The sequence below is a fragment of the Aplidium turbinatum genome, chromosome 3 (assembly GCF_918807975.1).
Source record: "Aplidium turbinatum chromosome 3, kaAplTurb1.1, whole genome shotgun sequence".
Classification (NCBI taxonomy): domain Eukaryota; kingdom Metazoa; phylum Chordata; class Ascidiacea; order Aplousobranchia; family Polyclinidae; genus Aplidium; species Aplidium turbinatum.
The window spans coordinates 1,969,098-2,030,045 of record NC_137474.1 but is presented as its reverse complement, the minus strand read 5'-3'; the positions used below and the strand labels follow the sequence as shown (position 1 = coordinate 2,030,045).

The window sequence follows — 60,948 nt, the reverse complement described above, 5'->3', positions numbered from 1 at the left end:
TTTCATTGTTTCAAAAAAGAGATCAAAACGTTAATTTTACAAAGCTACAGTGCATCGTAATAAGTGATATGTTATGGAAACCAACTTGTCAGTTGCTTCGGAAACTTTATTATTCTCTGCTTGCTTCATGGAATTTTGTGTTTTGGCCTACGTTATCATCAATATGTTTTTTTTATGCGTATGCTGTTGTTGAAGCGCGGGAACGTTTCAATTATTATTTTTCTCTTGTAAGCTTATTTTAAATGGCAAAATCGTAATTTCCGTAGGGTGGCAATTGACTAGTAGACCGTATGGTCGTCTCGTTGTCTCCCTGTCGGTATGGGAACTTGTGTAACTTTTGTACTGTGTATATTGCATATTTCAAACATGTACCTATGTTCCTGTTACTGACAAATAAAACATTGATTGATTGATTGATTGATTGATTGATTCTCATTATCGAGATTGTAAGCCGCGGGAAATTTTTTCTATAAAAAACAGATTCCCGGGAAGCTAAACATTTTTCCAGCCCTGGTAGAAAACAAGAGAAATTAAATAATATACCACTGTCTTGCATGTCTTGCACCAGTGGCGTAGCCAAGGGAGGGGGGTTCGGGGGTTTCAACCTTTCAAATTGAATTTACGGATGTTAATACATTGTTTACAAGAAAAGCTTTAGCCTATGATGTAATTTCTCGTCAAACTGTGCAAGGATGCAAGCCATCTGCAACTGCTGAGATCGCTTGTTCGATCTAGATCTAGATTAACATCTATTTGTTATACAAAACTTGAATATATCAGAAGTAGCCTAAAGTAATTTCATTGTCTCAAAGCTTTTTGTTTGACACTCATCAAGATGTATGACCTCTATGACGTTACATTTTCTAAACTTTGGGTTGACTTCAGAGCATAAAAGTTAGTGACTTACCGGAATAAGATCGCTTTTTAAATCAACCAAGGAGAAAATTGATAAATAATAAAACTGTAATAATCTCGCAAAAAAAAGCAATCAACCTATGTCTCTGAAACAAAGTTTGCCTAATTTTAAACGAAACTGCATTAAAATAGCGAGTTTTGCCAATACCAAACATTCAAATATCTCAGTCTGGATTTAGCAACAAGAAAACATAGAGACTTAGCTTTATTTCCGAAAAATGCCGAAGAAAACATGATCTTATCCTTTTGCTATGCCACCGGACAGCACCATTTTACAGAAATATTCATACCCACAATTTTGTTGAAAATGCTCTCAGAATGCACCAAACTGAAAGTAATTTTTCAAAATTTTCTGGGGGAGGTCCCCCAGACCCCCCGCCGCTAAGTGTCGCCTTCGGCGAACACGCCATCGGGCTGCGCCCACTGGCTGTCAACACCCCCCCTTTCAAAATTTTTGACTATGCTATTGTCTTGCACTGTCAATATTTTGCCCCCCCATTGTTGAAGGTCTGGCGGCGCCACTGTCTATAAAAGAAACCCGTTTTGTCAAATAGCACGAAACGTGTGTTGCGAAATGTTTGATGCCAGGCGTTGGAACTTCCATCAAAGCATTCTACCGCAGTGTTCAAAATGGCGGCGCTGACGCCTTGGGAGTTTCTCGTGTGAAGCGTCGCTTTTAGACCTTGCTTTGAAGTACCTGGCGAAGGAAAATTTACGTAAATCAGCACTCTTATGATTGCATTACGTGATGCTCCCTCCCCCCGATTGTTTCTCGACCTGACGATGTTTAGTCCTCTCTCAGTTTTTTTCCTTTTTATTTTCCTTTTTTTTTTTTTTTTTTTTTTTTTTTCCGTAAGGCACGGCGTTTGTCGAATAGTGATGGCGCGTGTCGAGTGACCTTGTCACCGAAAAAAGCAAAAATCGCAGCCCTGTGCACGACTACCTGGTTTTTTTGGTTTTTTGCTGAGACTTTTCGGTCATTTGCCCGAAATGACTTGAAAATATTCGGTCATTTTTTATTTATTTTGGTCATTTTTTCTGATGAAAATATTCCTTTTCAAGTAGCTGATACAAACCAAAGTTTGCACTTCCTGACTAGCTACAACATTAAGTTTCACTGAGAAACGTTGTCATGGTTTATCTAAGAAAAGTTAGAACAGACAAACGTTTCTTCAACGTTCATTAGCGAAACTCAACCTTGCAACACTCGTCCGCAGACATCTTTTAGTGCAAACTAACACACGTTCAAAAATAACACAAAACAAAAATACAGTACAACGGAAAGGAATAAAAACAAGTAAGAATGACTAAATAAAAAAAACATGTTACGCTCTAATGCAACGGTGTTCAACCTGCCGTCAATGGCCGTCGATGAATAATTATGCGGCCGTTAAAACATAATTTAATAAGCATGTGTTGGCGGCCCTTTTTGTTGAAATAAAACAATTATTTCATTAAAAAAATGAAATGTATTTTAAATATTATACAGGGATATCTAAAACCATTGGATACCCTTGTAATCATAGCCTACAGTAGGGTAAAGGGGTCCCATACTTGATTCAAGTGTCGGGTATGAGAAGATAAGGTTCTCATTGTACTAAGCCTTCGGCACTAAGAAGAGTAGGGTGGCCAGTTCCTTTCTCTCGGCCGCCTTTACTTCAGCAACTACGCCCACCCAATTTATTACACCCTGGGTAGAGGTGAGCGGTGTTTTCAACAACCAGCTGAAGCCGGGAGTCGAACCAGGTTTGCGTAATTGGAAAGCCAACGCCTTATCCGTTGCGCCATCCCACCGCCTACAGTAAATAGGTAATATTTCAAACTTTAGAGCTTGAGAAACATTTTCATCATAAGTTTCCATAAACATTTTCTTTAACCCAATTTCATTGTAACGGTAGCCTCCATTGAAAAGAAAAAAAACAATAGCAGAGGAGAAAAGGGTATTTAATTCCAAATGGGAGTTGGGTTATTTTATGATCAAGACGCAACATACTGTAGACTGATGGTATCTCGCGAGGTTCCCAACTTTACAAGTTTATCTGCTCGTATGGAAAAGGGAGTCACTGGTTGCAATGTCGCAGACGAAATAAATTCATTTCAAAACGCGTTTGATATTTCATGGCACTATTAGGTATATGTATGAAAAGTTTAGTAGATATTAACGAATAAATTCTTCGCTTAGATACGATAACGCAAATTTAAAAAAAATTATTTAAAATTCACTAGATGCCGTGTTGAATTTGCCTTGAGCCTTGAGCCAGCATGGAAGCAGTAGCCTACGGCTCATAAAATCACATGGAACCCTGTCAAGTACCGGTAACCCATGTTGATGCGCAATCTGCTGCAAGCGGAGATAGCGAATGATTGTTAGATACCGTGTTTTATAGAATTAATCTGAATGCGGCCGGCAATAGCAAAAAGATTGTGCACCCCTGCTCTAATGGTTCGCAATTACAAAGTGATTTAATTCCTCAACAATTTCACATTTTGACTGAATTTACTATATATTTTTTCGGACATTTTGACCGAATTTACTGTATTTTTTTTCAGACATTTTGCTAAAAAATTGGTCAATGACCGATAAATGGCCGAAAAAAAAAATAAAACAGATGACTACTAATTTCATAGAGCTTTGCATATTGTGAGTTCTTCAGGACCATATTAAAAAATAAAGTTTGAAGCATCATTTCCCCATTTTTGTAGCATCTCTCTAATTACTTCCAGAATGCCAAAGGACCAGTGGACCGTACGGTTGTTTTCCTTTACCTGTTGAAAAAAGCTTTACTTTTTGCCAATTTATTTTAACCATGTGTCATTCTTGTTTTTGAAGAGTAGGCCTAAACAGTAACACCATAAGCTAGATTTTAAATCAAAATCTGAGTAAATTTGTTTAAGCGTTAAGGTTCATATTTCTTACAGGAATCTTAAAAAAATGAGCTTTTATCATCCATTTGTCCGCCTTTAATAGGTGAGACCTGGCATTTGTTTTGCTGGCAGAAGTCTGCCAGATTTTATACACTCTTTGTCATGCTTACCACTGTTGTCACTCTCTTGTCATGGAAAAGTACTAGATTTGACTGAAAAAAACACTACATTCACAAAAAAACACTAGTATCATAAATACACGATCATTTACATGCACAATATACAAAAATTACAGCCAATGGCGTTAATGAGTGTTAAAAGTCTTTAAAATTTCAGAATAAAACTGAATTTCCTTGAAAGTGAGAGCCCTGAAGTCATAGCCGTAGGAGAGTAAAACATTTGGGGGGCGAACAAAATTTTCTCAAAATTTGGCCTTTGCAAATATATTGTCAAAAACGCAATATTACTCACAATCATCTCTGAGGTAGCCTAGTGTAGTCTAAGAACTCCACACTCATTTAATGTAAGCCGACGAAATGTATGCCTCCGATACCATATGGTAGGCTACGCTACCTAGCCTACTTTAGTCTACTTTGAACACTTTTCACAGTCATTTACGTGTATTTTTTAAAGGATTTATGCTAAATATCTCAAATTTGGTCATCATTGGGTGTACTAGACAAAAAATTCGAGTCCACTTTGAAAAGCACTACAAACACATTGATGAAGCCAAACAAAAATAGGTGGGGCTACTTTGAACACTGTCCAAACTTATGCACACCAACATAGCGATAAATCGCTAAAAAAAACACTAGATAGCAAAAATAAAACACTAGAACACTAGATGCAACCCAAAAACACTTGATCTAGTGGAAAAACACTAAGAGTGGCATCACTGATGTTACTGGTTGTTGGGGAAGATTCTATATCCAATTATATTGGGTGCAACGTAGTTCGTACCCTGAACAGTTCGTACCCTCAGTTCGTACCCTGAAAAGATCAAGAGAAAAAATTAAAAAAAGCCGAAGTCGCTGATCGCAGTTTCCGCAAACATTTTAAAAAGGTTAGGGTATCTGAGTATCGGTATCCGCAAACAAACAAACCGAAAAATCGAGAGAAAAAAGTAGAACATCGCTGATCGCAGTTTCCGGTTTTTCCGCAGTTTCCGGTTTTTCCGCAGTTTCCGCAAACATTTTAAAATTTCCGGTAATGATCCTAAGAGTTTGCCGAAGTCGCTGATTGCAGTTTCCGCAAACATTTTTAAAAGGTTAGGGTTAGGGTTGATCGGAGTTTCCGCAAACATTTAAAGAGGTTAAAGTTTAGGGCTAGGGTGTTTCCGCAAACAAACAAACTGAAAAGATCGAGAGAAAAAAATAGAACAAAGCCGAAGTCGCTGATTGCAGTTTCCGTTTTTTCCACAGTTTCCACAAACATTTTAAAATTTCCGGTAATGCAAACATTTTAAAATTTCCGGTAATGATCCTAAGAGTTTGCCGAAGTCGCTGATCGCAGTTTCCACAAACATTTTAAAAGGGTTAGGGTTGATCGGAGTTTCCGCAAACATTTTAAAAGAGTTAGGGTTGATCGGAGTTTCCGCAAACATTTTAAAATTTCTTTAAATGATCCTAAGAGTTTTTGTTTGTTTGCGGAAAATTTTAAAATGTTTGCGGAAACTGCGATCAGCGACTTCGGCTTTTTTAATTTTTTCTCTCGATCTTTTCAATGTACGAACTGACGGTACGAATTGTTCATGGTACGAATTAGGTTGCATCCGTTTACTTTATACGCACCCCTTTATATTTTTCTCTCAAGCAGAGCCTCAGAGGCTATGGTGACCATATGCCACTTGAGCATGACGTCACGCGCCCAAGCGTATCTTTTTACAAGATGTGAGGTCGCAATACTGTTTGGGAAACATGGGCCACCTCTGTTTTTGGTGAACAATTATTATGACAAACTATAAAAATTAAAGTTTGTCACTCACAATTGAGAAAACATAATGATACACTGTTCATTCATTAGTGACCTACCTAAACTTTTAATTTCTTATCATATTGGCCAGCTTCACTGTTGTTTTGAATTATTTATTTTCAATCATCAAGCATTATATTTTTCGTCATTAATGCGTCTGGGACGAAAAAGATACTACTAACTACAAAAGTCGATATAGACTTACCAGCACAATAATGAACGGGAAATTTTCTTGTTTATTTGTCTCAATTATCCAATTAGAATTTTCATTGATGAACAGAGGGTTGGCTGCTTGACTTGAAGACCTTAAACGGTCACTTCGCAGCCTCCCGTTGCTTTGGTGCTATTCTATTATCATTTTATTTTGCTTGAATGTGATCCTTTCACATTTTTACTGTACATCGTGTTTTGATTTATTGCACATCTTTTTTCGCAGCAGCCAATAAACATCAAAGCTAATTATTATTTATTTGTATCGTATAGGCCTATATATATTATAACAATTAAGAACTGGACACCTTTGCCATGCTCTGCCAAGCTACAGCATACAAGGCCGTTGAGTGGATAATTTGCGCCCACTATCGAAGAGATTCTCGGAACTCTAATTAAGACACTTTTAAAAAAACGCACTATTCTAAATAAGACGCGGTGGTTTCTTAAAATTCCCGGGACTCTTAGAAACGTTACAAGCCTCTAAAATCAACCCAGACCCGAGTCCAAAGGCATCCCCTGGATTACCACTGTCAACGCTTCTGAGGGCACATGTCAGAAGGACACGGAAGGCACATCTCAGGAGGACACAGTAGGCACATTTCAGAAGCTCATCGCAGGCTACATCTGCCTGGCTGTGATATGCTGAGAACACACTAAACCAAAATTCCGCCCCGTTAGCTCAGTGGTTACACGCCCGGCTCAAGATCACGCGGCGCTGGTTCGACTCTCAGGGTGTGCGCTTGAGCAACGCATTTCAGGACTGCTCTCTATTCAGCGACACCTAGTGAATAGAATAATTCCAGGCAACTTCTTCTTGCTTATGAGGCAGCAATTCAGGCAACATCTCCCAATTGTTGCAACCAGAGTAATGTCTTCATATCAGGGTCTATGAGATCCACATGTTTTGCAGGTCAAAACATGTGGACAGTGATTAATGATGTGCTGTGCTGTTTGACAGTCACCACAAACACAGGCTGGTGAGTCGCACAATCCTCAGGTAAACATATTGTGCTTGAAGCGACCAACACCAGTACGGAGGCGATTCAGAATCACCCATTCGGTAGCCAACCACCTGGCAAGGTCTGAGCCAGGTGGTACCGTAGTGTCTGGTGTGACGTGGAACTGGTTGGGCCGTGAGATGGTTTCCCAGCGGTCTCTCCATGACTTCATCAGGTCGAAGTGACCTTCATGAAGCGCCACAACGTGTCGAGAAAAGGGGTGCCTGGAAGGCAGACGTTGACGTGTGAGCTGTTGTGCGTCAAGGACTACATTGTGGAGGAGATGGCGATCATTGATCTCTGCCCTTAATGCGAGTCGTATGGTGGAATTCTCTCTGCGTAGTTTTGGTGGGGCGATGCCTGAAAGCAGTGGTAGTAAGTCTGTGGGAGTTGGACGCAGGCATCCAGTGATTATGCGCATGGTGTCGTTAAAGGCATACTAAATGAAATTTTCAAACGGGAATTAAGCATTAAAATGCGTAAACTGAACATTCAAGAATACATTTCAAAAAAAATTACCGAAAAAAATTTATTTTCAATGGCACTGCAAGGCCCAAAGTCCAATGTTTCATTTATTTTCAAAATGATCAAAAAATGCAAACACATCTCGAGAATACGTCACAAAAGACAGCAATAACAAAAGCCACGTTACAACATCTGATGTTTTAACATCAGATCTGAGGTTTTGAGCAAACTGTCTGATGTTTTGACGTTGAAATCTGATGTTTTGATGTACATACATACATTAGCTTACAGTTAAATCGCCGGCAGTAACAACTGTTGCGTGATTAGCTGATTGCTCGTCTTTTATTACGTAGACTGTACAGTCGCACGCTTCGCTGCTCGGGCCCATTCTGGTTTTGAAAGCTCTGACAAAAGTACGCGCGGAATGCTAATCAGACCGCAATGGGGCAAAATTTTATTGAAAATCGTTTTATGGTAGCAAGTTAAACACAAAGAACGTGGAAAATCGCCAAGTCAAGTTTTTCCTTTAGTACCCCTTTAAGGGCGATATCCACTTTTCCTGCGTGTGTGCTGCGCGGCACCAGACTGGAGAAGCATATTCGGCAGCACTGTACACAAGCGCTAGGGCACTAGTGCGCAGTTTTGGGGTTTTGGATCCCCAAGTCGACACAACTAGACATCTGAGAAGGTTGTTTCTTGCTGATGCTTTGGCACGAACTGAGTCACAGTGTTTTTTATACGTGAGTTGTCGATCCAAGGTCACTCCCAGATATGTAGGGCAGGGGTCATGTCGGATAAAGGTTCCAGGCAACAAGACTTCAGCAATCGGAAAACTTCACTCTGTCAATCTCAGTAACCGGCCCTGCGTCAAGACTCAAGAGCCCCTACAAGTATGCAAAACTACCAGGAATAACCTATCAAGGCTTTGTCCGTCCGAGGATAAAGATTCAAAAACCAACCAAACCAAAATACTAACAAAGCTTGGTATTTCGGTAAAATAATAAATTTTCAGTACTTTTACAATAACTTACTTCTTGAACACATAAATGCAAGCGTGTTTTAGTAATAGCCTACTTAAAAACAAAATGAAACCTTTTGCCATAAAATCTCAAGTGCAGGCCTTATTGAAAACCACATCAGCAAAAAGCTAGGTTTAGATTAAAAAACATTGTCAAAGTATTTGAACTCTCATCACCACCTAAGGGTGATGCAATATTGCAACAAAAAAAGGGTTTTTCAACTGCGCAACGTTAAACAGCAACACATACACAAAAATGTTTTAAGTAAAAATGAAATAAAGGAAGTGTGCACGTCTTTGACCCGCCTTACAAGCAGTACACTATCTTCGTACACAACCGATAGCAATAACATATAAAGAACAAGTCAGAAATCCTACGGACTCTCCCTGTTGAAAGTTCCTAATTGAAAAGTTTCTGCTCAAAAATTAAATAAAAGTGAGAAACTATTGCATAGAGTCATGAGAATTGATGGTAGCCTACCGGTACTTTATGTCACCACCTTGTGTCTGGTATGTATATGAGCAGCCTAACAACAGCAAAATATAGGCTAGAAGGGGTGTTGGGAGGATTATTTGGGTCCGGTACCAGTGAGATCCTAGGGTCCTAAATGAACTCACTTTTAAGAAAGAAGTTATTTATCCAAAAAATACGAAGTGGTTTTTTAGTTCCAGGACCCCTTGAAACGGTTACGGGTCGCTAAAATCATCCTAGGTCCTGGTCCAAAAGCAACCCCTCGTCCAAAAGTACCCCCTGAACACTCCCTGTCAATGCTACTACCACTGGGCTAGGTTCTGTATTGCAACAATAGCATAACCTCATTGCTATAAAGCTTGATGGGGTACGTTCAGAAATAATGCTACTTTTCTTTTTTGGTTCCAACCTACATTCAGGCTAGCGATGGTAATTCGGTTGGATGTCTTGAATCATTTTGATTTTGTCGCCTTTTTTATTTATTGGTTTGGTCACCCTTTTTGTTGTGACCTTTTTGTGGTTTAGTCGCCCCTTTTGTTTTGACTGCTGTGTATCCAAGTCTCCATATTGAACGAAAATAACCTGAAATCTTTTTGCTTCTTATTTAACAACAAAAAGCCTTAATATGTTTCTGTTCAGAGGGGAAAATTGAGCCCAAGAAGAGATAGCTAGAGGTGGTAACAAAACCCCTTTCGATAGAGCATACAGTAGTAAGGGAATCTAAATCATAACTTAAAAGCGTGGCAAAGGTAGGCTACTGTGAAAATTAGAAAACTTCTGCAAGAAGAGATAAAAGCCAGGACTCACCTAGAAGGACAAATGGATTGTGATGACTAACATGCACTCGTGCTATTCATGCTCCCTCCCCTCCCCCCTTTTATCGCCACTTTAAGTACGCCCCAAGGGAAGATGTACGGGAGGGATCGCGTCAGTGATTTAATACATTCACAAAGCTACACTATAGTTTGCTCGCCCATTAAGCGGCTGCGTCTTTGCAAATTTCTTTCTCGAGTTCTTTCGCTTAAAATTTCTTTTACGTGTGTTGAGGGGAACCAAGCGCGATATCCATCCGATATTCTCTCTCCAAAAATCCAACCGTCAGGTGTCGTACTTAGCACAATGTACACGTCCATAACCTACAACAAGAATAAACAACCAGTCTAGAAACTTAGCCTACACCAGCACATTACTACACTCGGGCCGGATTCAGGGGGCAATTGGGAGTTCGTCCCCCTTAAAGCACAAAAAGGTAGCTTATCTTTATTTTCGGTATAGTTGCAAGGTCAGATAAATGTAGATCAATATCGACCTCTCCCCACCCTAAGGCTACTTACTGTATCCACCCTGGCTCGAATTTTCACCAGACCTTGCTGATGCCTAAAACATCTTTGTAACTGTAGGTAAGTTGTGTTATTTCTATCTTTTCTACGTTGTTCACAAAAACTAAAACCTTTAATATAAAATGTAGTTCAAATGAAAGCGTAGACAAATCATTCAGCATTGCACATGCACGCTTACCTTTAGAGACGTCATATCCGGTTCTACGGTTCGCAGTGATCGGACTATTTGAACCTGAAAATAATAATTCGATTAACACGATTTCCTACAAGTGTTTTTTTGAGAAGTATTTGTGCACTGCAACAACAAATAAGTCAGCTTGCATAGCCGGGGGTAAGAACCTTGGCACGACGTTCAAAATAGCATCGGTTCGACACCGCTCAAGAACATGCAGATGTGCCTTTGGCAGGACAGGTAAACCCATGCCTGAAGCTTAGCACAAAGATTAGCTTCCTTGCTTTTCCGTCTACTTAAGATTAATTTGTCCATGTGTGCTTATATCACCTGCATGACTGGACCGCTATTCATTTGTGCCAATTCAGTTTTCAGTGGACCACGATTTTTCCTATTTATTAAGACCGTCTGCTTAATCGGCAAAACTAAGTTGAAAAGATGTGGTCAGACTAAGTGGTGCTAATTTATGTTACTTGTAATGTTAAAGTAGTAGCTGTCCTAATATACAGGTAGGTGTTATACAACACAGAAAATTAGCCTAGAACAGTCTCAACGTTAGTTGAGATAACACCTATAAATAAATAGGACAATAAAGAAAAACATATGGTCAGCGGTGTAACTAAAGTGAAAAGTTACAAATTTTAAAAATATCAGAGACAATTTTATTGTCTCTCCACGTATTTCCATTGTATTTGTGAGACTGTCAGTTGTAACAACAGACGCAAACAAAAGTTAATTCATGTTTGGATTATAGGCTACAGCTATACGCCTATACCTGCATGGTCTCCCTGCTGATTTTAGCTTTGAATTTTGAAGCGCTCTTCATCGCCATCATCCAGCGAGCTTTCTGATTTGGCTTGTCCGCTTCCAGTCTCAGCTCGATTTCTTGTTTATCCTGCAATTAATCAAAACAGTTTAGTTTTCAATCTTATAATATACAATACATGGACAATTAAAATAACATTAAAAAAACAAAAAAACCGCAAACGTCTCACCTGGTTGCTTTCTAAAGTGAGGAAGAACGTACATACGTCATCGTCGGTGGTGTCACGTGCGCGTAGTCGATTTTTGTAGCAGTAATCAGTGACGACATAACTTTCAGGCCTGCGGGTTTAAAATGTATATTACTATTGATTGTATTATGATGTCACAAGCAAAACAGATCAAAAATAAACAACAACAATGAACGGGACAATGGCGTTTTGTTGATTGGCACGCCACAATGCTTCCGTCATAAACTTTCAAACCTTGCACTATATTTTGTTCTCGCTCTTTTCACGCCATTGAGAGAATGATTCATTATAGTGATGATGTACTCAGTTGCGCTGAAACTGCCTGCCTTGCACTTGAAAGCAACGCATATCTGTATTGGATACAACGCTGGGTATTATAACTGTAAAACTGTAGCTAGTGGTCCACTTTCAATTTCGTTTAACTTAAAAATAATCTTTAAGCTACCCAATAGCTACTAACCCTTTCTTTTTTGCAATGAGTAGAACATCGTTGAATAAAAAGAAATACATCTCCTGTCTGGTAACGCGGCGGAAACCGATCACGACTTCTTCGACGACACGAACAATGGGACCTTGCTTCAAAAGATACCGGGAGGAAGACACGAGAGCAAAAGACTGCAACAGATTTTAGTTAAAGTCACATTTTGTGGAAACTAAATTATCACAAATATATGTTGCATGATGGTCAATTCCTGTCCCCTCACAAAATTGATTTAAAATAAAACGGCTTAATATTGCTATAACACACGCTGGTGTTTACAGAGAGATAAAAGGTTAAACAAGATTAAAAGAACTTTAACTTGCTCTATCCCCAATCTCTTTTTTTGGAGTTAAGCTGTTCTTCAACTCAGGTCTTCAATTTTCAGTCTGCAGTTAGATTAATGCAAATGTGATTGATGTGTTATCGATGGACTTAAATCATGGCTTTGCTACATGGTTAGCCATGACTTGCATGGTTACTGAAAGAACAAATCTGTCTAGAAACTGGAATAGAGTTTGAAAGACATCAACGTCTACTGCATCACTCATCTCCTGCATTCAGAACATCTTCCACAATCATCGTATAGTTGTATTATGTGATTATTGTACTATGTGATTATTGTACTATTTGGACTAATGGCTCAAAACTGCGTGCTTGGAAACGTTAAAAGTTTAAATTATTGAAAAATTGCTGACAAAACTAACCCGCGAAGATTTAAACTCGAGTTGTTGTTGAAGCTGAATCATCTCCTCCATTCGTTCCATCGCCTTCGCGCGCTCATTGCAAACCTATGAGGGTGGAAACAAAATACAGATGAAGATAAAAGTAAAAAATACATAAATTAACATGGATGAACAGCAGTTCAGACTTGAAAATAGTTGTCTATTGGTTTTATGGAATCTCATTGTGTTGTCATCTACCATAGACCGAGACTCCGCCACTGCCCAAGGGTGGTAAAAAGGCAAAACCCCTCGACCTATGTGGTGGCGAAGAAGAAGAAGAATAGCCATTGTGTTGACAAAGTACCGTTAAGTGAAATAAAAAAAAATTGATTCAGTGAATGAAAACTAAAGGAAAACTGATACTAATTGCACTTATACTATTCTGTACCAATACAAAAGTTTTCTCAGTCACTACAATTCAGTTCAGTAGCTCATAGTCCTAAGAAGGGGCGTAGACATTTCTCTCTAAAGCAGAGTACTGTTCATAATCATGAGAGAAATCACTACAGCTGACTTTAAGACTTTAAAGTAATGATTCTCAACCTGGGGTTTGTGGTAAGTTGTAACGCGGTTCATATTAATTAAAAGAAAACTTGCAAAAAGTTAAAACTTTTATGCATTAATAATCACTTTTAAAAAGCTTAAGGTTCAGCAAGTTTGATGCGTCTTTAAAAGACATCACTATAGCGTGACATTGCATCACCCTGACATCACATCACCCTGACATCACCTTGACCAGTTCGAAGCATCTTTTTGCAATGATATTTTTATCGAAAAGAATCTTGTCGCATCCAGGGCCCAGGCTTATCCCTGATTGTTGAAAGTTTAGGTTACGTATAGGTAAAGACAAGAAAGTCAATCTTTGTGTCCACCTTCTGGCATGCCTTGAAGTGTCTTGCCAAAAACACAGTCGCATGCTCTTGAGCGGTGTCGAACTGGCGCCCTTCCGAGTGTCGTACCAGAGCTATCACCTCTCGGCCATGCAGTCGATAAAGCAGAAAAGCATGCAGCAAAGTAAGAAGAATTTATACATCTTTTTCAACGAAAAATAACAGCATCTCAAACCCTCCAACCGTTCTCACCTTGACTAACTTGGTTGTTTCAGAGAGAGCTCGAGATGCGACGCGGTATTGTGGCATTGTGACGTCACAGCGCTGCCTGATTGTCTGAAATAATTAAAATGCGAACATAGCAAAACGATGGAAAGATTTAATAAAGTTCTAAAAATATGATAAGAAAAAATGATATGCTGATAATTTACTTTTAAATGAAATTAGTATCTTAACAGTGATGTAATAATATTCTGCGACGAAACGTATGTCGGAAGATTGAATTCTTCAGCTATTGTATGACTTCTTTGAAGAACAAACTAACATCAATCAAGAGGGGGAGCCTTGTAATTCTTTGCATCGGAAGGAGGAGGAACGAATGTAATGGAAGACTGCTGCACTCTTTACCGCTTTCTAGCGTCCGAAGAATTCTTGAAAAATCAAGGTTTTCGACCCTGAAAAACATTCAGAGCTCAAGTGTTACACTAACACATGTAGAACAGTAAATGTCATTCAGAATTTTATTTGTCAACAACCATTTAAAACAAGCAATTTCAAGGAAACCAAGAAGTTTTCCATTGGATTCACCATGATATTTTTTTCACACAAAAAATGTATTCATGTGTAATGTGTTGTTGCAGTGAGTATAAAACTAGATCTGTGTTAGACCTATGCAAAGTAACCAGAAGCAGAAGCCCAAGGATTCGAACATCTGGACTAGTTATCGAAGACCACATCTGGCCTCCTTCTCCAATTCAACCTCATTCAGATCTTTCAAAATTTTCAGCCAAATTTAGTGGTAAAAATGCAACAAATACTGGTTTTGCATTGTGTTAGAATGCATGAGCAGGGATGGAGGAACCATGTGGGCCTCGTGAGCCTGGGCCCACCTACTTTAATGTCTGGATGGGCCTGGCCCACCCACTTTTGAAAGCCAAATTTCTTTGAAAAGGTAGCGAAACGGCAAATTAGAGAGGAAGTTCCAAATAAAGGTCTTCACTCATTTGATACACAGTAGTTTCATTATCTTTGACAGCTCTATGATGAAATCCCAAACTTTTCTGTTGAGTCCACTATTGATGTGCAGCACGTTTGGGTGTGGTTGCGTGTGACTGGTGGAGCAATGTATCAATCAATATAATTATTCTCTATGCTCTCTATCTATCTGTATAATGCTGCATATTATTATTCCCAGGTGGTATTATAGCTGTGTGTGTATTGACAGTAATGTGTATTGTTGCCTTTTTATTTGTGTGTACACTGTACATCGCCACATTTTGTACAGCGCTATAAAGCAATTCAACAATTTTGTAATTTTTTGTTGGATTGACTTTGACTGCTGCGCGTCTGGGCCCACCTACTTTTAAAATGGTTCCTTCATCCCTGGTTGCAAGTTGACTTCCGCTTGTAAAATCATTCAAAGCTACATTTCTGTCACTGTTATGTACCCACCTTTGGCCTATCTCACCACGCAAAATTCAAACAAGTTAAACATGTTTGTTAGTAGTAAATATTTACATTAGCTTTTGCAACGCCTTTTGCTGATATGTTTCGTTGGAGCAGTACGTGATATAAGGTTCAAAGGTCCCCGAAGTGACGTAGTCGCACACGATATCACATACATCATCGATAAGGATGGATGACGCTTTCCTGCGGCGTTCCAGAGCGGAGAAAAATCTAATCAATGCAAATACAGCAATGATGAAATGATACAGCGGTGTAACTATGGACCAAGTTGTACTCGACAAAAAACTGGTTTGGTTTATGAATGTTTATCCTCGGACTGACAAAGCCTTGATAAGTTAGTTCTGGTAGTTTCGCATACTTGTAGAGGCTCTTGACGCAGGGCCGGTTACCGAGATTGACAGAGTGAAGTTTTCCGATTGTTGAAGTGTTGTTGCCGGGGAATTATTCCATTCACTAGGTGCCGCTGAATGGAAAGCAGTCCTGAAATGCGTTGCTCAAGCGCACACCCCGAGAGTCGAACCAGCGCCGCGTGATCTTAAGCCGGGCGGGTAACCACTGAACTAACGAGGCGAACTGCATCAGTGGCACCGCTTGAATAAGCACCTTCTGATGATTGTTCCAGACGGTTGTTCGCCTGGTCAAACGTCATGTAGAAACCGTTCGGGTCTACTGAATATTACGTCATGAAAATTCCTAAAACATGAGCCAAAATTGCACCATCGTCCGTAAGACTCGTGTCAAACCTGTTGAAACCGGTTTAAACATGAAATGTTGCGTCGCCTTTGAGTTATCACAAATTTTTCTGATTCATTCTTGAAGTTGTTTGTTGGAAGTCGGTCGCACATTTAACTGGTTTATTTGGTGCTTGCTAGCTGGACAAATTCTCCGTCTTTTATCCAAGTAATCTGTATCGTAGTGACAGTTTTAGAGGTGTAGGCATTGCATCCCCATTTCGATAGCCGCGGGCTAATTTTACAGAAATACACTGTTTGAAAAGAAGTTCAAGTGTGTGTTTCTTCGGTCATTATATACAGACGAACGGATTCGGGAACTTTATGTTAAAATTTTCCCACGAAGAGATTATGGTTTACCGCTGTGACCATAAAAAATAAAAGACGATTCTTGTCAGTTGGTAGGTCAAGAAGAAATTAAAACAAAAAAAAATAAAAGACGAGTTCTTGTCAGTTGGTAGGTCAAGAAGAAATTAAAGCAAGAAAAATAAACGACGATTTTTGTTAGCTGGTAGGCCAAGAAGCACTTGAAGGCATAAAAATAAACGACGTGTTTGTTGTCAGCTAGTGCAGAAGAACTAATTAGAAGTACAAGAAATAATAAAAGAAGATTTGTTGGTTGGTAGTCTACACTCTTACAGAAGCAAAGAAAAGTAAAGACATTTCTTCTCAGTTTGGTACTGAAGAAAAATAACTTTGACATTCATTGGCAAGAAAGAAGATTAAAAGACAATCCATCTGTGCTTGTAGATTCAAGTGGAAGAATCCAAGCAAGTTTTGTGGACTTTAGGACTTCATACTCGTACAGCTACGGTATCGTGCATTTAAATTCTTTTTTGTATTTTTACGGTCTTTGCAGTTAAGTTTTTTATAACTACTGTAGCCTAATAATTTTGTGTGTTTGTGTAACTTAATTTTTTTAATTGTTAAATTTAGCCCCAACATTTAATATGTCTACACTCGGTGGCGACAAGGACTCGACCGCCGTAGACTCGACTGAGTTTAAGCCTGATGATGTTCTTTGCGGTCGGGCAGGCCATTCTGGGGAGGGACCCATTAACGATGAGGCTAAGTCAGTTCGAGAGGCCCGGCATCTTAGACGGGATATTTTGACTCAAATTGGGAAACTTTCTGTAGCCCTAGGTTCTTTGAGTGATAAGCAGGAACTGTTAATTTTTAGATCTAAGTTATCTACTTTAGAAGAGGAATTACGGCATTTCCATGCTCTTTTGACTAAAATCTTTAACTCTGCGATCTTGGCAGAACTTCGTGATAGGGTAGACCCCGAATTTAACTCGTTAAAAAATAACTTTGAACAAAAAGAAAGTGAGTTCTCAGATATGTTGGATGCTGACATACATCCTGAGGATAGCGCCTCAAATGTAAGCACTAAGATGTCTAGGACTTCGTCTCGGATAGTGGCACAAATTAACCTGCAGCTAAGACGAGAGGAGCTCCAGATACAAGCTGAGGCCGAAGCGAGAGCTGCTGAGGCTGCCGCGAGAGCTGAGGCCGAAGCGAGAGCTGCTGAGGCTGCCGCGAGAGCTGAGGCCATTCGAGCTGAGGCCGAAGCGAGAGCAGCTGAGGCCGCTGCGAGAGCTGCTGAGGCCGCACTCAAAGACGCTCAGTTGAGGGCTGAACAACGTAAAGAGGTAGTTTTAGCTGAATATCGATCAGAGGTGGGCTCTCGGCGTAGCTCTAAGAAGGGCTCTTCTAGGCATTCCAGAAATGAACATCAATCGCAGTTTAATTTACATAACCTTTTCCAAACGCCCGTTCAACCTGTGAGTGGACCAGGGCAATCCACACGTTTTCCAGCTGTTTCAGGAGGTCTCGGGGCCGCGGCTAAGGGTCTTCCGAATGCTGTAGAGCCAAGGTCTGCGAATTACAACCGAACTCCTCCCCCAGAGCGTACAGGTCACGGGGCCGCCATTAGTAGTAATGCTTTGCCCCCTTCACAGTTTTCTGCGCCGCTAGGTTTTGGTCGCCCAGCTACACGTAATTTGAGTGGTTGTGAGAGGCGTATCGCGTCTCCTGATTTTAACGTGTGTGAGGATCGTGATCGGGCTGTGCACGTGACTGAGCCCACTCAGCCCCTTAAGGGATATAGCTTGTCTTCTCCCGCTAAATCGAGTTCTCAACAGCAGGACTGCTTTTTTGAATACCAAAATAGTAGGACGTTTTTCGATAAGGCGGCCTTGATTGGTTACGATGGTAATAATATGCCATTTATCTTCTTTAAAAATCGTGTTACGGCCTTAATGGCAGCTTCGCCCTTTAAGGGGACTTGTTTGACTTTGTTACAAGCAGCTTGTGTTAGAACAGCTGCGCAAACGATTGCTAATTTGGTTTCTGACACCCCTGGCTTGTCAGAGGAAGACAGGATAGAAATGTCGTTAGCTCGCTTGTCCCAGCGTTTTGGGGTTCGTGGAGGTCTTTTTGCAGAACCGGAAATTAGAAAGTATCGCTATGGTAGCAAATTGACTTCGACCTCTTCCAGTGATCTGAAAGAGTTTAAAGATGAATTATCGCAGTGTTTGCTTTACGCGCAAGCTTATGGTCAGCGTGACAAATTGGAAGGACGTTTTGTGTTGGATTTGGCTAAGCGACTCCCGTTTGACGCTAAGCAGCGTTATCTTGACTTTTTAGGTGATCAGTATGGTGGCACTAATGAGCCTACTTTTCAGAGTTTGTTCGATTTTGTTGTACGAGAGGAAACGCGTAAGTCGACTGATTTTAGCATTATGCTAATGGGCGATTCTGGTGAGTCGCAGCAATTTAAAAAGTTTGGCAAAGGAAAATTGCCTTCATGTCCGGTTAGGCAGACGTCCGTAAAACCCCACGATGATGTGATGTCAGGGAGTTCACAGTACTCGACTGTTGTTGGCGCACCGCGCGGTGGTGAAGCCAGACGTAAAAACCTACCGGCATGCATTTGTTGTTCGTCACGTGGTCAAGTTGAATATCATTTTTTGTCTAATTGTAAAGAATTTTTGCGCTTGACACCTAAAGATCGGAGAGATGTCATTGTGAACGCTGGCAAATGCTTGAATTGTTTGCGCCAGCATATGGTTAGGGATTGCGTTCATGCAAATAACTGTCGTAAGTGTGGGCCTAACAACGATAGGAAACACTATTTTCTTCTGCATGATTTTTATGTGACGTCACGTGATTCTCTGGATTCGGTTGGGAAAGATGATGCTCGTGCCAGAGTTCCTGTGCGTAATGTTAAGATTGGAAATGTTAAAGCAGCCTTTAACCGCGTTACTGCTGCTCGTGTTTTGAATCCAATGACTGGCAAATCGAAGTTGGTGTATTGTCAGCATGATCCTGGTTCGCAGTTGACGTTTGTTTCGAGTGACTTGGTGTGTGAACTTGATCTTAAACCGTACGATAAAGCGTCGTTTAAAATGGATACCTGGCTGACCTTGTCAAACTCAACATCCAGTCGTTAGAGACAGATGAACTGTTTTGTGATATAACTTCGGTGGTTAACCCAGCTTGGGCTGATGATGTTAAAACTTTACCGCATAAACAAGATTTAAATGGTTTCCGTCATTTTCATGACGTGAATATGTTTCATTTGAATGATTGTAGTACTGTAGATGTACTGATTGGCAACGACAACGCTTATTTGATGTGGGCAAAAGAAGAACGTGTTGGTGAAAATCGTAGTGAACCACATGCTTTGCTCACTCCTCTCGGTTGGTTGGCTTGTGGTGGTAAGTCACCCTTAGATGAAAGCGTTGCTAAAGTGTGCAGAGTGCAGACGTCTTCAGAGTCGGATGTCATCTCTGGCTTTCAGCGTAAAATTGAGTCTCGTGATATGGAAATAGCAGACCTGAATAAAGTCATACAGGATTTGACGTTGCAAAATGAAACCTGTGAATTGTCTCGCAATGATAAGTTGGCTAGAGAACTTGTTGAACCGAATATTGAGTTGAAAGATGGTCGATTTGAGATACCTGTTCCGTTGAAGGAAGATATTGATCTACCTAACAATTTTGTGTTGGCGTCAGATAGAGCTGCTGCTTTAAGAAAGAAAGCTTTAAAACAACCTGAACTTCGTGATTTCCTTACTGACATCATGAAAGATCTTAAATCAAATGGCTATATTGAGCGTACTGGTGAAGCAGGAAATGTCAAGGCATTTGAATGGTATTTACCATACTTTGTTACGTCACAATTAAAAAAGCGCATTGTTTACGATGGCAAGTCTGAATTTCGAGGAACTTGTGTTAATGATGTAATGTTTTCGGGTCCTGACTTGTTAAACCCTCTGGTAGATGTCTTGGCTAGATTTCGGCTTGGTAGATTTGGTCTCATGGCTGATGTGACTAAATGCTTCTTTCAAATAAAGTTACCTGAGTCGCAAAGGGATTTGTTTCGTATATTGTGGTTTGAAGATGATGACCTTGAAAATGGTAGAATGGTACCATTTTGTTTTTGTGTATACCCTTGGGAAATAAAGAGTAGCCCGTATATCGCTTGCTTGGCTATAAAGAAAATGATCGAGCAGAATCCCAGCAGTGCTGGTGAATTGACTCTCTGCAATATTGCAAATAATATGTACATGGATGATTTTATATTTTCGGCTGATAGCTTAGAGCAGGGGTCACCAACCTTTTTTGCATGCGGGCCACTTTGTCACTTAGGAGAGCTGTGGCGGGCCGCACTAATAAAATTTTAGGTAGGTCGACTCTTATGCTAGAAAAGAACGCATTTCGTACCCAGTATCCAGCGTTACATGTTGTTAATATTTATCTTAGAATACCACAGCAACAAAATTAGTCGAACAACGCTACTGCCAGGCCAAGCTCCTTTTACAACACTTTTGACTTTTTTAACAATTCCTAATAAACGAGGCCACTTGTTTTGCGCACTTATAGTGAGGCGAGCGGTTTCATCAGAATATTCATCACCAAGCAGAGTAGTGTTGTCATTTTGCTTCGCAAAAGATATCTTGCCATTAACAGTTTCAGTAAACAAGGAAATGTTTGACACATTGCAATACAGGCAATAATAATGACCTGCAAACATATCAGCGAAAAATAGGCTCCAATAACAGGGAGAAAGAAACCAGGCGCCATGAAACAAACGCTTGTGGAAATCACCAAAAAAAACGTTTCTATCGTAACTCATGAACAGTGTTCCCTTTAAAAAAGCTATGAGTTGGTTTTTCATCCTTTTTGTGAGAGTCTATAAAACCGTCTTTCCTTGATTACACTGGTCAACACAGCTTTTCTTGCATGGAGTTTTTCAATGGATTTAGGGTAATTTGGGGGCGCTGAATCCGAATCTGGTGTTAGTTTTTGCTCATCACATCACGTTTTTGAGATACAAAAACTTTTTTTAAATTGATATTTTTACCGATTTAAGTTATAGAATTTATTTTGAAGAAAGGGGCGTTCTTCCCGGCTATCAGCACAAGGCTGAGCACTCACTAGTACAGCGAGCAGTTGCGATTCGCTAACCATAACGATGTAGCTTCCACGCTAGCCATTCAGACCATCCAATCAACAATATCTTTCTCGGCAGCCGATTTGTAGCAAGAATTGACAGCGATAGACACCGTGTTTCGCCCATGAGGCTGGGCTCGTCAGTATCGCACCACTAATTCTACCACAAGGGTATTCGACCGCCGCTTTTACCAGTGGTGTCAAACTCGTGAGTGAATAAGCGACTTTTATGTAATTCATCAATATACAACGTAGATTGCAAAAAACGTGATGTGATGGAGGAAATCTGAGCTCAGATTCGAATTCAGCACCCCAAAATTACCCTAAATCAGTTCTCAAAGCTCATGCAAGAAAAAAAAAAAATTTTGTTGTTGTTGTTGACCAGTGTTATTACTATTAGACAACTGTCACTTGCGGTGCTTATCAGCATGGCAACTAAGCGGTGCTTGTCAGCATGGCAAACGCACACTAGTGTTTACACGACATTGGCAAACTTAAAATAAGCAATCCTATGCTCACAGACATTTTCGAAATTCGAAAACAGACGTTTTAATCAACCACTGGGGCAGTGTGGCTGGATATCGCATTGGAATAACTTTAAACGATCCCTACCTAGAACTACAATCTGATTGGTCGGTCAATGGAATCGTATGCAAAGCGAAAATATGCTTCCCGGAAAGTATTTTTTGCCTTCATGCTGTTTAACTCCTCAAAAAAAGTATTTTTGGTTATGCTTGAACGCTGATACCTTCCGCGGGCCGCAGCGATACAGCGTGGCGGGCCGCATGCGGCCCGCGGGCCGCCATTTGGTGACCCCTGGCTTAGAGGAAGCTCAGCAAATCACTCATGAATCAATTGCTTTGTTTGATAGCCGTGGGTTTAAACTTGGTAAGTGGAGTGCTAACAAGGAGGCTATGATTGTCTTGTCAAATTTGGATAATGAGATGCTTTCACCTTTGATTCGTGACATTGACTTTCAGACTGAAAATATGACTTTGCCATCAGCGAAGACATTGGGTTGTGTGTGGCAAACCGAGTCTGACGAGATGCGTATCGCATGTTCCTTAAAGCCCTTAGCTAAACACACGCGCCGAAGTATGCTCAGTCAGCTTGGACAAAATTTTGATCCGCTAGGCTTTGGAGCGCCATTTTTTCTAAAAGCACGCCTTATACTTCAGCAATTGGCGATAGACAAGTTTGATTGGGACACCGAGGTCCCTGATAGCTTTGTTAAAGAGTGGGAGTCGTGGCTTCGCTCTTTGGACCTGCTTAAGGATTTTTCGTTACCGAGATGGTATTTTGCAAACTCTGGTGTGTGCAGTCCGGATGATATTGTTTCATATCAATTGCATGGGTTTAGTGATGCTTCGGCGCAAGGTGGCGCCTGGGAGGCAATGGTTAAACAATTTAAAATCGCATTTTTTCACATTTTGGACTCTTCAATTCGTAAGCCCAATTTTATTGAACTGCTTACGTACACAGGCAGTGCCGTTCGGATCGTGAACGAACGCCCTTTGGTACCTTTGAGTGACGACCCTAGGGATTTTACTGTCATCACCCCTGCCTCACTTTTGACCCCATACTTAGACCCATACTGTGCTGTTGGGCAACCACATGATCGTGACCAATTAAGAAGGGATTATCGGTTCAATTTGTCACTTTCTCATCAGTTTTGGAGTAAATGGATCGATTTTTACTTGCCAGGTCTTCAGGGCCGGAAAAAATGGCTAAAAATGGCCGAGAATTTGGAGCCTGGTCAACTTGTAGTGGTAGGTTCTCTACAGGACATTGGTAAACGTGGGAAGTATCAACTTGGGAGGGTGCATGAGGTAGTTCCACAAATTAGGAAAGGGAAGCCTGTGGTTCGTAGAGCTAAAGTTGCCGTCTGCAACTATGATGAGAGTACGGGAAAAGTGAAAGTAGACTATGTGTTGAGGGATATTTCGTGCCTCGCCCCCGTAAAGAACACCTAAGTGTTAGGGTTTGAGCCTGGTTTTGTCTGCGGTGGCCGACACTTGTCTGAGCCCAGAACAGTCGGTTATTATCGCAATCATTGTATATAGCATAATTTTTTGCGTGTACCTACTACCTATGGTACCAATTTCATGTATCGTCGTGTTTATTCTTATTGCTGTTCATTCTTTGCATGCCCTTTGTATTTGCGTATTAACTTAAACGTGAGTGATTCAAACAATTTGTGTATCATGTGTTTTTATTCATTGGCTCACAATTGTCGTCAATTCTTTTTTAGTTATGCCATGTCAGACTGTCATAACTAGGGGCCGCTATGTTCCAGACGGTTGTTCGCCTGGTCAAACGTCATGTAGAAACCGTTCGGGTCTACTGAATATTACGTCATGGAAATTCCTAAAACATGAGCCAAAATTGCACCATCGTCCGTAAGACTCGTGTCAAACCTGTTGAAACCGGTTTAAACATGAAATGTTGCGTCGCCTTTGAGTTATCACAAATTTTTCTGATTCATTCTTGAAGTTGTTTGTTGGAAGTCGGTCGCACATTTAACTGGTTTATTTGGTGCTTGCTAGCTGGACAAATTCTCCGTCTTTTATCCAAGTAATCTGTATCGTAGTGACAGTTTTAGAGGTGTAGGCATTGCATCCCCATTTCGATAGCCGCGGGCTAATTTTACAGAAATACACTGTTTGAAAAGAAGTTCAAGTGTGTGTTTCTTCGGTCATTATATACAGACGAACGGATTCGGGAACTTTATGTTAAAATTTTCCCACGAAGAGATTATGGTTTACCGCTGTGACCAATGATTCCAATAAGGGTGAAACAGCCTGTAAAGGTTTTTAGTAACTTGAAACCGAATTTGATGTAATTCGCTCTGGCTAGCTTTTTTACTTGGCATTGAGCACTTTTTGTAGAATTAATACAAAGTAGGAATTGTTTAAACTTTAGAAGAGTAGTTACAAGAAGTTGATATCTGTACCTCTTGCTTGTTGCCTTAACAGCCTCGACATTGCTGAATAAATGATGGAACTCTGTCTTGGACATGCACGATCGCAGTTCAGCTGATTTCATGAAGTAATTGACCAATACGGTTACACTACGTAGATATGACGACTCTGACGAAATCAACTCGAACATTGCCTGCAAAAACAAAATGTTTTCATATAAATTTCAGTTTGTTAATTTTTTTTAAGAATCAATCGAATCAAATTTCATTCAAACACCTCAACCAGCTCAGTGGTGGGGTGGTTTTGCTTTGGGCTCTGGAGCTGGTAGATCTCAGATCGATTCCAGGTCGGGTCACACCAAAGACTTTGAAAACGGTACCGATGTCTTCTTTCATGCATTACGCAATGAGAATAAGTAGGGTAATAATGTGATGACATCGCAAATCCGTTATAAAATTAAAAATGATCCCTGTCGCTAAAAGACCACGGAAGTTGTAGAGCGATATGAATAAAACCATAACATTATTAATATTATTTAAACACACACCTCAGCTATTAACCAACCAACTAAGTGCCAAACCAAGAAGTGCCTGTCCTTCAGTTTCTTTTGGACCTGGGTTCGGTCCCAGGCCGGGGTATGCCAAAGACTTGAAAATTTATGGGATGCAATCTGTTTAACTAAAGCAATTGAAGTAAGTTGTGGCATTGATGAAGGGACATTGTAAATACGATCATTACAACAATACATAACTGAAAACGGACAATCACTTATTTACCTTAGTCAATATAGTGCCACAACTCACAACAAACAAACCATTGTAAGGACTAAGGATAGGGAAACTAATCGACTCATCACCACCAAACCAAACGTAAACCGTTCATGAAGGCGTTGGACATAACATACTGTTGAAATCTTGTAACATATTGTTACATCATGCAAGTCGTCGAGATATGCTGTGAAAGCTTTACAAGAATTCTTAAGTTTCATTATGACAACATAAGACCACAAAACAACACACTATCACTCCGGAAATATGAGGTTATAAGGATTATCATCATCACTAAAATGTTGCCATAAGAATAAACCAACCTCTTGTCTTTTCCTCTCCCTCTGACTCATATTTTGTAAAATGGAACTATTTTGTACATGAGGCTGATGCAACCAGCTGTGCTTGAGTGAGCCTCCTCTTTCCAAATCGCTGCTGCCCATCGCTGCTGTATTGTCAGGAATGATTACTTGAGTCTTGAGTGCATCAGTTCATGTTGACATTAAATACTTAGTTCTTTTTATTTTAAACTGATCTCTTTGCGTGGAGTTTTAAAGATTTTCATCCAAGAAAAAGTCGCAATTCTGATGGACAACGACAAACGAAGGAACAGTAGGCACTAGACACGCTTCACGAACGCCAGCAAACGCGGCCCACTCTCACAAGCCTTATAAAGCAAATGTTGCCTCAGGTCATGGTAGTTCTACATATTTTGCATCAACTAGCTATGTCGAGTAATAACATGTTTGGCGCTCCCCAAAACTTTGCTCAAAGCAACAGCAGGTCAGCAGGTGAAACGCTGGTAAATAAAAAGGCTTTCATCGCCGCGCATTCTTTGGCTACACAACGTATTTTACAAGTAGCTGCTAATGACATCATTACTCACGTGACAACATCACGTCATCGCCTTCGTCATCCAAAGAATCATTCCCGATCCCATTTTCAGTAATTTGTTGATAATGGAGCAAGTCAGACGGACTTAGGGAAAGCTGAAGTGGAAAAAATGAAAAAATTGAAACCAAACATTTCATCAAAGTCGGGCTGCATTTATAAGCCCATTGTTTACAAAACACAACTTTTTGTCTCCGAACGATCAAGGCAAAAAATAATGCAGAACAACGCAAATCGATTATATATTTTTCCCTTGTTCGTTATTTTGTTTAAATTAAACCATACACCAGATTCCTTGTGTGAGATTTGGTCATGGTGAGACTTGTATTTCAAGCAACACAACGACATGACTAGTGAGCGCTTGATGAAAAATGAACCTTTACAGTTTACATACTTTCAGGTTAATGAATTTATCCAGTGGTGCACAGGGCCGTTGAGAGGACACTTTGGGCCAGGTACGAATGAGATTTTCCGGTCCAAAATCAATACACTTGTAATAAAAACGCAGGGCCCCTGAAATTATGCCGGACCCGTGTCCAAAAGCAACCCCTGAACCCCCCTCCGATGCATATACTCAGTTGTATTTTTTGAGTTCCAAACCCTTTGAGGACCGCTGGGACATAATGTGTCCCATGAAATTAGGCCGATTACCCCCCAGTTAACTTTAAAAAATTTGCCACTGCTGATACCCTAACGTATTGGATATCTATGCTTAATTTTAGGATAGACATCCTTTTTTAATTTTTTTTTTTGCGTAGGTGTTGTTTATATGACATATGAAGAGTAAACAAACAAATTCTACATAAATATTTTTTTTTGGGAAAATTAATGGTCCTCAAAGGGTTAAGGATAGGGGATCTCCTGACTAAGAAGCAGCAGGCCAGCGATTCTCCATCAAGTATCAATTCAGTAGTTTATTATTAAAAATGCATGGAGAATCAACAGAGTTCTATTTATGGCATATGCATTTCGCTCTACAACTGTAGAGCATCATTAGTGCCTTATTCAAATAGAATCATATATATAAGCGTATACTCAGTTGCTCAACACCTATGGTTTTAATCATGACAATCAACACTTTGTGTAGCGACAATTTTTCAAAAAACTTGACTTGTGTTTACCTCGTCACGCTCTGGTACGCTCGTCAGTGATTGGCTGACGACCACCTTAGGCGGGGTTGAGATTGCTCTTCTGTACGAATTGCTGCGAAGTTTTCTCGATATGGGAGGGCCGGAAGGCAACGACAAACTACTGCAAGTCAAAATGTTTAGTTGAAAAATGTCTGCTTTGAAAGTCAAGTCAATATTTAAAAAAAGATAGACAAATAATACCTAACACCACACGGCATTCAACATAACAACATGAAAATAAACTAAAAATTACAAACGTTATCGGCCATACTCATGTTAGCCCTTTTCAAGTATCCAACGATGATGTTCTGCAGTTGAAAAGGGCTAACATGAGTATGGCGAAAACGTTTGTAATTTTTAGTTTATTTTCATGTTATTATGTTAAATGCCGCGTGGTTGTTAGGTTTTATTTCTTCATGGTTCAAGAAAATTACCTTTTTACCAAAATTGTAAAATAAATAATGTTTTTGTCGTTGCTAGGCTACCGCCCGGTGGTTGAAGGTTTGAATTAAGTGAACATGAGGCCAGTCTTCGTGTCCATCTTTATGCATGCCTTCAAGTTTCCTATCAAAGACTTAACTGCATGCTCTCGAATGGTATCGAACCGGGGCCCATTTGAACATCGTAACAGAGCTCTCATCACTCGGTTGTGCAGCCGACAATGTTGAAAAGATTGTTTAGAAATTAAGGATTTGGAATTGAACCAAAATACTTAACTTTGAATTGTGTACCGTGCTGTATTATTGTATGATTGTACTTTCAATTTTGAATGTATAAAGAGATTCCAAAACGTTGATAAAGCATACAACCTGCTAGCACGACAGCCGACGTAGTAAGTTATTAAGAAAACACTAACAGTGGTCCACCACCCTTAAACTATTTGATAGATTGATCGCCTCCATGAATCCCTGATCGCCTCTCATGGAAGAGAATTATTACTCATTAGAATCAGAAGTGGAAATTCTCATTCTAACCAAAGCCATTTGAAGTTAATTGCTAGAGAAATCTCACCTTTGCATGATGGTCATGGGGAAATATAAAGAGAGTGCTTTTAAAAAGTGACATTACTGGAGCTTAATAAAAGCCCAATATGAGACCATTTATTAAATATCATTGAACAAAACATAGTCGGTCAAAAACTTTGATTTAGCGATTGTTAAGCGACAACTAACAAACATTCGCCTGAGCAAGAACCTTTGTTGGCGTAAAGAATGTTTTCACACAGAAAAGTGCGATGGCAGATGCTTTCCAAACTCTTAGATCCGTGTCTCCCAGACAGCAAAATCAGTCTTTTTACATAGTTGAATCAATGTAAAATTGACGGATTTCCATATCTGGGTAGATATCTGTTGCTTCAATAACAACATACATCATTCAAGGTACCTTAAAATATTTCGCCAACCACTTACGTTCCGCATGGCTGCGCATAACGCTGATCCATTAAAAACCTCACCATTTGCTTTGGTACTGCTATCCTGGTAGTTTCGCATACTTGTAGAGGCTTTGAACCACTGACGCAGAGCCGGTCACCGAGTTTGACAGAGTGAAGTTTCCGACTTTTGAAGTCTTGTTGCCGGGGAATTATTCCATTCACTAGGTGCCGCTGAATGTAGAGCAGTCCTTAACGTGCGTTGCACAAGCTCACACCCCGAGAGTCGAACCAGAGCCGCTTGATCTTGAAGCTTCTTCGTTCCAGAAGTCACGCGCTAAACAACTAAGCTATCAGGGCGGTTACCTCATTAGATCACCTAAGTGACCTAAGTCGTCGAGACAAAGGCTGTTATAGAAAATTTATGTTTGTTTCAATTTTTTTCGATTTATCCAGAAAAAGTATCACAATTCACACCCCCAACTTACTTGTTCGTTTCTTGTGTTTTGGAGCCGCTTGGAAAACCATCATTTAGTACGTCATCAAAGTGGAAATGCTCCATTATTTCATCGTGAAACTGTTCACCTGTTTCTTAACTGCGCATTGACGGTTTTACTGCTAACCTATCAGTAGGTTATGTTATATTCGCTACAACAACAGCTACTAGAAACAGCAACTAGTGCTAGAACTGATAATATTCCTGATGAACACCCAAACTTTTCAGTGTATCAACTTGCCTGCCTTTGTTGTGTCAAACATAAGAAGGAACAGTTTAAAGCTGACTGCAAACAAACGAATAATAAGCGATTGATAGCTTTGACTGCTTGGCTATAAGTTGCTCCTCTTTTTTACAAATACAACATTACTTGATGTAACGTCTGCGCAAAACTTTGCAATTGGCGTAATCTTTTCTTCAGGTCTGGTATTCTGCGGCTTCCAGTTAAAGATTAACGCGAAAATGCGCGAACACGTCATAATAAATTAAACAATGGGTCACTTTCGCGCTGGCGTCGTGGTTGGATGAGCAGCAGCAGACGGAAAACAGCTTGATTGAAATTATTTAGTCAGGGCCATATCTAAAGGGGATGAAGTAACCCTTACTTAATTACCCCCTTACATAGTCAACCCCCTTTAAACGTGTTAGTTTGCTTGGATTATAAACTGAAGCGGATGTCTTGCGAATTCAATGAACCCACATGCTGAGAAAATGTCTTTTCGATGCAGGAATTTTTATCCACTCAAAATTATCACACAAGTTAATGAACGAAGCTGATTTTATTTGCTTTTTTTGTTTGTTTACAATCATGGTAAAGTTAGGCCGTTGCAGAAGGGGCAAGTCATCTAGGGGGAGTTTAATAAAACCGGCGTTTTGCTATTTCAGTTTCATGACGTTGTCATCTTCATCTTGCGGTTTCTTCACTTCCCTCCCAAGCGAACAAAACTCCGTTTTTTTCGCATTGCTTCAACGCCTGCAAACGTTGAATCAACGTAAAAAAGATGGATTTTCTAGCTGGGTCACAAGCAGAAAGGTCTGAACTTTGCGTTCTTTACGTCACTTTGTACGTCATGAAATATGTCGGAATTTGACATCTAAATTCCCAAATGGTTTCAGTCACTTCTAGCCAATCATATGACATCATAATAGAGCTGTTCCTGTTATTTGATTGACAGGTGAAGCGGTGATGCCTTCACTCTCTCGATCAGCAAATGCCGTACTGCTGCTACTTTGTTGCTTGTAGGAAGGGAATTTTTATCTTTGGATTAAGAAAGCCTGGGTCGGAAAACAATGATATAAGTTTATGTCCGCCCCGATAGCTCAGTTGGTTATCGCGTGACTTCGTCAACGAAAAAGCTTCAAAATCAAGCGGCGCTGGTTCGACTCTCGGGGTGTGCGCTTGAGCAACGCGTTCTAAGGACTGCTCTTCATTCAGCGGCACCTAATGGATGGAATAATTTCCCGGCAACAAGTTTTCAACAATCAGAAACTTCACTCTGTCAATCTCGGTGACCTGTTCTGTGTCAAGAGCCTCTACAAGTATGCGAAACTACCAGGAATAACCAATCAAGGCTTTGTCAGTCCGAGGATAAAGATTCAAAACCAACCGATTCAAAACCAACCAATCAATTGGTTTTGAATCTTAAAATAAACATTTTTTCTTTTTTCTTTAACAATTACAACTGTTTATCCATCAAACTATTGCGTTGCCAAGCACGACGTTGAGTAGCTCTTGTGCGACGTCTTGTGGCTTCTAAAAAAACTCAACTTCAGTTAACCTCTGCATTTCGATCATCATCAGCTAAACATCTGATTTAACCTTCTCAAACTATATCTTCTAACAACTTAACCAGCTGCTACTTTCAACACGTGATTTGTTGTGTTTAAGCACTAACGTTTTGTCATTCAGAGGTGATTCTTTTCTTCAAGGAACTAGATCTAGTGCTGGTTTAAATCTGAAAAGAAAATGTTTTGAGGTGTTGCGACTGTGCCTAAGGTGTTGCGACTGTGCGTAAGGTGTTGCGACTGTGCCTAAGGTGTTGCGACTGTGCCTAAGGTGTTGCGACAGTGCCTAAGGTGTTGCGACTGTGCCTACGGTGTTGCGAGTTGCGACCAAATTCTCTGCTATGTCTAGCATATATTGTTTTTCGTTGTGATGGTCAGAAATAACAACAAACTGAACTGAAACAAGGAATCAAACTTTCAAGCCTTTTTACGACAACGCAAACAGCTATTGTAAAACAAAGCTAAGAAAATGGCAAGCCGATGACATGACAAACAGCACAGGCTGCATCTTCCCACGCAAAACGCATTGAAGAAGATTAAACATAAATTCTGAAAGTGTGATAGGAAACTCAAAGTTAGAATTTGCATGAAAGAAGACATGCATCACATACAGACCATACAACAACAATCAACTGGGCTTATGACTTAACAATACAACAACAACTCATTTTCTTTCTTTTTTTCTTTGAGCGTCTGGGTTGAAGGTCTTTGCCTTCCTGAAGATGTTTATCTCGGCTGCACTTAGACTGGTCTAGAGGTTCCTAGAGTGCTTCCCATCTTTGTTGCTGTCATGCAAAATATGCCACAGCGTGACAGAAAGTAACATTACTATGCGTTGAAAAAGCGAAAAGTTCTGAGCCATTTGAGGGACAAATACTTTTTATTTCCGCGTCTGAATCTTGGGTAGATCATAAAGAAAACGCAGGTTTTATGTTGTTCGAACGTCATCTAACGTCGATGTTACAGAAATAAAAAGTTGAATAGGTGGGTTGACATTTTATAAGTGGAAATGCCAATTTCAAAAATTTTATGACGTCACAAATACAATACAAAATGCTTTGCATTTGCTAGAGGGCGCTATTATCTTTATACTTTATAATGTTTCTCATCGAATTCAATTTAATTTCCCACACATTTTAACATAATTGAACTGGTACGTGTGATGTCACAAGAGATAAGTGCTAGTTTTTGTAGTTAAAGTTGCTCCTAATAACCTTTTTATCACATAGAGCAATTAAATTTTTTAAATTTATTTTTTATTCTCCGTTGTCTTTTCAAGGGTTGTTGCAAACTAAAGTTCATGAGTTTACTCAAAAGCGACTGTTCTCCGTTTTACCTTTGGTATCACCTACTATGATGTTTCCTCTCCCTGTGGTTGATTTCTGAACTAAATTATTGGTTTACAATACTAAACGCATAACTTTAGGGGGCTGCTAAAAATTAAAATTAAAATTTTAATCTCACTTAAAAACATTATATTTTGCTATGCGTTATGGCTAGGCCAATGCATCAAACACGTTAATTTTCCATTTCTATGTCCAGCGCCTAGAAGCATGGTTTTTGTTATGGATGATGATAATGATGATTATATTGTGGCTGATGATGATGATGATGATGATGATGATGATGATGATGATGATGATGATGATGATGATGATGATGATGATGATGATGATGATGATGATGATGATGATGATGATGATGATGATGATGATGATGATGATGATGATGATGATGATGATGATGATGATGATGATGATGATGATGATGATGATGATGATGATGATGATGATGATGATGATGATGATGATGTGATGATGTTGTGGCTCATGATGATGATAATAATGTGCGCGCTGTAGGCCAATAGCTAAATGCGATTGTTATATTATCACTATTAACTTACTACTCGGCTTACCAACCCACGTGTTTCAGCAAAGCTTCAAACTGCTTGAATTATAAAAAATTTAAGAGTAGCCTATAATTGTGCTATGGGTTAGGAAGAATGGCGGATCCAGCAGCTTCAAACTTTTACTGAAGTAGGCTACCATGCGACACTGTACCATTTAACATTGTACAGACTCTACACAATTTGTCGAAAAATAATTTTTTGAAATCTTTCGGTGGTCATTAAAATAATGATTTAAGCTTCAATTTTAAGCCAAACTTTGTAACTCCAACTTTTACAGAAATGTCCTTTTAATTAGAAAAATTTGATCAACTACCCATCTTATATATTATACTTAGAAAACGGGTTTGGCCAGAAAGTACAAAAAGAGACCAAAACAAGGTAAAGCTTGCCACAATTTCTGGGAGGCAAACCCAACACCCCTACTAAGCTGTTTGCCTAGGTCTCAAAATTTACTTTGGTCATTTTTTTCACAATTTTGTTTTGCATATTTCCATATTGGCATTCTTTCTTTGCAGGAGATGGATCTTCCAACTGTACGGCAGGTGCCAGAAAGCATAGCATCTTCCAGTGCTGCCATACTATGCATTCTGTTTGATGCCTCGCTAACAAAATACTCAAGAATAACGATCAATGACAAGAGTTACCAATCAACAATTGTACATCGTTATAACATGGCAATATTTACGTGATTGTCTGAGCGAAATTACAGGTATAAACAATATGTAGCTTTCTTCTCTTTTTATCGGATTTACCTTTTGCCATGGAAAACTTCAAGAACTTTTATTGTTCATATTAACCTGTTCGTTGCAAGTGCTGGTTGTCCTGATTTGGAAAAAGAAGTTTTTTTCCAGACAACAAAATCCGTTGTTTTTACATGGATTCAACGTATGGAGACGTTGAATCAATGTAAAAGTGACGGATGTTGCTGTCTGGGTTTCATGTTGTTATTGCGAGGCTACTACAGTACACTAGATGTGGTTTCGTCACCAATAGCAAAACACATTAGTGGTATTTTAATGGTCAACGAAAGAGCAATCGTAGTACGTCACTTATCAACAGAGAGAAGCACTGCGTCGCCCGGGGCGGACTTCAGGCAAGACAAAAGGGCAGAGTCATAACGCGATTTGTCCAGGCCGCAGCGCAAAGCGGACATTGCTGCTTACAATGTCAGCTAAGATAAGGCACAAAGGGTTAAGAAGAAACTTGGATCGACGGGCAGTGGGCATCTTATCCAGGCACAGCAGGACTCTGTTTATGTTTATTGTCGCGTTTTCGTCAGTTCTTCTTTACATGACGTCACGCATGCTACGTCATTCGCACAACCGAACGAGTGTCAATATGAGGATGGGCAACAGCAAGGCAGCGTTTGGAAATCAAGGAAAGTTGAAAAAAGTCCAAAGTTGGAGTAGAAATAAACAGGTTGATCTTGAAAAGCAGGTACTTGAGATAAAACGGTCATACTCGTTTTAAAGTGGCTTAACCACCCGGCTAGCAAAATCCATCATTTTCACGTTGGTTCAACATCTGTGGACGTATTTTTCTGGCTGGGTGGAATACGCAAACAAGTGCAATCATAATTGAAATAGGCCAACTTGGCCACAAAATTGTAGGCCTAAAATGTTCAGTTGTACCCTAAAGGGTTACTATGAGCTACTCTTTTGTGTGATAGAAAACAGAAGTCCCAGTTTTTAACCCAATTTCAATTAGCTATCAATGACTATCGTTACCCGTACCCTCTTAGTTAGCCATCCTTCTACCGATCAGCATTTTGTTTTACAAACCGCGCTTATGGTGTTAAACGTTCAATCTTATGTTAAAAAATTTCAATTTTTAGAACATGACAATGTTTTGAAGGACATGTAGAAGATGAAAGGGACCATCTGTGATCTTCATCCTGTAAAATAAAAGACTTTGGAAGTTTTTGAAAACACTTTTTGTTACTTAGACAAAGTGTGTGGATTATTCTTTTTACAGCATCCAACCTACTTGAAAAACCTTTTTCATATTTCCTTTATAGGATCCGGTGACCTATCGACCAAAAAGCAATAAAGGAAACGATGTAAAAGATGAATCCCCATTATTAGACCTACCAGTGGTCGAAAGAGATGTATCTGACAACTTCCCAAACCAAAAGTTGAAAAAAGATTTTAATTTATCAAATTTTTGTCAGGTGAGAAGTACAGCACTGAATTACAAAGAAAGGAAATTGTTCCTTCAAAATGCTTCTTATCAGTTATAGCTTTTCTAGATTTACTGAATAAATATAAGCTAGCTTTAATTTCGGTGAATTAGATCAGAAGCGGTTATGGTCACGTTTACATAATACTGCAATAAGCAAGCCAAACATAGTGCAGGTGCTATTGGAAAAACTGCAGAAAAAAGACTTCACTTCAAGATGTGTCACTGACATTATATAAAAGTTTTCGATCTGTTTACTCCCGTCACCCTTTGTTGACTTTTTCAAAGTAAACTTACCCGAATTTTAATTAAAGTATAATTAACAAAATAAACGAATGCATGGTTGCTGTGGTCATGTTCTCCCATCTTGTTTACCGCTATCTTTGGTGCAAAACCTTATAAGTCATATAGTCTATTTATATAATTCATAAGACTTATCAATTTTACTCAAAAGGTGTAATTTACCCATCTGGGGGTAAGTTAAACTACGTTTCAAATGATTAAATTAAATGTTGTTATTTCAGAAGGACAGCTTCAAAAAGACGTTTTGTTTTCTAGAAATCTTCAATTTATCTTCTTGTTCTTATTTTCTCTGAGGAATCGAAGTTATCATTACGTGATCTCATTCGTAGAACATGGTGTCAACGTCAAATGTATTCAAATAAACGTCGTGTGACGTGTCTTTTCATGATTGGACAAAGATCCTATCGAGGGGTAACATTTTGTTTATCGATTTTTTTTTTAACCATGATACTCATAACGAAAAGGCGGTGGGATGGCGTAGCAGATAAGGCGCTCTCTTTCCAATCATGCAACCCGGTTCGACTCCCAGCTTAAGCTGGTTGTTGAAAATCACCACTCACTTCTACCCAGGGTGTAATAAACTGGGTGGGCGTAGTTGCTGAAGGAAAGGCGGCCGAGAAAAAGAAACTGGTCACCCTACTCTTGTTGGTGGCGAAGGCTTAGTATAATGAGAACCTTATCTTCTCATCTCCCAATACTTGGATTCAAGTATGGGACTCAACTACCTACTCATGTGTAGATACCAAATTCCTGTCCAGCAAACGTTTCGAAAACTATACTGTTTTCATTTTCAGTGTTCGAAATAAGAACATTTTTATTTACACTGAAGATAAAGACAGTATAGTTTTCGAAACATTGGCTAAACAGGAATTTGGTATCTACACTTTGGGCTCTTTATTTTTTGATTTGATGAACCAGGCTTTCCAACCATTTTGTTCCTAATTTTACCAGGAATTCTTGGAAAGTACAAACCAGGAGGCAGTACAAAAAGGTGACGTACTGCTGACGTCACTGCACGATAACGTCAGAAATTCCACACTGAAACTAATTAAAGGAACAGAATGGGTGACATCAAATTGTCCCAATGTTAAGTAAGTCTTCTAGATAAGGTGTTTTAGCAACAAAACATAAAGAGTTTGTTGGCTAAATATTGTGAAAACGTTGTCAGTGGGCTGGGCTGGTTCACTGTGGGAGCACCGGAACAACATCAAGTTACTTGCTTTAATTTAACGTAACCAGAGCGTACTTCTTCTTTGTCGTGTGAGCTTCTGGGAGTGAGGGTCTATCCTTTTACCATCCCCAGACTCACGATGCTCCCGAACTACACTGGAAGGCTATTAGAGAACAGCTAGTTTTTGGTTTCATCATTTAAGACCTTCCACTTCGTTAAGTTAGATATCTGTAACGTACTGATATCTCTAAAATAAAGAACATGTACAATTGTACAGTTTATTTGTTGTAAAGGTAAATGCTTTGAACTGAGCATTAACAAAATCCAACTATTGTGTCATTGCCTCCGTCATCAACTACGTACTATCTTCCACGTGTTACAGGTTTGTTTTACGCACGGAAGATGACGTCATCATCAACATGTTCGACTTGATAGAGAAGATTCTACCCGGAGTCTCCCAGAACGAATTTGCGGTGGGAATTGGTTGTTGTTGTTGTAGAGATTCAGCCGGGCAATGAAAAAGTCTGTTCCAAACGACCAATGAAACGTTGTTTTTTGGTTCTCTAAGGGTCGAATGCAGAAAGGTAGCTCAAAATAAGCCTAGCTTAACGCCAAGCTCTTCTCAGGCAAGCGGAGTTTTAGTCAAGCTCGGTTTAAAACTTGAGCGCGATGCAGAAACTAATTTGCAAGGTCGCTTGGCCAAGCCACTCTTTGAGCTGCGCTTCATAATAAAACTGGTTTTAAGCCACGTTTTTGACGCAAAGTGTGACGTCACTCGACTTGCCATGGTGATTTTTGACAAAGCATGTTGACAGTAACTAGCAAGCATGTAGTGGTAGACAACAATTTGTAGGCTACAAGTAGCAGTTGTTTTGTAACAACATTGTAACTGAAAAATAGCAGTGAACCAAAACTATCTGGAGGTTTGTCAAGGGGCTAAATAGGGAGGGGTAGGCTATTAATAAAAATTAAAAGTATTATTGAAGTCTACAAAATGGCGAGAGAGAGATGATTCTTTATGAGAGCCAAAAAATCAACCAGCAAGTATGAACAAACAGCAACTTGTACAAGTACTGTAGAGTTTTTTCTTTTATATCTACAGAACTTCGTTGATAAAAAATGGTTGTAGAAAGGCAGAGCCTCATCTTACTGAATGTATAGCCATAAAATAGCTTACCTGCATGCTGTACTACAGCCTCTGCAGGTATACTTCGGAAATAGTTTTTACAACAAAAACATAAAATTGCCGAAGTGATAAGCATTGGTTAATCATGCATTCAATATTTTGTTTGCTAGCAAGAGGAGGATAACAAACGTTTGTTTATTTTTTACCAGAAAACGGTTTACTTTTTAGCAATAACATACGGTACTTTATGGATACATTAGACTTGCTTGAAAGATTCATTGAAGATGAAGAACCAACGGTTAACTTATCACGCAGGATGATTAGGGATGCACAAAATCCATTTGATTATTACGATGATGACCAGCTTCATGCACGCTACAGATTTAGCAAAGCTGTTGTAGTAGAACTGTGCCAGCAACTATCCGATAGTTTCACAGAGCGAAGTCAATCCCTTTCACCAATGCTACAGTTGCTTGTTACCTTAAGATTCTATGCAACTGGACATTTTAAACTGAGTGATGGTGACTTGATTCAATGTCACCAAACGACTGCATGCCGTACAGTCAGGCCCGTAGCCAGCCGGGGGCCAGGGGGGCCTTGCCCCCCTGGAAAAATCCAAACATTCTCGAGCAACAGCTACAGATATAATGACTTTGCCCATTTAAATTTTTTCGCCCCCCCCCCCTAAAAAAATTTGGCCCCCCCTTGCTCTGCAGTCTGGCTACGGCCCTGCGTACCGGTACAGTAAAAAAAGTTTCAGCGTACATTGTTGCAAGGAAAAACACATACATAAAGTTTCCATCATCGCCAGCAGAAATTCTAAATACCAAACAGAAGTTTTATGGTATTGCCTATTTTCCTTGTGTGATAGATGCAATTGGTGAAAACGCTGAAATTTTCTGGAACAGGAAAGGCTATTTCTCAATAAATACCCAGTGCATTGTTGATGCAGAATTACGCATTACAAATATTTTCGCATCATGGCCAGGAACTTCCACCGAACACACAACTTCACCGGAATCCTTTGAAATCCAGTTTGCAAAAATGCTTAAGTCAAGATCTGCCGCTGTTAAGTCGCCATTTTTGGCGACTTAAATTGGTGGCTCAAAACCTGAAATGAAACGAGTTTTAAGCTAAGCTTAAAGTAAGAATAGTTTCTGCAGCGCAAAACTCGGCTCAAGCCACTATTTAAGCCCGGCTTGCTTAAAACTAGTTTTGAGCTACCTTTCTGCATTCGACCCTAAGAATGGAACTGACTCGCACACATGGGTCAAGCTCAACCGAATGTGAAGCGTTTGGCTGTTTCCGTTGTAGTTTGCACAAATGGAGATTGCTTCAAGGCCTCTACGGCCAACAAATATAGCCGGTCGTCGGATCACTCGGCATGCAAACAACTCAACAAGTGCTTCAACTCAACAATTATATATCAGCTACTGTCAAGTTAGCAAATGAAATTTACGTGCTCACGTCGGACTTGTTTGGTCATCGCTTGTCAAACTCATTTTGCTGATTTGTGACTGTGCAAGTTTCGGCTTACTCAGTTTCATCATTTACCAATTTCAGCCGCTTTCTGAAACGTTGTTAGCTCAGTTGTCACTTACTCAGTTGTCACTTGCTCAGTTCACAACTGCTGACTTGTAGGAGACAAACATGGCGGAGAGGAACAAACCGCTCTGTCTCAGCTTCACGCTCTCCGTCTATGACATTCCAAACGGGATGCATGGTATAACAGCGCTGGACAAAGTCAACTTTATTCTTCCACAACCTTCCCTAAAAATTTATAATATTAAGACTTGGGCTGCGAAAACTGTTTGATCTCTCAACTTCCAATTCTTGTCATAATATTATTCTCTCCAGGGAGGAAGAATAATCCCGGAGACTCCAGTACGCAACATCTACAGCAACTACTACGTGTCCTTCAAAGACTACCCCTCTAACAGCTATCCCCCAATATTCAATAACATGGGATATATTTTATCAGGTAAGAATATTTTTGTTTCTCACGTGATAACATGTAGGTGATTGGTGACAGCGGGAACTAAATACTTAGGGTTATACTACTAACCAAACAGCAAATTAACCGTTTTTTTACATTAATTCAACGTCTGCAAACGTTGCATCATTGTAAAAAATGATTGATTGTCTGTCTGGGTGATAGGGTCTTAGCATTTTTCTTGTAATGGTAGTTGCAATGTTTAGCCCATGGACAATATGCTACAAACAAACAAAAATAAAAATTGTTTCTGTTTTTTTACTGACATGACACGTCCCATGACAATGCGCCTTCTTAGAATTATATTTTCAACACAAGTTATGACAAAAGAAAACGTCCACTCAAAACCATATCAACAAACGTAAACACGAGAAGAGATGTTAAAACTGTATATCTGCATCACCGTAGAATGGCGTAGCCGTAGGTGGTATACTTCTATCAAAACAACCATGATTAAATATCAAAAGTTTTCCAACTTGTCTCTGTAAGCCTTTCAGAAATAACTTATTTTTGCTTAATCCCCTTAGTAAGCATGGAATAGCAACAATTGCTAAACAAACCCAAGTGGTAACATTTTATTGGCTTCTGCTGGTTGTACCGTATGTATCTACATTTTCTTTCAAATTTAGAAGAAAAATATTCAGGGGCTAGAAAAGTAAATGCCTCTGATAAAGATCAAAACTTCCATCACTTATCATCATAAAGCTTCGTTAGCCTACTAAACGTTTTTTCAAATTTTTCTACGACTTTGTTTGTTGCAGGATTTATTGACGAAGCCACACTAGTGTGGCGACTATTCTTTCTTAAGGAACTTAAATTAGCCGAGTTATTGTTGTCCTGTCTGCGGTTTCACTATTTTGTTTTCAGGAGACGTTTTGAACAGAGTTTTTCAAGCAACATCCCGAAATAACCTCATACCTCTTGACAACATCTTCATCGGAGTCTTGTTGGATAATCTCGATATTTTGATTAAAAACATGAGCACTCTTGTCTATGGGAAAGCTTTTCAGTTGAACTCTGACCCGAGTCACGTCATTTGTGATTATGTCATCATTCATCTCCATGGCAACTCGGAAGATGACGCAATGAAAGTGTGGTCGACGATGCGTAACCAGTGCAATAAACCGTGACCAATTATTGTAAAGTCACTGAATATTTTCTATTTTCTTTCTGAAGTTTTATAATAAATTTAATAAATTATTCATGTAAAATTTGTGTAGTTCTGAGTTTCTTTGTGAAAACGTTTTGACTTAAAATTCGTGTGATTCTCACGCACAAGAATGTCTAAGGAAATATTTTTTATGTAAAGTCGCTGGCAATTTAAGGAAAGTGGTTATGAAATCAAGGAAATATACAGAGAAACTGAAGACCTCTTCACAACCATATGGTTTTATCAGTTGTTTTTTCAAATAAAACTTTGATTGAGCGATAGTCACCAAGGCAGTGATCAGGTCTGGCAGCGTTAAAAAATTTACAACTGAAGAGATGAGCGCAAACAGGTCTTTTACTGTTGAATTTAAACAAGTCTGGGTATTTTGCATAATAAGTCCGCTGATTGGCAGACTCTCAAACGGTTCTGTGTGGAATTTGAACAAGCGTCGACCATCTGGGACTTAAAAAGACGGACCCTCGATTCTAAAGCCTCATACCTGGCCCACAAATGCCATTAAGAAAATGTCATTAATTCGTGGGCCTCAGAACACTTCTTTAAAATAGGAAATTTTAATTCGATCTTGCTGTCTTTGAGCTACTGTTCTATCTCACGGGATGGTGCTTTTGCATTATTCAAGTTTAATAAAAGCGAGGTTGTAAAATTACTTCCAATGTTTGTTGCTCAGATATACGGCAATACAGTATTAAAAAATGTCAATGTGATGTAGCCTGCATTAAAATCAGTTATGAGCGAAGGATAAATACAAAACATCAAGAATTGTATTCAAGAACACAAGCTTTGTACATCATGTCCAACTTTGTTTCCGTACTTTCCCTAAAATCAACAAAAGACGAACCAAATTTTCCAGTGAGTGACTTCAACTATTAGTAAGAATAGGCTATAGGTTGCTTGATGTTACTTTTATAGGTATTACTCATGTAACATAATTAAGTTATAAGTAGGGCAACCAAAAGTCAATAAAGTCAAAATTTTTCTGCTCTGTTCAAAGTTTATAAAACGTCCACAAACTAAATTTCAGGCTGACACGAAGAGAGGTTTCAAAGTTATTAAGTAAAAAAAAAGTCAAAATTCATGGTTAGGTCAAAATTTTCTTTTAACGTAGTTTTTCTTCTCTCTATTGATATTTTATTAAAGCTACGCAGATACTGATTTTTTGTTGCAGTTTCTGCTGCTGTTCTGACGTAATAATCCATCTGTTGCAATTTCTGAGGTAATAATCTTGTTGGGGCCACTACTGACGATTGAATATTAGCCAACTACCCTGCTGTTGATGAGTTGGTTGCCAGGGTTAAAGCAGTGACCATTAAAAACAGGTCAAGAAGAGCTAGTTTTACTTTCATTGGCCAACTTCCACAGCCAAATGTAACTAGATGGGCCTTTGGTTGAAAGCTTCTTTCTATTATTCAAGAAGTCTACTAAAAGTAAGAAATATTGTGGAAGGCTTCCATGATGGTGGTGTCTTGCTGCGGCGTGCTCAAGATGCTATAAAAGCTCCCAATTTAGCTACTCACCTTGTAGAATAGAGGAGCAGTACAGTGCACCGTTTGATTTAATTCAGAAGATGGAAGACAGCCGAAGCACCATTCAAGAAGCTTACCAGAAAATGAGGTTCCTTAACTTTGGTGTTGATGGCTGCCTAATTGGAAAATATATTCAAGCAAGAATCTCAAGAAATGACATCAAGTGCATTGTGAAAATGGGATGAGATGATATTTCACCGCATTTTTATAGCTTGTTGAGGAACTCCCTGGCAACTTCTGTATCAGTAGAGAGAAGCTTCTCTATTTTATGAAAATTTTTGGCGAGAGACAGGAACTTCAAAGGCGATAATGTGAAACATTACTTGATGTTGAAGTATAATACTGCAGAACCCTCTCAGTAATTTCGGGATATTTAAAGACACTCCATATTTAGTTTTTGCAGTTGTTCGAGTGACTTTCATTACCTGTTCGTTAGCTGTGGTGTCGTTGAGTCTTCCACATTTTTCTCATATTTCATTAGAAAAAGAAGATATCCTTATCTAACGGTTCGATTTCTTATATGCTTTGTATTTCGCATTCAGGTTGCAAACGCAGAAAGTTATTGGTCAAAATTCGGTCAAAATTTGTAAATTATAAAGTCAAAATTTCAAGTTTTTAGGTCAAAAAATTGGTTGCCCTAGTTATAAGTAAGTAAAGGACACGGGTTAAATATTTCTAAAGGTCTTGTGGCTGTGCCAATTTTTTTAGCTTATTTTATTTCTGTCTCAAGTACGTTTTGATTTTTGTGTTTTGTCGCTTCTACTTTTTTTAAAACTTCTGCTATGTTGACGTGTATCCTTTTTGCTGTTATGTTCAGAAATAAAAACAACTGAACTGAACCGGTCTATCAAACAATACGTTTTGGCAAAATTTCGTGTCTCATGTCGATCCTGACCACAGTTGCCAAGTGACCTAAAATTCGGACAAAAACGATAAATTGGCCTGAATATATAAATAAATACAAATATCAGAGTCCTGTGTTTTGCCATACTAGACAGGTAGTCACTACCTGTCTAGTCACTACCTGGTACTAGACAGGTAGTCACTACGTGGTCTAGCCCCCTGAAGAAGTCAGTCGTGTCTGATTGACGAAACGTCGGAATAAAAGTAGATTGTCATTGTATAAGATCTTGTGATAGTTTAGCTTAATTTATCTTGTGATAGTTTAGCTTAATTTGCACCAGTAGAACGTCTCATGTTATTTAATAAATATCACATAATGGACAAAGTTAAATTATGAAAGAGCTTTTTAAGAAAAAGTTATGATCGTAAATAATGGCGCATTGCCTTAAGTCCTCAATGCGAAGAAAAAACTTAATGATAATAGCCTCTGTTACTAACTGTTGTATTTTATGATTCTTATTAAATCCCATTAGTCTACACTTCAGCTGCTTGTAATCCTTTTCGCGTTCTTTAGCTCAGTGAGAAGACAAAACTGGTTTCCCTGGTCAAAACCTGGCGACTTAAACATGACAAGGTCTTAGCTTCAGCTCAACACTATCGTGACGTCATAGACACCTTGAAAGGAGACATTGAGAGACTGCAAGAGGAAAAAGACACGTATGTTAAGAAAGGAAGAAGAACTGGGTTTCCAGCTTACAAAATTTGTCATTTTTACATCGTTTCAACGTTGCTAAACGTCTGGCGACAATGACACAATATAAAGATGAAAACTTCTGCTTGCTGCAGAGTTGTAAGACAGTTGGCGCTTTCGAAATAGGCTGCTTTGGATTTTGTTCCATACCACTGGCAAAAATATCCAAAATGTTGCTTTTGATTCTGGTGTTTCCAACGCTTTTTAAAGGTCGTCCGACCACTCGGCATGGGACAACTCAGCAAGTGCTTCAACAGCAAGTACTGTGTCAGCAAATGAGATTTACTTGCTCAATTCGGACTTGCTTGAGCAGCGCTTGTTAAACTGAATTTTCTGACTTGTGACATGCCTCGTTTCGGCTTGCTCAGTTGTTACTTGCTAAGTTTCATCGCTTGCAAACTTCATCCACTTTCTGAAATGTTCACTTGTCACTTGCTCAATTGCTATTTGCTCAGTTCACACTGCTGACTTGTAAGAGACTTTTTAAATACCAAGAATGTAAGTTCCTTCTCTCTGACTGCTTCCAGTCTGTCATCACTAGATATCTCGTATTTCTCAATTTGTTGCAATTGTTCCAAGTACAAATATGTAAGCATGCGTTTAAAAACAAAAACATTGTGGCAGAGATTTCAACTCGTGACTATTGGGGATCAGCATCAAGAGGTGTAAAATTTGCTCTAAATTGAGGATATCATCAATCAATTTCTTAAAACAAACAAAAAGTTTGATTTTTGTACTAACTTGGCAAGCAAAATTCGTTTAAAACAATATTCAGAAAAATTACCAAACGCATGAATTGTCAATTGAATGTAAAGCTATGTTGTAAAAGTAGAACAAAGTTAAATCGCTCAGATAATTGCGTCGATACGACAAACTTTAGTTTTACTTTTCTTAACATTTTCAGGGTAACCACCCATCTGACGTCACGATTGGAACAGGAAAGGTCATCGTACGAATTGACGATTAAAAACCTCCGTACAGAAGTGGAGACGGCGAGAAACGGGCCAGAAATAGAAGCTAAGGCTTTGAGAGAAAAACTGGAACGACTGCAGCGAGACACCAAGCCCATTGTGCAATTCTACAAAGCAAGTTTTTTTTCTGATAGCCTAAGTTTCGGTTTGTTTTTCTTCAAGCAACTAGCAAATTTTTTTTATTTTGATTAAACATTGCTTATTGCCCGATTCATCCTCACCGCGTTTGCGTCTGATTAATAATATTAACCTCAGAAATTAAGATATTTTGGATATATAGCAAGAAGCAATCAAGTAACTCGTTGGAAATATTAATGTTGACTGGGATGGTGCAAGGCAAACGAACAAAGGAAGGTCAAAAAATGAAATGTTTTGACAATGTTTGATCAAATATGAATAATCTGTTAAAGAAGAAGAAGAAGATTACCCGATTCATCCTCACTGCGTTATGCAAGAGAGCATGCAATCAAAGAAAGGAAGCGTCAATGAATTAAATTGACGGCGTCAGCGCAAATTTGTAGCGCTATTTTAGCCAGGGTCTCACAAAACGGAAGTATTGCAACCAAGTTTAGGCTAACAATAGCTATGAATAAAGAGCAGGTTTTATGTTTTGAAACTGTATTGTAATTAGCTGCTTTAGCTTATTAGTTATTTCCTTGTAGAAACACAAGCATTTCAAAACGTTTGTCTGACAATCTGCTGTGTTGGGACGTATAATGTCCTTTCCAAATGAAAACATGCGTTCCACAGCGCTGAATGATATTGGTGTGTTGTATTTCAAAACCAAGACTTGAAAACGTTTACTCGGAAAGGTATCCTTGTTCCAAGCGTGCTGTGATGACATCATCATCATTTTGTTCCTTCCTCGTATGGAGGGTTGGATACAATGCGCCATTGTTCTCGACCATGAGCTGTGCGTACTGCACATTCATAAGTTAATTTTGTCCATTTTGTGATGTTTGTTGTCCAAATCATTCTTGGTCTGCCTTTACTTCTTTTACCGTTTATCTTCCCTTCTATTAATGATCTTTGTAATGAATTTTGCCTTATTGTGTGTCCGAAATACTTCAATTTTCTTCTTTTGACTGTTTGTAAGAGCATTTTGCTTGGCTTAACATACATAAATCTTTCAACGACATTCACTGCGCCAACATCGCTCTTTTCAGGGGCATAGGTCTTGAAATAAAGTATCTTTAACCTCCGCGATGACATTCATTGATTTTTCGCTTTCTCTCTCTGATCCCTCGTTCTCGATACTGCTCACGATATGAGTGATCACCATTTGGCGAACTTCTTCCGCTTGTATTCCAGGTAGCCATTCCAATCAACGCGAAAGCAGGTGATTCGGATGAGTCGAGCTGGCCAGAATACATAGTGAAACTCTTATTGTGAAACGAGATTTTCCATGAAAACAAAAATGAAGCATAGCGCGTGACGCTTAAAATCGGCAAAATAGTTGACGGCGCTATCACTTCCGTCAACTAAAAAATAAAATGACGGCTCTAGCCTCAGCGTCAACAAAAAGTTGATGCCGTCAAATGACGCGTCAACGTACAACACTGATCATCATCAATATTATTATTATTAGCCAATTATGATGTCTTATGGATTTTCAGAAACGTGATGAAGAAATGGAAGAAAAAATCAAGAGATTGAAGACGCAGATGCAAAGTTTGAAAGAGAATAATGAAATATTGGTTGCTAACGTATTAGAAATTGAAGAAGATACAAGAACCGAAAGAGAGAAAATAATGAAAGAAAATGGAGACTTGAAATCCAAGTCAGGAAAAAGTTAAACTTTTTAAAATAAAGTGAATCATGCCTTTAATTATGATTGAAATGAAACATTGCATCTTGGCTGTATCAACCAGGGTTGCCAGGTGGCCTAGAATTTGGGCAGAAAACGATAAATTGGCCTAGTTTTATATATTGTATCCGACGGCTGGCAAATCATTCGAAAATTTATTTAATTCCCTGTGTTTAATTTCTTAAGATATCATTGAAGTGTTGCACCACCAATAGAACATTATCGTTTCCTGCACTAGTTGCAACGTTCATCTGATGAAAACGAAAGTAAAAGCAACAACAAACAAGTTGATTTATTATTTCACTTACGTTTTTCACACCATGACAATGCGCATCCTCAGAGTGAATAATATACAAAATAGAATTCACAAAGTTATATACTGCAGTGCGGTTGAAAGCAACTAAGTCTTACCTTTTCAACCTTTTTCTGGACCTCTGCTATGTTTGCCACATATTGTTTTTTCATTGTGATAGTCAGAAATAAAAACAAACTGAGCTGAGCAAAAAAAATTGAAACACACATCATTTTAGGATGGCCAACCTCACCTGGCAACTCTGGTGAACCCAGCATAAAATTAATTGGACGTTATTTTGTTGATGAAATTATTTCTTCAGATATAAGGAGCAAATACAAAAGATACGAGACCACTGTACCTTCAGGCTTGCTGGGGTACGGACGGAGTTGGAAACAAAGAAACAAAAAGAAATCAAAGAAGCTGTGAACTTGTTCGCCAAGAAGTACGATGATCTAAAAATTGACTTTAACAAACAAGTATGTTGGCTCAAGAAGACAGGGTTGTTTGAATGTTTGAATCTAAAGTAATGCACCACAAGTAAACCCTGAGTATAACTCATTGGGGAGAGGAGCAAGATAAAAGATTCCTGATTAAATTTACTCCAATCAAAAATTATATCTACATTACTAAATATCTCCCATTTAACTGGCAATAATGTACTTTATGTAGCCCATAAAGCAGTCTATCATTTCACCCTCATAAACTTTGCTCAAATGCTCAAGGTTCCAGATAAGGCTTTTAAGTTGGAAGTTTTGACGTTTATTGGAGGAAAAGCTATTTCGAAATTACTTTAAAACGAAATAAAATTTCAAACACATGAAATCCATTTGGAACGCATCAAACTTGCTCCGAACACTCCTAGAAAAGATACAAACAGTTCAGCGGTATGAGCCAAATCGTGGGTTGCGTCACAGAAGGTCATACATTATTGCCAACTTTCAGATATTGCAAATGCGCAAACAACTGGAGAAAGACGACGCGATAAGCAAGAGCATTGCTGACAGTGAAGTCAACCAAAAGCTGCACAGTCTCTCCATTGGCCACGCGGCTGAGATGCAGAGTTTGCAACGGAAGTTGGAGTTGGAAAAAAGCAGGTAACTGAAAAACATGTGTTCCTGACTCCTCTAAGCAAATTAGTTCTTTCTATTACATTGATGCAGCGTTTGCAAACGTTAAATCAAAGTATTGTAAGACCAAGTCGCCGCCACTGCCCAAAGGAGGTGAAAGGCAGAACCCTTCGACTCTTGGAGTGGCAAAGAAAGTTCACACGAAGAAGATCGATTTTACGAGCTTTAACCAATAATACAAAGTCTTGTTTGAACACAATGGTCACATGAACATATTGCGGATTAAACGCTATATAATTATTACCAAACAGTACTGTATAAAAGAACTTGCGCGTGTGTATCAGGTTTAGAGAAAGTAAGAAGAACCTTCAAGAATTAGAAACCGTGGCAGCATCTGGCCTTGCAAAACTGAAGAAATCAAGGATATTGTATCTGAAGTAAGTTTACATTCAAATATAAAAGTAGTCTGTATTATGATGGACTCACTTGAATACAGACAGAAAATTCCGTCCTGTTTTACATTGATTCAACGACTGCAGACCTCTATATTAAATAACATTGAGCTACTTCCATGAAAAAATATAAAGCAGCGATTGATTAACTGCATTTATCTTGTGATGGTCTCATCAATCTTAAACTGATGCTAAGTTTTTCCAAAACGACTTTCAAGAAAAAACAAGAAAACCTGCAAAGATCATTGAAATACTGAATCTCGAAGTTTTGAAGCAGCTTCCTTGTGATGTCACAATCATTTACAAAAACTTCAATCTAAAAGCGCTTAACTTAGAACAAACCTCTTTTTGTTCCACAGCCCGTTAGCAGAAGGCGCAGGGACCACCGAGTCTGTGGCTATGACGTCACCATCGAACCGCGTACCTGAATTGCTCCAGGAGTTAAAAAAGCAAAGAAAGAATTTACTTGAAATAAAAGCGAAGCTGTCATCTTGTGATGAGACTTGGAGCAAAGCTGGCAGCGCATCGCCTTGCAAGGAAATACTGACGTAAGCTATTGTTTGGTTACAATCAACAATGCAACTGCATTTTGGAAAAGCGATTTTGTTGCGCAATAAACAGATAATCAACAAACATAACTGAGCAGCAACAAATGTTCATAGTTAAAAAAAGTAATCTCTCTACTCAAATTGTGTTATGAACAGACAACAAATTAATTGGGTTGAACCACTATTCAAGCGCAGAGAAATCTAAAGAAGATATCATTAGATATCCCAGTTCAGGGCCAGGCGATAAAAAAAGTCAACAAAATAGAACAAATTTGAACGTTTTCAAAGCAGCATGTATCCTATAAAAAATCCGTTTTTGTAGCAGCAAGTAGAAATAATAAAATACACCTTGAAAACAGTTTAGTTTTAGAAACGTTTGCTGAATATAATTTTTTTAATTTTGGGCTTTTTATTTTATAGCTCGAAAAAAACATTGTTTTGGAGTTTAACAATTGCAATTTTTTCAGTTTGGAAATTGATTTCACGGAAAAAGCTTCAATCGTCGAGAACTTGAAGAACAAGATTCGTCATTATCAGACCCACACAATCAAGCCTGTGACGAAACAATCTCCAAATGATGACGAGCAAGCAACTATCACAAACAAATTTTTGAGAAATCGAAAGATTCTATCCCCAAAAAAGTATCCAAAAATTAAAAAATACAAACCGTTAGACAGCGGTAGAGACAAGTGGCTTTTTGTTCGCCAGCTAAGCACAGTGCAGTATCTGGCGACTGACAATGGTCGAGAAAGGTGGCTCAATGATGAACGCACAAGACATTATTAAAATGTTTTATCTTTTAATTTAATTGTGACGCATTGATTCCATTGTCAACCTTGGCGACCCTGCATCAGTGGTTCATTCTGACCACGCTTAAATGTTTGCGTTTTGTCGCTCCTGGAACCTGCCAACATTATTATGTTCGCTTTTGATGAAGAAACCACTATGACCATTGCTTGCTTGAGTTTTTCCTGTTGCCTACACTTGCAAAAGCACCAGTACAAAACGTGAGTTGGATGTATTGATTTTGAGTGTGCCTATGTCTCCCCCCCCAACAGTCGTTTTTGCCCCCTTAAAAAAATGTTCTAGCTGTGTCACTGCTTAGCATCTGCACTCAACCTAGATCCTAACAATCGTGAGTCAACGAATGAAGCACTTTATTGAACGACAATTGTCGTGAAACAAATTGAGGTTGAAGTCGCTAAAGTAAACTGTGAGCCAGCGTCTTGTCGGCCTGCGACAAGCAGCAAGTGGCTAATGTGGTTCTTAACACAGAATAGAGCAAATTTATCTAGCACAAGCAAGATAGCACCACAGAACAAAAACGGCGAAATGTCAAGAAATAAAACTCTTTCCTTTTGAAGCAACACTTGGAGCGCTTGTTCTGTTACAATGAATCGTACATAGCCAAAAATGAAAAAAAAAACTTGTTTCGGTAAACGGTTCGACAACTAAACTTTTTTTCTTCTTCAACATTAAATGAATGTTTGGTTTCTCCATTTTGGGGTGTAAACATTATTATTTATATGGAACTCGGTCGCATCAACAATATTGATTTCATGTTTCAGTCCATTAATGGTATGTTTAATGCCCACTAGTGGCGCGTTAAACTCGAACAAAAAGTTTAATTTGGAAAGTTAAATTTTTTAAACAAATTCAAAAATTTAGAGTTTAATTTGGATGTCGTTTTAAAAATCTAAAATTGATTATAAAATGTTTTGTTGTAAACCGGAGTCGTAGACAAAGCAGCAGCAGAGGCAACGAGCTTGCTCAACAAATAGCTCGATCATGTAACAACTCTCAAGCTGGTGTAGCTTGAATAGTTTGAACAAGTTCAATGTCAGAAAACGTAATATCAACGCAACGTTCGACTTTACAAATCTACTTGTCACGTGACAAACACAAAGGATCAAACAACACCCAGCATTGTTTAATTGTTACATCACACAAACGATGCTGGCCACAGTGCTGTGCGCGGAAGTTTCTTATCTTCCAAGATGAGGATCCGAGCTCTTTGTCATTTTGAGCGGACAGAAGCTCGAAGCTCTTTGTTCGTTAACACAATGCCCGCTGTTTCTGATCTGTCAGGATCATTTCGCCGACGTCGGAATTCGACCAATCGGCATCCTCTTGTAGAGGCAAAGGGATCTCCATCAGCGAGCAACGCCACATCGCTGGAGTCCTCACAGGGAGCGCTGACGAGAGTTGTGCTTCTCGATGAGAGCGTCCAGAAGTCGAAGTTTCGCTTTCAAATCGCGATATTCGGAATACTCGGTCGCCATGGCAACGCGGTCGGAGGGATTGATCGATCTCCCATACTCCTGCTCCACCTGGAAGAAATGAAGAGTTATTTGGGTGAGGCATGAACGCAAATTACCATCAAAAACTACTCCATCTCACATCCCAACCAACAAATCGATGTTTTCCTTCAATCAACAAACCTGTTGAGGGAATATAAAAAGACTGACTTGCTGCTTGGAGAAGTGAACAAAACTCTTTAACGCAGAATTGTCTTCCACAAATAAAAAGAAAATATCAGAAGGATCGAACCAAGCGTAAAATATTTGATGAGAGGTGCCCAGAATATTTGCCCAGAGGTGCAAGCTAACTTGTTTTGTCATTTATTCGTAAGTTATTTACCATGAAAGGTGAAAAAGCACTGCTGTGTTTGCAACACCATTATTATTATAAAACAGCATCAGTCAATGCATAGCTTACCTCTCTTTCAAAATCTCTTAATTTTCTGCGAAGACGTTTTCTTCGGCTCTTGGTTTCTCGTTCTTGTTTCCTTAACTCAAAAATTCCCATGTCCGCGGATATGTGGTCACTGTGGGATATTAAAGGTTGAAAATCCAGGCAAACTAGTGATTAGCCTATAACTTGGGAACAAGACTGAGATGAACTGCATTGCGTTGTGCATCAAGGTACATCCTAGCCAGCAATTCAGTTCATTGTTACATTAATTCAACAACCACAGACATTGAATCAGTGTCATCTTTAGACCTTTCCACATTAGACCTGACCTTCTAACTTAGAACAAAAACTTACTTTGAGTTTAAGCGGATATGCGTGGAACAGTTTTTTCTCTTTCCGTCAAACGGCGCTAGAGTAACGAGTTGGGTGACGGCAAACTCGTCGTCATGCTGAGCGAGATTCAAGTCGTAATCTTGTTCTACGTCATCGAAGCGACGATTGATATATACGTTGAATGGTGGCGCTAGAGTGTCGGCGAGAAGACGTTTCACGACCCTAAAAGACAAATAGGTTTTGAAATAAACAGCATTGGCCTTCTTTCGGCACTACACGATACATGGCATTAGTAGATGTTGCGACTAGTCAAAATCCTTACGTTTAGTAAATCATTTCTCTCGAGAATGCTTTAACGTTCGCGTTTTGTCGCTTCTACCTTTTTCCAGACCACTGCTATGTTATGGCAAGTGATGATATAGTTTTTGTGTGCTTTGCTTATTTTATGGTAAGTGATGTCGCTTTTTTCTTTGATGGTCGGATATAAAATACATGACAATGATGCAGGATATAAGTATCCAATGTTTTATGAAGCTATTGTACCAACAGTGACCGTGTACGGAACTATTAACCCACCTGTATCGCTCGTACAGGGCTCCCATGATTTCCTTCTCTTGTTTGCTGCTTGGTCGACCGTGACGGCTTTCATGCTTGAGTAGTTCTCGTTGCATCGCCATTTTTTCGTATCTGATTTGCTCTCTTGTCATCAATGTGATATCCTCAGGTCGGCCTAAAAATATCAAACAAAAAATTGTTACCAACGCTCAGAAAGACGTTTTCCCCGTCCTTATTATTACGTCAGATCTCTGTTTATTCTGTATCAACATAGTAGCAAATATTTCGAGTTTGTCGCCATTATTACGTTACCGGTATATTTGCATGCTCATCCAAAGACAAATAACAGTTGCAATAAAAACTATAACTTGGCATGGAATTAAACTCAGGTCGCCAGAAGCAGTGAGGAACATCGCAACAACTGGTAACTATACAAGTAGGCTACTTCCGTCAAGTATGGATAAGTTAATTTCTCAGTAAGCAAAGTCTTGTCATTGTTACCAAGAAACCAATCCAACGCTACACCAGCAACAATCATTCCACAACCATCAGCTTAACGTAATTCATCGTGAATCTAACAAAAACTTTAAAGTTGCTTACCGTTTTCTCTTCTGTTCAAAGTCAATGCGTCCATGACGTCTTGCAGGCTCGTGTAGATCTCTTCAAAGTTGTCGTTTGTTTCATTTAAAGAATTGTTGCTGATCTTCGGCCGACTGAGCTGGTTGTCATGGTGATGGTGATGATGATGGTGTCTGTGGTGATGATGATGATGGGGGTGGTGTCTAGGGATATGGTTCTCGGGGGAAGAGGGAGCTACTTCAATGTTATCTTCATCAAAGGGAGGCCGGACTGCAAAAAAGGTTTGTTTGTTTAATTGAAAGTGCAACCATCCGCCTTCCAAACATGAGATTGAATTACCGGTTACAGCAAACACAGACTTGCATGCTTCAGTTATGCTCAAACAATGGGAGCACGATGCCAGCCTACTACTTACATCTGACGTCATGCATGGTGATGTTGTCCATCGCGGAGAGCACGGGAGGGGTCTCCTCATCTGTAGACCAGGCATCGCGCCACCTAGTAGAAAATGCGGAGTTTTAACCACTAATGTTCAAAACTTTCTTTTATCGTCAGCTGCGATTCTACTCAGTAGCTTCCTGGCTACATAACTGGTGGGAGAAACTCTGAAGAACCGTTGAAGAAAATCAATAGTTCGATCAATTCCTAAAAACACATTACACCTCAGCAGCAACTGCACACGTTAGATCAATGTGAAAACGCACTTATTGCTGGCTAAGAACGTCAGTGAATATGGCGCACGGCTTGTGCAAAGTGTGTCCCAGTTTAAAAGATGTTTGAAATCATTAAGTTTTTCAAGAGCAAAGATAAGATGTTGGACAGGCGAATTAACTGACAAATAAATCGCTTTAATCGTCAGGCAAAATTGTAACGACCACATACAAATAATTATTTCACAGTTTAAGTGCAGGTCGGAGATACAAATATTCGGATAATTACACAATGCTATACTTTTATGCGTCGGTTAAATGTAAATTAATGCAATAGTTCTTACTTTGAATATCCATTTCTAGGCGAATGTTCACTTTCTAAGTTGTCCACCTCATGATAGACAGGAATATTTCGAGATGGAATGTTAATAGGGTCGGAGTGAGGTTTGTTCTAAACAATAGAGATATCCCGTTAGACCGCGTTGCACTATGACGCAACAACTGACTTCACACAAACAAGTCGCGTTAAGGTTTCCAAAAGTTATAAAATCGTATCTATTTTTTCTATTTTACCTTTTCACTTTCGAGGAACATGATCAAAAATAGAAGTAGTAGCGAAATATACAAATTCTAATGAATCCTAACAAGCCTGTACAAACAAAATATCAATCAAATATTCATCCTCTCCTCACAAGCAATCACTCACAACCCAGACAAATCAAATGTTTTTTACATTGATTCATTCATGTTAAAAAATGGTTGACTTATTGTCTGGGGATCTACCGACTCAAGCATGGTTAACAATAAATGATAATTTTTGAATCTTTTCCTATCACTCCTACAGTTAAGCAAACGGCGGTAACATGTTCCCGAAGCATTCAATCTAAGCCAGCAAATATGTTCTCTTTTACACTGATCAGCGTCTTCTAATGTTTAATCGGTGTAAAAAATGACTGATTTGCTGATTAGGAGTGTTTACGTTTATTGTCTCAATGTGATTAATAAATTATTATAATACAAGCAATGGGACATTCTTAAACAATTAGACAATGCGACCTTATTGTTTCAACCACAGTTAACCCTCTCATGCCTTGCGACAATGCCAGCCACGAATGTACAATAACTCCCCGCGCACTTCAACCTACCTACGACTACGTGACAAGGCTTGAACGTCAAAGTCTATCGTCACAGACACACCACCACTTCCCTCGCGCGATACCTGGCGAACTGACATTGCCACACCAATATGAACAGGTTTTGTTGGGGAAAGAAAAAAAGGCGCTCATGTGACAAACGAGATAAACATCTAAATCCTACGTGACACCAATGCTCTTCAGTCAGAAAACCAGGCACTATTTACATTGATTTAAAGTCTGCAGATGTTGAATCAATGCAAAAAGGACGATTTTACTGGCTAGGAAGAGACTAGGTTATACCTTAATTGTTTTTACGACGTTGACTAACAAGCGGACGTTTGACAACTTGTTTTGCTGAGCAGATTTATTGCTCATGCGATATTCCATTCCCACAACAATATTGGAAACGCTGTTGCAACACGGCAAACACTAATTTATGGAGTTTATTTAGAACCCATGTAGCACAGATAGATTAAAATAATTACATCACCACAACATCACTTCAACGCTGTTTTTGAACTATCTCAAGAAGAATATCAGTTCCTCTTTTATTGTAAAAAAGAACAACAATAGGTTATACAATGTGCAAGATAAAAAGAAACAATTATTCAGATAATACGAAACCAAGGAAGTTTCTAGAAATATTTGATAAAATTACCGATCAACGTTTTATAGGCAGAGAAAACTTTTTCTCGAAAAGAAATAAGTTCGCCAGCTGGTGCAACGTGAACTGAGATGGAAATAGTTTTAAGCTAACTTTAAATTTTTGGTTACTCACCTGGGCGGGACTCGACTTGTGGCCTTTCTTCCTGCGTTTCTTAGACTTGGTAGGGGTCACCCTTTCTTTCTTGGGCATGGGTTTCGGGTGCGCTACGTCATCAAACTGGGTCACCTCTGACAGATCGAGACGAGGTACGAGTTCTCTGACGTCACAGATGACGTCGTCGTCTTCCGTGTCGTAAAGGTTGAGCTTTGGGATGAATATCGGCTGATTGTTGTCGCCACAATGCTGCATCCGTTGCGGCAGCTCCTCCTCCATGGTTAAGCATCCGGAGTCTGGTGTCGTTACCGTGGTAGTTGCCGTGGTAATCATGGTAACAGCAGAAGCACTCGCTTCTTTTCCTGAAGTGGTCGCATCCGTGGACCCGGATGCTGCGGAAGAGAGAGCCAGAGTCGTAATGACGTGGAGGCTCTTCCTTGAAACTGAAAGAGGAGACACTTTCATTGTCTCGTCATCCAAGGACGGAATTTCATTTAAGGATCTAAAATGCAATAGCACAGGATGACTTGTAATGCTCATAGTTTGGTAAAAGCAAAATGTACCACCACACAATATCTTATCGCTAAGACTCATCGTGGAGCCATGTAACGTTTTCAAAAAGTTTAAAAAAAAAAACACGTATCCTCTGCGGTTGATTTTGAAACTGCTTTGTTTCGAGTAATAAACGGCCTTCGAACAAAACGTCATAGCAGGTGGAAAAAAATCCCAACATACCTCTGCTTCCGCAACGAAAACGATCCGGTAAGTTTTGTTGGCGTCACAGTGACGCTTTCTGTGTCGTCATCATCGCTACTGCTGCCACGTGACAAGACGTCATCAAAGCAGAAGTCTGCATGAGGCGACTCGACGGTAAAGAGATGCTTCTGGATGACGTCACGAATCGTGTCGTCGACGCTTAGCTTTGTCAGCGGTGATGAACGTTCCAGAACGATCGAGCTTCGAGACAATGCGCCATCTACCAAAACAATCGAATTGGTTATTTTTATATAATTTTTAATGTCTATAGATCTTAAACCAATAAAAAAAAGAACTGATTTGTTGGTTGGATCAGTTCTACAATTTGTGCTTGTATATTGTTACTCCATGGAAAATAAAGCACTCAGACAAAAGTGAGTCCATTTTGTCGATGACTACATGGTGTGATGAAACGTCAGGTGAAGAGACTTTTACGTAAGATAATGCTAAAGTTGCTAGCAAACAGTTCCTTTTTTATTTTGACATAATTATTGAAATCAGCAACAGACTTGCCAAAGAAAGTTTGTTATAAAATTCAGTCTTTTCATTAACCTCACCGGAGGATTTGCTCAAATAATTCAATTCCTGGTGGCAAAAATCGCCTGCTGAAAAGTTTCGCTTCAGTGATTCCGAGCGCAGGGGCACGGCAGGTGATGACGTCACTGTCAGGTCATCACTGACGTGTGTTGGAACAGGAGGAGGGGGCAAGGGGCGCGCCTGCTTGGGCACAGGGGGGGCAAGCCGGACAGGTTTGAACGACATAGAGGCGAAGTGATCTTGGCCGTCAGGGTGGTTTCCACAGATGACGTCAGTGGCCAGAAGTAATCTGCGATTGACAAATTGTTTAAACTAAACAATGGTCAGTAATTTATTGGAATATAACTCCGGGAAACAATTGGGCGGCAATTTTGTGCGTTTTAAACTTTGCATCTTACAAAATTCTTCATTTCATTTATATGCTTCTGTGTTGTGCCATTTGCTGCTAAACAGGTAGTTTTGCCTGTTTCAACCCCCTTGATAAAGTCAGTCGTGCTGGCTGACGAAACGTCGGTAATAAAAAACTAGTTATCATTTCAACATCTTGTGATAGTCTAGTCTACAGTTACGGGAAGAACGCAAGATATTAATCAATAAATATTATCCTGGTGAGCAATCCCATTCTGTATCTGGGAAACACATTTTTAAGTCTGGAATAAACCGGGTACATGACACATTTCGTCTATCTAAGTAGGCTACAAAACCCAGCAGTTTCACATTGCAAAAAGACAGATTGTCACCCAGCTAATGACTTAGACATGATCCAATGAACTGACAGCGTCTTCATTTCACTAATTTATTCTTACAAACAAAGCTGCTAAAAACATATAACGTTTTTTTTTCAAGAAATTTTCTGAGTTTTAACATATCCTCTTGCAGCACAATAAAGCGAAAGTATGACGCAACAAGCGGTCAATAAATAACTCAATTAAGACACCGCAAAGACAAAAGAATTTTGCCTGGCCATTGATAAGCCATCTATGTTCTATTGTCATTCCACAATCTTATTGGACAACCACAATAAGATGTGAAGATGTGTCTTGTTTTTTTGCTTTTGTCCTCGTCGCAACGCTGTGGACTCCTTTGTAATTATGACGTCATAGCGGCGAAACAAAAAGCGCTAGGGCAGAAAAGGTCAGTTTTCCCGTCAACAAATCTAGGGCGGTCGGCGAAGCAATAGCTGACTAGTTATTTAATATAATCTAACGTTGAATAGACGTTAAAACAAAAAAGTGGAGCTCTATCAATAAGTGGATAATCGGCGAATGAGACTTGTTTGTCAAGTGCCACATCACATCTGGTGTGTCAAAACAAGTCGTCAAAAACATCCTAACCAACAACTCACTTCTTTTTTACATTGATTCAACGTCTACAGAAGTTGTATATGGGATGATGGGATAGAGGTTCCCAATACCGCGAACGCTGACGTCAAAATTTCAAAGTAAAAAAACAAGTTGCAGGTTGTGCTTTATTTTACAGATTTTACTTCCCGCTTTCGAACATTTCGCTTCAACCTGTTTCGAAATCATGAAGACATTCTTACTAGTGTTGCGCATGCGCCGAATAACGGCAAAGTTATTCCTATTTAGTGATGATTTTTTCGAAATAACGGAACTTTTTTGTTATTATTTTTTCGGGCCTCCCTTGGCCCTTCTTGTGACAACGTTTAAGAAATGTGATTAGCAATCTCCTTATTTGGCTTCGATACTGGCGTGGGAAGTTATTAATCAATTTACTAATAAAAATAAGAGACGCGTATGATAATAATGTGACTTTTTATCCATCGCTTTTGATCTGGCTGACCATAGTTTTCTTTGCAAAAAAAATGGGCCACAAATACGACAATCAAAACTAACGATTTTACACGAATGTCAAAGGACAGAGAAGTTTGGAAGACCATGATCGCCAACGTCTGTATCCGATCAGGCACATAAATCAATCATATCCATCACAGATAAAGATATGCATTGCTCGTTGCGTTATATAAGAGACACAGTGAATCAGAATTGTACATTTTGATCTGTTGCATTCACGAATATATTTTGTTCACACATGACTGGCCTACCTTTCAAACACCTCGTTCGCCAAGCTTTGTATTTCCAAGGGCTTTGCGTCTTCAGATATTTTAAACACAACTGATCCAAAAGCAACAGCCAGTCCACTCACAGTGACCTGGTTATCGGCATCGCGCGACACCAGTTGCAGAAAGGAGAGGAGATACTGCAAGGTGCATCGGTGTGCGGCTGGCCAGGTCTTCATGCAAGATCTGCAAGCGAGAAAACATGAACAAGAGTTCAAATCCAGCCCTACTCTACTCCTGAACACACAAAAAGTAAACACGTCATAAAAAATAAGTTACCAAAGCCAAACAGCATGAACTTCGGATAACGATTGTTGCAGAAAATAAAAATTATACTAAAATTCAGCACATTCAGTGCTGTACCAAGAAGTCAAATAAAAAAGTTGTTACGGTCTTTAATGCACAATGCTCAGTGAGAGATTACGATAGAGTGATTGAACGTTTATAACACGTTATATCACATACGAAATAACGTAAATAAGTTGAAATAGTTCATTTCACCTGACATTTGTCGCAAACACCTGGTTGGAAATACATTTTTTATCTTTCGACAATTCAAGAATCTGGTTTGGGATGAGAGGCTCTGATAATTGGCTGAGGAAATATTTCAAAAGGTTGGCTGCTGTACACCCGTCTGAGCCGGTAATCGAACACACGTCCACAGTTCCAGTTGTAGAAAAGTACCGCTCAAATCCCTCCTGAAGAGCAGAATTGGGACTCACAGGGGATGACCTACATAAAAGAAACTATTTAAATTTATCATTCTTATATTTTAAGTTTCCAAAAAAATCACTTGACATCGTTTCAGTATTTACAAAATATTGCTGCTTGATTCCATAGACTTTTCTGCTGTTAATTATTCCTTTAATGTAACAAACAAGAAGAAGAATGTAAAAAAAACACGCACGATGAGACAGAGGGCAGGCTTCACCATCCAAGTATGGTGATCACTGAATACCGATGCCAATTGTGACGTTTAGAAAACAAAAAAACAATGTAGTAGCCTTGAAGTAAGTGAATAAATTCTAATTGTGATTAGGTTTGTGTTCCGATGAAAAGTAAATTAATCGTATACAGTATTCCTTTAGTTTGGTTGCAATGTTAGTGTCCAGGGTTTGTGGTGGCGTTGAAACGATGTGAAAATAAAAAACAACTGGCTTGGTCTACTGCAACAAATCTCTCAATCGATTTGAAACCACGTCATTGCCTCGAGCCTAGGCTACTACTACAGGAGTCAAGCTCAGAAAGTAAACAAAAAACAAAACGTCTTACTGAAACATGTCGTAATCCAAGCTATCACAGAGCTGTGTTGCCATAACTGTAGAACTAACCGCTTTTCGTCTGACGTCAGCTAAAAAGCGTGTTGTCTGCTTGAACTTTTTCACTGGTATGTGGAGCTCAGGCCAACACGCGACTTTATATCACCGCCATTTTGTCACGTAGCATGTCAACAACAAGTCTGTTGTCGCAAGAGAAAACCCAGCGTGTAAGGGGAATTTACACTTTGATAAATTAAGCAGCAATGATGCTACTTTTCTCTGTGCTCTGCTCAAGTATAAATGGTCCTTTAACCAAGATATGATGCAAGCATGCTGACAGACAAAACAGAGCCTCAACTCAAGTTAAATGCAACTTTTTCACGTTGATTGAAAGAAATCAGCGATTTTATGACTACGTCAGATATGAAGAAAGTCCACTCCATATTGGACCTCCCTGGAGGGCTGAGGTTTGGTAGGTGTCAGAACTGTGATGTCATACCTTTAATTGTTTTTCACCAATATAAATATTGCGTAGGTGTCACCTTGTTTAAACTCGCTTGTGGCAGTAATATGTTGTATCAATGTCTATTTATGTTTAAACGCCGTAAAAAGCACAAGTTCATCAAATGCAGTAATTAATAATAACTCGCATATTGTGGTTAAAGATGATTTCATTTCGTGCACATCATTTAATTGCCGACGTAAGCCAATCAATAACTCTAGGCTACTCCTCCGATCCCATGTGCAGTATAGTGATGAGAAACAATGTGCTGGATTTTGAACCTTTCAAC

At 39.3% G+C, this 60,948-nt stretch overlaps 3 protein-coding genes across 5 annotated transcripts in view; 1 reads left to right on the top strand and 2 right to left on the bottom strand.

Moving 5' to 3' along the window:
- Positions 1–7,476: 7,476 nt before the first annotated feature.
- LOC145766417 (rho guanine nucleotide exchange factor 26-like) lies at positions 7,477–29,146 on the bottom strand. Of its 2 annotated transcripts, none has more exons than XM_082578125.1 (14): positions 28,918–29,146; positions 27,052–27,181; positions 25,926–26,028; positions 25,363–25,487; positions 24,305–24,465; positions 15,213–15,371; positions 14,020–14,149; positions 13,728–13,811; positions 12,628–12,711; positions 11,903–12,057; positions 11,425–11,533; positions 11,205–11,324; positions 10,436–10,489; positions 7,477–10,053 (listed from the first exon to the last, which is right to left on the bottom strand). In XM_082578125.1, the coding sequence occupies exons 1-14, from the start codon at positions 28,989–28,991 to the stop codon at positions 9,871–9,873; spliced, it is 1,671 nt and encodes a 556-aa protein (XP_082434251.1). In that variant the 5' UTR covers positions 28,992–29,146; the 3' UTR covers positions 7,477–9,870. The 2 variants fall into 2 exon arrangements, with proteins under 2 accessions (XP_082434251.1, XP_082434252.1); XM_082578126.1 differs by having other exon boundaries at positions 25,363–25,484.
- A 4,637-nt stretch (positions 29,147–33,783) lies between these two features.
- On the top strand, positions 33,784–40,551 carry LOC145766020 (beta-1,3-galactosyltransferase 5-like). Its single transcript, XM_082577673.1, has 7 exons — positions 33,784–34,056; positions 34,637–34,789; positions 35,356–35,511; positions 36,052–36,191; positions 36,654–36,744; positions 39,255–39,378; positions 40,258–40,551. The coding sequence occupies exons 1-7, from the start codon at positions 33,784–33,786 to the stop codon at positions 40,518–40,520; spliced, it is 1,200 nt and encodes a 399-aa protein (XP_082433799.1). The 3' UTR covers positions 40,521–40,551.
- Positions 40,552–49,958: 9,407 nt separating this feature from the next.
- The window catches only part of LOC145766945 (uncharacterized), a 19,360-nt gene continuing 8,370 nt past the window's right edge, over positions 49,959–60,948 (bottom strand). The window contains exons 1-13 of one of the 2 annotated variants that reach the window (XM_082578658.1): positions 60,171–60,275; positions 59,400–59,630; positions 58,884–59,084; positions 56,839–57,107; positions 56,261–56,501; positions 55,544–56,027; positions 53,974–54,080; positions 53,395–53,477; positions 53,001–53,249; positions 52,422–52,575; positions 51,867–52,067; positions 51,537–51,645; positions 49,959–51,148 (exon numbers count right to left, since the gene is read on the bottom strand). In XM_082578658.1, coding sequence (XP_082434784.1) covers positions 51,002–51,148; positions 51,537–51,645; positions 51,867–52,067; positions 52,422–52,575; positions 53,001–53,249; positions 53,395–53,477; positions 53,974–54,080; positions 55,544–56,027; positions 56,261–56,501; positions 56,839–57,107; positions 58,884–59,084; positions 59,400–59,630; positions 60,171–60,214 — 2,520 coding nt within the window. In that variant the 5' untranslated portion in view covers positions 60,215–60,275 and the 3' untranslated portion in view covers positions 49,959–51,001. Of the gene's footprint in view, positions 51,149–51,536; positions 51,646–51,866; positions 52,068–52,421; positions 52,576–53,000; positions 53,250–53,394; positions 53,478–53,973; positions 54,081–55,543; positions 56,028–56,260; positions 56,502–56,838; positions 57,108–58,883; positions 59,085–59,399; positions 59,631–60,170; positions 60,276–60,948 lie in introns of those variants that run through there. The other variant, XM_082578657.1, reaches the window with a different exon arrangement.

What these genes read in the sequence shown, in the direction of transcription:
- LOC145766417 (XM_082578125.1), bottom strand. Translation starts at nt 28,991, where the DNA reads ATGGAGCATTTCCACTTTGATGACGTACTAAATGATGGTTTTCCAAGC. An exon ending in GTTAAGGCAACAAGCAAGAG is followed by an intron (nt 15,372 to 24,304) that starts GTACAGATATCA and finishes TGCATTGATTAG; the next exon opens with ATTTTTCTCCGCTCTGGAAC. An exon ending in AAGGCGTTGCAAAAGCTAAT is followed by an intron (nt 14,150 to 15,212) that starts GTAAATATTTAC and finishes AATGTTTTTCAG; the next exon opens with GGTCGAAAACCTTGATTTTT.
- LOC145766020 (XM_082577673.1), top strand. Translation starts at nt 33,784, where the DNA reads ATGTCAGCTAAGATAAGGCACAAAGGGTTAAGAAGAAACTTGGATCGA. An exon ending in TCAAATTGTCCCAATGTTAA is followed by an intron (nt 36,192 to 36,653) that starts GTAAGTCTTCTA and finishes CACGTGTTACAG; the next exon opens with GTTTGTTTTACGCACGGAAG. An exon ending in CATGGGATATATTTTATCAG is followed by an intron (nt 39,379 to 40,257) that starts GTAAGAATATTT and finishes TTTTGTTTTCAG; the next exon opens with GAGACGTTTTGAACAGAGTT.